We start from the raw sequence: 72,089 nt of genomic DNA on the forward strand, positions 1-72,089 counted from the left end.
TTCATCGCTGAGGGATATTCCATCGTACGTAAGTACCACAATGTTTTGAACCATTTTTATATTTCCTGGGATATTTAAGGTGTACCCAAGTTGAGGTTCTTGTAGTCAGTGCAGCCCTAAATTTGGAGGTGGCTCTTTCTTATTGATTTTCAGTTTTCCCAAGGTATATTCCCTAGACTGGAAGTGGCCTTGGCTCTGTAGCTCTGTTGTTTACTTGTTTTAGGGAACACAATGCACTCCTCCAGTGAGGCAGTTGGCAATTTACATCCCGCCCATCAGCATAACAAGGCTCCCAGTTCTCCAGGGCCTGTCTTGCCTTTCTGGTTTTTACACATTTTGTGGATGTCCCTTTTGACCGGTGGGAAGTGATACTTCTTTGTAGTGCAGATTTGCATTGCCCGCTTGCTTGCTTGGCCAAAAAGGGCGTATGCGTTTTCTCCTGAATATATTCAGGAGAAAACGCATACACCCTTTTTGGCCAAGTGCACCATTGTCCAAGTTGTGCCCCTCTTCCTGTGCTTTACAGGCGATTCCAACGTACCTCTTGAAATCTGTTTCCTGCTATTTTGCCTCACTTTCAAGTCCGCCTCGTTGATTTCCCTCAACAGATTTTTGGACGATAGTTGTCCTTTATCACTCTGCCAGTTTGTGAATTGCTGTGCAACTGAGCTCCATTTCTCAACTCGTTTTTTGTGAGCTGAACGCAAGTCCAAAATTTTGGATCCTGTCCTATACTGGTTCCCGGTGGGTGGCTGAGACTTTGGTTAATTCTTCTTCCTGCCGGGAAATTAGAGTGACATGTGCCCGTCCAAATGCCTAACAGCTACTCTCTCATGGGTTCTCCCTCGTCCCTTCCATCCTCTGCCAAATTGGGAACCTGTGCAAACCAGGAGGTTAAAGGGCCTGTCTCTCTAAGTTGGGAGATTGATAGTAAGTCAGTTGGAAAGTCAAACTGGAGCACCAGGAGAGGGACTATTCGTTGAGTTTTAGAAACCTTTCGTATTCACAGTGTGTCCATTCTCTAGGTTTCCTGTACATGTTATAGCTGTAGTAATATTCCCTTGAACCTGGAGAGTTGGGACCCATGGAATGGGGGCCATGCATTATTGCTTGAAAGGGTCTGCATTTGCTCACCCAATCTCACCAATCCTCTCAGTCCCAAGTGTCCAGCCTTATGCCACATCCAGCTGTCATTGTAGACAGGGTCTTTCCAGGTTTCCTCAGACACCCTGAAGGAATTGTAAAGAATTTCCCTGTTTTTTGGTTTTGCTTTTGAAATTCCTTTTTATAGTGGGTTTGAGCTGATTCTCGCTGCCATGTTTATGCCACTCTAGACACACTTGATTCCCTTATGGAGACATATCAATACATAGGTTTTAAGATCCTTACTAGTCAGATATCTTCCTCTGTGGGAAATATGGGGTTTTGAGTCTCTTTCACTGAGGAAGGTGTCGGTCTTGTCAATTCAAAAGTTGGTTTTTGGAACGGTCCCTGTGCTTATATCAAACTCTGGTTTTATGCATCACCCCACCTCTCCTTCCACTTTATGCAGGCATAAGAGTGTTTTCTAAATGTGAGACTATGTTCTCTTTCCTAACTCAGTTCACGTGTAGCCATGTTTACAGGATCTTCCTAAGTGATATCTTATGATAAGTTTCTTTTTCTGTGTGACTTATTTCACTTAGAATCATCGTACCTGAATCCACTCACTTTGCTGCTACTGGTCTTATGACATTGATTTCATGGCTGAGGGATATTCCATCGTACGTAAGTACCACAATGTTTTGAACCATTTTTATATTTCCTGGGATATTTAAGGTGTACCCAAGTTGAGGTTCTTGTAGTCAGTGCAGCCCTAAATTTGGAGGTGGCTCTTTCTAATTGATTTTCAGTTTTCCCAAGGTATATTCCCTAGACTGGAAGTGGCCTTGGCTCTGTAGCTCTGTTGTTTACTTGTTTTAGGGAACACAATGCACTCCTCCAGTGAGGCAGTTGGCAATTTACATCACGCCCATCAGCATAACAAGGCTCCCAGTTCTCCAGGGCCTGTCTTGCCTTTCTGGTTTTTACACATATTGTGGATGTCCCTTTTGACCGGTGGGAAGTGATACTTCTTTGTAGTGCAGATTTGCATTGCCCGCTTGCTTGCTTGGCCAAAAAGGGCGTATGCGTTTTCTCCTGAATATATTCAGGAGAAAACGCATACGCCCTTTTTGGCCAAGTGCACCATTGTCCAAGTTGTGCCCCTCTTCCTGTACTTTACAGGCGATTCCAACGTACCTCTTGAAATCTGTTTCCTGCTATTTTGCCTCACTTTCAAGTCCGCCTCGTTGACTTCCCTCAACAGATTTTTGGACGATAGTTGTCCTTTATCACTCTGCCAGTTTGTGAATTGCTGTGCCCCTGAGCTCCATTTCTCAACTCGTTTTTTGTGAGCTGAACGCAAGTCCAAAATTTTGGATCATGTCCTATACTGGTTCCCGGTGGGTGGCTGAGACTTTGGTTAATTCTTCTTCCTGCCGGGAAATTAGAGTGACATGTGCCCGTCCAAATGCCTAACAGCTACTCTCTCATGGGTTCTCCCTCGTCCCTTCCATCCTCTGCCAAATTGGGAACCTGTGCAAACCAGGAGGTTAAAGGCCTGTCTCTCCAAGTTGGGAGATTGATAGTAAGGCAGTTGGAAAGTCAAACTGGAGCACCAGGAGAGGGACTATTCGTTGAGTTTTAGAAACCTTTCGTATTCACAGTGTGTCCATTCTCTAGGTTTCCTGTACATGTTATAGCTGTAGTAATATTCCCTTGAACCTGGAGAGTTGGGACCCATGGAATGGGGGCCATGCATTATTGCTTGAAAGGGTCTGCATTTGCTCACCCAATCTCACCAATCCTCTCAGTCCCAAGTGTCCAGCCTTATGCCACATCCAGCTGTCATTTTAGATAGGGTCTTTCCAGGTTTCCTCAGACACCCTGAAGGAATTGTAAAGAATTTCCCTGTTTTTTGGTTTTGCTTTTGAAATTCCTTTTTATAGTGGGTTTGAGCTGATTCTCGCTGCCATGTTTATGCCACTCTAGACACACTTGATTCCCTTATGGAGACATATCAATACATAGGTTTTAAGATTCTTACTAGTCAGATATATTCCTCTGTGGGAAATATGGGGTTTTGAGTCTCTTTCACTGAGGAAGGTGTCGGTCTTGTCAATTCCAAAGTTGGTTTTTGGAAAGGTCCCTGTGCTTATATCAAACTCTGGTTTTATGCAACACCCCACCTCTCCATCCCCTTTATGCAGGCATAAGAGTGTATTCTAAATGTGAGACTCTGTTCTATTTCCTAACTCAGTTCATGTGTAGCCATGATTACAGGATCTTCATAAGTGATAGCTTATGATAAGTTCCTTTTTCTGTGTGACTTATTTCACTTAGAATCATCGTACCTGAATCCACTCACTTTGCTGCTACTGGTTTTATGACATTGATTTCATCGCTGAGGGATATTCCATCGTACGTAAGTACCACAATGTTTTGAACCATTTTTATATTTCCTGGGATATTTAAGGTGTACCCAAGTTTAGGTTCTTGTAGCCAGTGCAGCCCTAAATTTGGAGGTGGCTCTTTCTTATTGATTTTCAGTTTTCCGAAGGTATATTCGCTAGACTGGATGTGGCCTTGGCTCTGTAGCTCTGTTGTTTACTTGTTTTAGGGAACACAATGCACTCCTCCAGTGAGGCAGTTGGCAATTTACATCCCGCCCATCAACATAACAAGGCTCCCATTTCTCCAGGGCCTGTCTTGCCTTTCTGGTTTTTACACATTTTGTGGATGTCCCTTTTGACCGGTGGGAAGTGATACTTCTTTGTAGTGCAGATTTGCAATGCCCGCTTGCTTGCTTGGCCAAAAAGGGCGTATGCGTTTTCTCCTGAATATATTCAGGAGAAAACGCATACGCCCTTTTTGGCCAAGTGCACCATTGTCCAAGTTGTGCCCCTCTTCCTGTGCTTTACAGGCGATTCCAAGGTACCTCTTGAAATCTGTTTCCTGCTTTTTTGCCTCGCTTTCAAGTCCGCCTCGTTGACTTCCCTCAACAGATTTTTGGACGATAGTTGTCCTTTATCACTCTGCCAGTTTGTGAATTGCTGTGCCCCTGAGCTCCATTTCTCAAGTCGTTTTTTGTGAGCTGAACGCAAGTCCAAAATTTTGGATCATGTCCTATACTGGTTCCCGGTGGGTGGCTGAGACTTTGGTTAATTCTTCTTCCTGCCGGGAAATTAGAGTGACATGTGCCCGTCCAAATGCCTAACAGCTACTCTCTCATGGGTTCTCCCTCGTCCCTTCCATCCTCTGCCAAATTGGGAACCTGTGCAAACCAGGAGGTTAAAGGGCCTGTCTCTCCAAGTTGGGAGATTGATAGTAAGGCAGTTGGAAAGTCAAACTGGAGCACCAGGAGAGGGACTATTCGTTGAGTTTTAGAAACCTTTCGTATTCACAGTGTGTCCATTCTCTAGGTTTCCTGTACATGTTATAGCTGTAGTAATATTCCCTTGAACCTGGAGAGTTGGGACCCATGGAATGGGGGCCATGCATTATTGCTTGAAAGGGTCTGCATTTGCTCACCCAATCTCACCAATCCTCTCAGTCCCAAGTGTCCAGCCTTATGCCACATCCAGCTGTCATTGTAGACAGGGTCTTTCCAGGTTTCCTCAGACACCCTGAAGGAATTGTAAAGAATTTCCCTGTTTTTTGGTTTTGCTTTTGAAATTCCTTTTTATAGTGGGTTTGAGCTGATTCTCGCTGCCATGTTTATGCCACTCTAGACACACTTGATTCCCTTATGGAGACATATCAATACATAGGTTTTAAGATTCTTACTAGTCAGATATATTCCTCTGTGGGAAATATGGGGTTTTGAGTCTCTTTCACTGAGGAAGGTGTCGGTCTTGTCAATTCCAAAGTTGGTTTTTGAAACGGTCCCTGTGCTTATATCAAACTCTGGTTTTATGCATCACCCCACCTCTCCTTCCCCTTTATGCAGGTATAAGAGTGTTTTCTAAATGTGAGACTCTGTTCTCTTTCCTAACTCAGTTCACGTGTAGCCATGTTTACAGGATCTTCCTAAGTGATATCTTATGATAAGTTTCTTTTTCTGTGTGACTTATTTCACTTAGAATCATCGTACCTGAATCCACTCACTTTGCTGCTACTGGTCTTATGACATTGATTTCATGGCTGAGGGATATTCCATCGTACGTAAGTACCACAATGTTTTGAACCATTTTTATATTTCCTGGGATATTTAAGGTGTACCCAAGTTGAGGTTCTTGTAGTCAGTGCAGCCCTAAATTTGGAGGTGGCTCTTTCTTATTGATTTTCAGTTTTCCCAAGGTATATTCCCTAGACTGGAAGTGGCCTTGGCTCTGTAGCTCTGTTGTTTACTTGTTTTAGGGAACACAATGCACTCCTCCAGTGAGGCAGTTGGCAATTTACATCCCGCCCATCAGCATAACAAGGCTCCCAGTTCTCCAGGGCCTGTCTTGCCTTTCTGGTTTTTACACATTTTGTGGATGTCCCTTTTGACCGGTGGGAAGTGATACTTCTTTGTAGTGCAGATTTGCATTGCCCGCTTGCTTGCTTGGCCAAAAAGGCCGTATGCGTTTTCTCCTGAATATATTCAGGAGAAAACGCATACGCCCTTTTTAGCCAAGTGCACCATTGTCCAAGTTGTGCCCCTCTTCCTGTGCTTTACAGGCAATTCCAAGGTACCTCTTGAAATGTGTTTCCTGCTATTTTGCCTCACTTTCAAGTCCGCCTCGTTGACTTCCCTCAACAGATTTTTGGACGATAGTTGTCCTTTATCACTCTGCCAGTTTGTGAATTGCTGTGCCCCTGAGCTCCATTTCTCAACTCGTTTTTTGTGAGCTGAACACAAGTCCAAAATTTTGGATCATGTCCTATACTGGTTCCCGGTGGGTGGCTGAGACTTTGGTTAATTCTTCTTCCTGCCGGGAAATTAGAGTGACATGTGCCCGTCCAAATGCCTAACAGCTACTCTCTCATGGGTTCTCCCTCGTCCCTTCCATCCTCTGCCAAATTGGGAACCTGTGCAAACCAGGAGGTTAAAGGGCCTGTCTCTCCAAGTTGGGAGATTGATAGTAAGGCAGTTGGAAAGTCAAACTGGAGCACCAGGAGAGGGACTATTCGTTGAGTTTTAGAAACCTTTCGTATTCACAGTGTGTCCATTCTCTAGGTTTCCTGTACATGTTATAGCTGTAGTAATATTCCCTTGAACCTGGAGAGTTGGGACCCATGGAATGGGGGCCATGCATTATTGCTTGAAAGGGTCTGCATTTGCTCACCCAATCTCACCAATCCTCTCAGTCCCAAGTGTCCAGCCTTATGCCACATCCAGCTGTCATTGTAGATAGGGTCTTTCCAGGTTTCCTCAGACACCCTGAAGGAATTGTAAAGAATTTCCCTCTTTTTTGGTTTTGCTTTTGAAATTCCTTTTTATAGTGGGTTTGAGCTGATTCTCGCTGCCATGTTTATGCCACTCTAGACACACTTGATTCCCTTATGGAGTCATATCAATACATAGGTTTTAAGATTCTTACTAGTCAGATATATTCCTCTGCGGGAAATATGGGGTTTTGAGTCTCTTTCACTGAGGAAGGTGTAGGTCTTGTCTATTCCAAAGTTGGTTTTTGGAACGGTCCCTGTGCTTATATCAAACTCTGGTTTTATGCATCACCCCACCTCTCCATCCCCTTTATGCAGGCATAAGAGTGTTTTCTAAATGTGAGACTCTGTTCTCTTTCCTAACTCAGTTCACGTGTAGCCATGTTTACAGGATCTTCCTAAGTGATATCTTATGATAAGTTTCTTTTTCTGTGTGACTTATTTCACTTAGAATCATCGTACCTGAATCCACTCACTTTGCTGCTACTGGTCTTATGACATTGATTTCATGGCTGAGGGATATTCCATCGTACGTAAGTACCACAATGTTTTGAACCATTTTTATATTTCCTGGGATATTTAAGGTGTACCCAAGTTGAGGTTCTTGTAGTCAGTGCAGCCCTAAATTTAGAGGTGGCTCTTTCTTATTGATTTTCAGTTTTCCCAAGGTATATTCCCTAGACTGGAAGTGGCCTTGGCTCTGTAGCTCTGTTGTTTACTTGTTTTAGGGAACACAATGCACTCCTCCAGTGAGGCAGTTGGCAATTTACATCCCGCCCATCAGCATAACAAGGCTCCCAGTTCTCCAGGGCCTGTCTTGCCTTTCTGGTTTTTACACATTTTGTGGATGTCCCTTTTGACCGGTGGGAAGTGATACTTCTTTGTAGTGCAGATTTGCATTGCCCTCTTGCTTGCTTGGCCAAAAAGGCCGTATGCGTTTTCTCCTGAATATATTCAGGAGAAAACGCATACGCCCTTTTTAGCCAAGTGCACCATTGTCCAAGTTGTGCCCCTCTTCCTGTGCTTTACAGGCGATTCCAAGGTACCTCTTGAAATCTGTTTCCTGCTATTTTGCCTCGCTTTCAAGTCCGCCTCGTTGACTTCCCTCAACAGATTTTTGGACGATAGTTGTCCTTTATCACTCTGCCAGTTTGTGAATTGCTGTGCCCCTGAGCTCCATTTCTCAACTCGTTTTTTGTGAGCTGAACACAAGTCGAAAATTTTGGATCATGTCCTATACTGGTTCCCGGTGGGTGGCTGAGACTTTGGTTAATTCTTCTTCCTGCCGGGAAATTAGAGTGACATGTGCCCGTCCAAATGCCTAACAGCTACTCTCTCATGGGTTCTCCCTCGTCCCTTCCATCCTCTGCCAAATTGGGAACCTGTGCAAACCAGGAGGTTAAAGGGCCTGTCTCTCCAAGTTGGGAGATTGATAGTAAGGCAGTTGGAAAGTCAAACTGGAGCACCAGGAGAGGGACTATTCGTTGAGTTTTAGAAACCTTTCGTATTCACAGTGTGTCCATTCTCTAGGTTTCCTGTACATGTTATAGCTGTAGTAATATTCCCTTGAACCTGGAGAGTTGGGACCCATGGAATGGGGGCCATGCATTATTGCTTGAAAGGGTCTGCATTTGCTCACCCAATCTCACCAATCCTCTCAGTCCCAAGTGTCCAGCCTTATGCCACATCCAGCTGTCATTGTAGATAGGGTCTTTCCAGGTTTCCTCAGACACCCTGAAGGAATTGTAAAGAATTTCCCTGTTTTTTGGTTTTGCTTTTGAAATTCCTTTTTATAGTGGGTTTGAGCTGATTCTCGCTGCCATGTTTATGCCACTCTAGACACACTTGATTCCCTTATGGAGTCATATCAATACATAGGTTTTAAGATTCTTACTAGTCAGATATATTCCTCTGCGGGAAATATGGGGTTTTGAGTCTCTTTCACTGAGGAAGGTGTAGGTCTTGTCTATTCCAAAGTTGGTTTTTGGAACGGTCCCTGTGCTTATATCAAACTCTGGTTTTATGCATCACCCCACCTCTCCATCCCCTTTATGCAGGCATAAGAGTGTTTTCTAAATGTGAGACTCTGTTCTCTTTCCTAACTCAGTTCACGTGTAGCCATGTTTACAGGATCTTCCTAAGTGATATCTTATGATAAGTTTCTTTTTCTGTGTGACTTATTTCACTTAGAATCATCGTACCTGAATCCACTCACTTTGCTGCTACTGGTCTTATGACATTGATTTCATGGCTGAGGGATATTCCATCGTACGTAAGTACCACAATGTTTTGAACCATTTTTATATTTCCTGGGATATTTAAGGTGTACCCAAGTTGAGGTTCTTGTAGTCAGTGCAGCCCTAAATTTGGAGGTGGCTCTTTCTTATTGATTTTCAGTTTTCCCAAGGTATATTCCCTAGACTGGAAGTGGCCTTGGCTCTGTAGCTCTGTTGTTTACTTGTTTTAGGGAACACAATGCACTCCTCCAGTGAGGCAGTTGGCAATTTACATCCCGCCCATCAGCATAACAAGGCTCCCAGTTCTCCAGGGCCTGTCTTGCCTTTCTGGTTTTTACACATTTTGTGGATGTCCCTTTTGACCGGTGGGAAGTGATACTTCTTTGTAGTGCAGATTTGCATTGCCCGCTTGCTTGCTTGGCCAAAAAGGCCGTATGCGTTTTCTCCTGAATATATTCAGGAGAAAACGCATACGCCCTTTTTAGCCAAGTGCACCATTGTCCAAGTTGTGCCCCTCTTCCTGTGCTTTACAGGCGATTCCAAGGTACCTCTTGAAATCTGTTTCCTGCTATTTTGCCTCGCTTTCAAGTCCGCCTCGTTGACTTCCCTCAACAGATTTTTGGACGATAGTTGTCCTTTATCACTCTGCCAGTTTGTGAATTGCTGTGCCCCTGAGCTCCATTTCTCAACTCGTTTTTTGTGAGCTGAACACAAGTCCAAAATTTTGGATCATGTCCTATACTGGTTCCCGGTGGGTGGCTGAGACTTTGGTTAATTCTTCTTCCTGCCGGGAAATTAGAGTGACATGTGCCAGTCCAAATGCCTAACAGCTACTCTCTCATGGGTTCTCCCTCGTCCCTTCCATCCTCTGCCAAATTGGGAACCTGTGCAAACCAGGAGGTTAAAGGGCCTGTCTCTCCAAGTTGGGAGATTGATAGTAAGGCAGTTGGAAAGTCAAACTGGAGCACCAGGAGAGGGACTATTCGTTGAGTTTTAGAAACCTTTCGTATTCACAGTGTGTCCATTCTCTAGGTTTCCTGTACATGTTATAGCTGTAGTAATATTCCATTGAACCTGGAGAGTTGGGACCCATGGAATGGGGGCCATGCATTATTGCTTGAAAGGGTCTGCATTTGCTCACCCAATCTCACCAATCCTCTCAGTCCCAAGTGTCCAGCCTTATGCCACATCCAGCTGTCATTGTAGATAGGGTCTTTCCAGGTTTCCTCAGACACCCTGAAGGAATTGTAAAGAATTTCCCTGTTTTTTGGTTTTGCTTTTGAAATTCCTTTTTATAGTGGGTTTGAGCTGATTCTCGCTGCCATGTTTATGCCACTGTAGACACACTTGATTCGCTTATGGAGTCATATCAATACATAGGTTTTAAGATTCTTACTAGTCAGATATATTCCTCTGCGGGAAATATGGGGTTTTGAGTCTCTTTCACAGAGGAAGGTGTAGGTCTTGTCAATTCCAAAGTTGGTTTTTGAAACGGTCCCTGTGCTTATATCAAACTCTGGTTTTATGCATCACCCCACCTCTCCATCCCCTTTATGCAGGCATAAGAGTTTATTCTAAATGTGAGACTCTGTTCTATTTCCTAACTCAGTTCACGTGTAGCCATGATTACAGGATCTTCATAAGTGATAGCTTATGATAAGTTCCTTTTTCTGTGTGACTTATTTCACTTAGAATCATCGTACCTGAATCCACTCACTTTGCTGCTACTGCTCTTATGACATTGATTTCATCGCTGAGGGATATTCCATCGTACGTAAGTACCACAATGTTTTGAACCATTTTTATATTTCCTGGGATATTTAAGGTGTACCCAAGTTGAGGTTCTTGTAGCCAGTGCAGCCCTAAATTTGGAGGTGGCTCTTTCTTATTGATTTTCAGTTTTCCCAAGGTATATTCCCTAGACTGGATGTGGCCTTGGCTCTGTAGCTCTGTTGTTTACTTGTTTTAGGGAACACAATGCACTCCTCCAGTGAGGCAGTTGGCAATTTACATCCCGCCCATCAGCATAACAAGGCTCCCAGTTCTCCAGGGCCTGTCTTGCCTTTCTGGTTTTTACACATTTTGTGGATGTCCCTTTTGACCGGTGGGAAGTGATACTTCTTTGTAGTGCAGATTTGCATTGCCCGCTTGCTTGCTTGGCCAAAAAGGGCGTATGCGTTTTCTCCTGAATATATTCAGGAGAAAACGCATACGCCCTTTTTGGCCAAGTGCACCATTGTCCAAGTTGTGCCGCTCTTCCTGTGCTTTACAGGAGATTCCAAGGTACCTCTTGAAATCTGTTTCCAGCTATTTTGCCTCACTTTCAAGTCCGCCTCGTTGACTTCCCTCAACAGATTTTTGGACGATAGTTGTCCTTTATCACTCTGCCAGTTTGTGAATTGCTGTGACCCTGAGCTCCATTTCTCAACTCGTTTTTTGTGAGCTGAACGCAAGTCCAAAATTTTGGATCATGTCCTATACTGGTTCCCGGTGGGTGGCTGAGACTTTGGTTAATTCTTCTTCCTGCCGGGAAATTAGAGTGACATGTGCCCTTCCAAATGCCTAACAGCTACTCTCTCATGGGTTCTCCCTCGTCCCTTCCATCCTCTGCCAAATTGGGAACCTGTGCAAACCAGGAGGTTAAAGGGCCTGTCTCTCCAAGTTGGGAGATTGATAGTAAGGCAGTTGGAAAGTCAAACTGGAGCACCAGGAGAGGGACAATTCGTTGAGTTTTAGAAACCTTTCGTATTCACAGTGTGTCCATTCTCTAGGTTTCCTGTACATGTTATAGCTGTAGTAATATTCCCTTGAACCTGGAGAGTTGGGACCCATGGAATGGGGGCCATGCATTATTGCTTGAAAGGGTCTGCATTTGCTCACCCAATCTCACCAATCCTCTCAGTCCCAAGTGTCCAGCCTTATGCCACATCCAGCTGTCATTGTAGATAGGGTCTTTCCAGGTTTCCTCAGACACCCTGAAGGAATTGTAAAGAATTTCCCTGTTTTTTGGTTTTGCTTTTGAAATTCCTTTTTATAGTGGGTTTGAGCTGATTCTCGCTGCCATGTTTATGCCACTCTAGACACACTTGATTCCCTTATGGAGTCATATCAATACATAGGTTTTAAGATTCTTACTAGTCAGATATATTCCTCTGCGGGAAATATGGGGTTTTGAGTCTCTTTCACTGAGGAAGGTGTAGGTCTTGTCAATTCCAAAGTTGGTTTTTGAAACGGTCCCTGTGCTTATATCAAACTCTGGTTTTATGCATCACCCCACCTCTCCATCCCCTTTATGCAGGCATAAGAGTGTATTCTAAATGTGAGACTCTGTTCTATTTCCTAACTCAGTTCACGTGTAGCCATGATTACAGGATCTTCATAAGTGATAGCTTATGATAAGTTCCTTTTTCTGTGTGACTTATTTCACTTAGAATCATCGTACCTGAATCCACTCACTTTGCTGCTACTGGTCTTATGACATTGATTTCATCGCTGAGGGATATTCCATCGTACGTAAGTACCACAATGTTTTGAACCATTTTTATATTTCCTGGGATATTTAAGGTGTACCCAAGTTGAGGTTCTTGTAGCCAGTGCAGCCCTAAATTTGGAGGTGGCTCTTTCTTATTGATTTTCAGTTTTCCCAAGGTATATTCGCTAGACTGGATGTGGTCTTGGCTCTGTAGCTCTGTTGTTTACTTGTGTTAGGGAACACAATGCACTCCTCCAGTGAGGCAGTTGGCAATTTATATCCCGCCCATCAGCATAACAAGGCTCCCAGTTCTCCAGGGCCTGTCTTGCCTTTCTGGTTTTTACACATTTTGTGGATGTCCCTTTTGACCGGTGGGAAGTGATACTTCTTTGTAGTGCAGATTTGCATTGCCCGCTTGCTTGCTTGGCCAAAAAGGGCGTATGCGTTTTCTCCTGAATATATTCAGGAGAAAACGCATACGCCCTTTTTGGCCAAGTGCACCATTGTCCAAGTTGTGCCCCTCTTCCTGTGCTTTACAGGCGATTCCAACATACCTCTTGAAATCTGTTTCCTGCTATTTTGCCTCACTTTCAAGTCCGCCTCGTTGACTTCCCTCAACAGATTTTTGGACGATAGTTGTCCTTTATCACTCTGCCAGTTTGTGAATTGCTGTGACCCTGAGCTCCATTTCTCAACTCGTTTTTTGTGAGCTGAACGCAAGTCCAAAATTTTGGATCATGTCCTATACTGGTTCCCGGTGGGTGGCTGAGACTTTGGTTAATTCTTCTTCCTGCCGGGAAATTAGAGTGACATGTGCCCGTCCAAATGCCTAACAGCTACTCTCTCATGGGTTCTCCCTCGTCCCTTCCATCCTCTGCCAAATTGGGAACCTGTGCAAACCAGGAGGTTAAAGGGCCTGTCTCTCCAAGTTGGGAGATTGATAGTAAGGCAGTTGGAAAGTCAAACTGGAGCACCAGGAGAGGGACTATTCGTTGAGTTTTAGAAACCTTTCGTATTCACAGTGTGTCCATTCTCTAGGTTTCCTGTACATGTTATAGCTGTAGTAATATTCCCTTGAACCTGGAGAGTTGGGACCCATGGAATGGGGGCCATGCATTATTGCTTGAAAGGGTCTGCATTTGCTCACCCAATCTCACCAATTCTCTCAGTCCCAAGTGTCTAGCCTTATGCCACATCCAGCTGTCATTGTAGATAGGGTCTTTCCAGGTTTCCTCAGACACCCTGAAGGAATTGTAAAGAATTTCCCTGTTTTTTGGTTTTGCTTTTGAAATTCCTTTTTATATTGGTTTGAGCTGATTCTCGCTGCCATGTTTATGCCACTCTAGACACACTTGATTCCCTTATGGAGACATATCAATACATAGGTTTTAAGATTCTTACTAGTCAGATATATTCCTCTGTGGGAAATATGGGGTTTTGAGTCTCTTTCACTGAGGAAGGTGTCGGTCTTGTCAATTCCAAAGTTGGTTTTTGAAACGGTCCCTGTGCTTATATCAAACTCTGGTTTTATGCATCACCCCACCTCTCCTTCCCCTTTATGCAGGCATAAGAGTGTTTTCTAAATGTGAGACTCTGTTCTCTTTCCTAACTCAGTTCACGTGTAGCCATGTTTACAGGATCTTCATAAGTGATATCTTATGATAAGTTTCTTTTTCTGTGTGACTTATTTCACGTAGAATCATCGTACCTGAATCCACTCACTTTGCTGCTACTGGTCTTATGACATTGATTTCATGGCTGAGGGATATTCCATCGTACGTAAGTACCACAATGTTTTGAACCATTTTTATATTTCCTGGGATATTTAAGGTGTACCCAAGTTGAGGTTCTTGTAGTCAGTGCAGCCCTAAATTTGGAGGTGGCTCTTTCTTATTGATTTTCAGTTTTCCCAAGGTATATTCCCTAGACTGGAAGTGGCCTTGGCTCTGTAGCTCTGTTGTTTACTTGTTTTAGGGAACACAATGCACTCCTCCAGTGAGGCAGTCGGCAATTTACATCCCGCCCATCAGCATAACAAGGCTCCCAGTTCTCCAGGGCCTGTCTTGCCTTTCTGGTTTTTACACATTTTGTGGATGTCCCTTTTGACCGGTGGGAAGTGATACTTCTTTGTAGTGCAGATTTGCATTGCCCGCTTGCTTGCTTGGCCAAAAAGGGCGTATGCGTTTTCTCCTGAATATATTCAGGAGAAAACGCATACGCCCTTTTTGGCCAAGTGCACCATTGTCCAAGTTGTGCCCCTCTTCCTGTGCTTTACAGGCGATTCCAAGGTACCTCTTGAAATCTGTTTCCTGCTATTTTGCCTCGCTTTCAAGTCCGCCTCGTTGACTTCCCTCAACAGATTTTTGGACGATAGTTGTCCTTTATCACTCTGCCAGTTTGTGAATTGCTGTGACCCTGAGCTCCATTTCTCAACTCGTTTTTTGTGAGCTGAACGCAAGTCCAAAATTTTGGATCATGTCCTATACTGGTTCCCGGTGGGTGGCTGAGACTTTGGTTAATTCTTCTTCCTGCCGGGAAATTAGAGTGACATGTGCCCGTCCAAATGCCTAACAGCTACTCTCTCATGGGTTCTCCCTCGTCCCTTCCATCCTCTGCCAAATTGGGAACCTGTGCAAACCAGGAGGTTAAAGGGCCTGTCTCTCCAAGTTGGGAGATTGATAGTAAGGCAGTTGGAAAGTCAAACTGGAGCACCAGGAGAGGGACTATTCGTTGAGTTTTAGAAACCTTTCGTATTCACAGTGTGTCCATTCTCTAGGTTTCCTGTACATGTTATAGCTGTAGTAATATTCCCTTGAACCTGGAGAGTTGGGACCCATGGAATGGGGGCCATGCATTATTGCTTGAAAGGGTCTGCATTTGCTCACCCAATCTCACCAATCCTCTCAGTCCCAAGTGTCCAGCCTTATGCCACATCCGGCTGTCATTGTAGATAGGGTCTTTCCAGGTTTCCTCAGACACCCTGAAGGAATTGTAAAGAATTTCCCTGTTTTTTGGTTTTGCTTTTGAAATTCCTTTTTATAGTGGGTTTGAGCTGATTCTCGCTGCCATGTTTATGCCACTCTAGACACACTTGATTCCCTTATGGAGACATATCAATACATAGGTTTTAAGATTCTTACTAGTCAGATATATTCCTCTGTGGGAAATATGGGGTTTTGAGTCTCTTTCACTGAGGAAGGTGTCGGTCTTGTCAATTCCAAAGTTGGTTTTTGAAACGGTCCCTGTGCTTATATCAAACTCTGGTTTTATGCATCACCCCACCTCTCCTTCCCCTTTATGCAGGCATAAGAGTGTTTTCTAAATGTGAGACTCTGTTCTCTTTCCTAACTCAGTTCACGTGTAGCCATGTTAACAGGATCTTCCTAAGTGATATCTTATGATAAGTTTCTTTTTCTGTGTGACTTATTTCACTTAGAATCATCGTATCTGAATCCACTCACTTTGCTGCTACTGGTCTTATGACATTGATTTCATGGCTGAGGGATATTCCATCGTACGTAAGTACCACAATGTTTTGAACCATTTTTATATTTCCTGGGATATTTAAGGTGTACCCAAGTTGAGGTTCTTGTAGTCAGTGCAGCCCTAAATTTGGAGGTGGCTCTTTCTTATTGATTTTCAGTTTTCCCAAGGTATATTCCCTAGACTGGAAGTGGCCTTGGCTCTGTAACTCTATTGTTTACTTGTTTTAGGGAACACAATGCACTCCTCCAGTGAGGCAGTTGGCAATTTACATCCCGCCCATCAGCTTGACAATGCTCCTGGTTCTCCAGGGCCTGTCTTGCCTTTCTGGTTTTTACACATTTTGTGGATGTCCCTTTTGACCGGTGGGAAGTGATACTTCTTTGTAGTGCAGATTTGCATTGCCCGCTTGCTTGCTTGGCCAAAAAGGGCGTATGCGTTTTCTCCTGAATATATTCAGGAGAAAACGCATACGCCCTTTTTGGCCAAGTGCACCATTGTCCAAGTTGTGCCCCTCTTCCTGTGCTTTACAGGCGATTCCAAGGTACCTCTTGAAATCTGTTTCCTGCTATTTTGCCTCGCTTTCAAGTCCGCCTCGTTGACTTCCCTCAACAGATTTTTGGACGATAGTTGTCCTTTATCACTCTGCCAGTTTGTGAATTGCTGTGCCCCTGAGCTCCATTTCTCAACTCGTTTTTTGTGAGCTGAACGCAAGTCCAAAATTTTGGATCATGTCCTATACTGGTTCCCGGTGGGTGGCTGAGACTTTGGTTAATTCTTCTTCCTGCCGGGAAATTAGAGTGACATGTGCCCGTCCAAATGCCTAACAGCTACTCTCTCATGGGTTCTCCCTCGTCCCTTCCATCCTCTGCCAAATTGGGAACCTGTGCAAACCAGGAGGTTAAAGGGCCTGTCTCTCCAAGTTGGGAGATTGATAGTAAGGCAGTTGGAAAGTCAAACTGGAGCACCAGGAGAGGGACTATTCGTTGAGTTTTAGAAACCTTTTGTATTCACAGTGTGTCCATTCTCTAGGTTTCCTGTACATGTTATAGCTGTAGTAATATTCCCTTGAACCTGGAGAGTTGGGACCCATGGAATGGGGGCCATGCATTATTGCTTGAAAGGGTCTGCATTTGCTCACCCAATCTCACCAATCCTCTCAGTCCCAAGTGTCCAGCCTTATGCCACATCCGGCTGTCATTGTAGATAGGGTCTTTCCAGGTTTCCTCAGACACCCTGAAGGAATTGTAAAGAATTTCCCTGTTTTTTGGTTTTGCTTTTGAAATTCCTTTTTATAGTGGGTTTGAGCTGATTCTCGCTGCCATGTTTATGCCACTCTAGACACACTTGATTCCCTTATGGAGACATATCAATACATAGGTTTTAAGATTCTTACTAGTCAGATATATTCCTCTGTGGGAAATATGGGGTTTTGAGTCTCTTTCACTGAGGAAGGTGTCGGTCTTGTCAATTCCAAAGTTGGTTTTTGAAACGGTCCCTGTGCTTATATCAAACTCTGGTTTTATGCATCACCCCACCTCTCCTTCCCCTTTATGCAGGCATAAGAGTGTTTTCTAAATGTGAGACTCTGTTCTCTTTCCTAACTCAGTTCACGTGTAGCCATGGTAACAGGTTCTTCCTAAGTGATATCTTATGATAAGTTTCTTTTTCTGTGTGACTTATTTCACTTAGAATCATCGTATCTGAATCCACTCACTTTGCTGCTACTGGTCTTATGACATTGATTTCATGGCTGAGGGATATTCCATCGTACGTAAGTACCACAATGTTTTGAACCATTTTTATATTTCCTGGGATATTTAAGGTGTACCCAAGTTGAGGTTCTTGTAGTCAGTGCAGCCCTAAATTTGGAGGTGGCTCTTTCTTATTGATTTTCAGTTTTCCCAAGGTATATTCCCTAGACTGGAAGTGGCCTTGGCTCTGTAGCTCTATTGTTTACTTGTTTTAGGGAACACAATGCACTCCTCCAGTGAGGCAGTTGGCAATTTACATCCCGCCCATCAGCTTGACAATGCTCCCGGTTCTCCAGGGCCTGTCTTGCCTTTCTGGTTTTTACACATTTTGTGGATGTCCCTTTTGACCGGTGGGAAGTGATACTTCTTTGTAGTGCAGATTTGCATTGCCCGCTTGCTTGCTTGGCCAAAAAGGGCGTATGCGTTTTCTCCTGAATATATTCAGGAGAAAACGCATACGCCCTTTTTGGCCAAGTGCACCATTGTCCAAGTTGTGCCCCTCTTCCTGTGCTTTACAGGCGATTCCAAGGTACCTCTTGAAATCTGTTTCCTGCTATTTTGCCTCGCTTTCAAGTCCGCCTCGTTGACTTCCCTCAACAGATTTTTGGACGATAGTTGTCCTTTATCACTCTGCCAGTTTGTGAATTGCTGTGCCCCTGAGCTCCATTTCTCAACTCGTTTTTTGTGAGCTGAACGCAAGTCCAAAATTTTGGATCATGTCCTATACTGGTTCCCGGTGGGTGGCTGAGACTTTGGTTAATTCTTCTTCCTGCCGGGAAATTAGAGTGACATGTGCCCGTCCAAATGCCTAACAGCTACTCTCTCATGGGTTCTCCCTCGTCCCTTCCATCCTCTGCCAAATTGGGAACCTGTGCAAACCAGGAGGTTAAAGGGCCTGTCTCTCCAAGTTGGGAGATTGATAGTAAGGCAGTTGGAAAGTCAAACTGGAGCACCAGGAGAGGGACTATTCGTTGAGTTTTAGAAACCTTTTGTATTCACAGTGTGTCCATTCTCTAGGTTTCCTGTACATGTTATAGCTGTAGTAATATTCCCTTGAACCTGGAGAGTTGGGACCCATGGAATGGGGGCCATGCATTATTGCTTGAAAGGGTCTGCATTTGCTCACCCAATCTCACCAATCCTCTCAGTCCCAAGTGTCCAGCCTTATGCCACATCCGGCTGTCATTGTAGATAGGGTCTTTCCAGGTTTCCTCAGACACCCTGAAGGAATTGTAAAGAATTTCCCTGTTTTTTGGTTTTGCTTTTGAAATTCCTTTTTATAGTGGGTTTGAGCTGATTCTCGCTGCCATGTTTATGCCACTCTAGACACACTTGATTCCCTTATGGAGACATATCAATACATAGGTTTTAAGATTCTTACTAGTCAGATATATTCCTCTGTGGGAAATATGGGGTTTTGAGTCTCTTTCACTGAGGAAGGTGTCGGTCTTGTCAATTCCAAAGTTGGTTTTTGAAACGGTCCCTGTGCTTATATCAAACTCTGGTTTTATGCATCACCCCACCTCTCCTTCCCCTTTATGCAGGCATAAGAGTGTTTTCTAAATGTGAGACTCTGTTCTCTTTCCTAACTCATTTCACGTGTAACCATGTTTACAGGATCTTCCTAAGTGATATCTTATGATAAGTTTCTTTTTCTGTGTGACTTATTTCACTTAGAATCATCGTACCTGAATCCACTCACTTTGCTGCTACTGGTCTTATGACATTGATTTCATGGCTGAGGGATATTCCATCGTACGTAAGTACCACAATGTTTTGAACCATTTTTATATTTCCTGGGATATTTAAGGTGTACCCAAGTTGAGGTTCTTGTAGTCAGTGCAGCCCTAAATTTGGAGGTGGCTCTTTCTTATTGATTTTCAGTTTTCCCAAGGTATATTCCCTAGACTGGAAGTGGCCTTGGCTCTGTAGCTCTGTTGTTTACTTGTTTTAGGGAACACAATGCACTCCTCCAGTGAGGCAGTTGGCAATTTACATCCCGCCCATCAGCATGACAAGGTTCCCGGTTCTCCAGGGCCTGTCTTGCCTTTCTGGTTTTTACACATTTTGTGGATGTCCCTTTTGACCGGTGGGAAGTGATACTTCTTTGTAGTGCAGATTTGCATTGCCCGCTTGCTTGCTTGGCCAAAAAGGGCGTATGCGTTTTCTCCTGAATATATTCAGGAGAAAACGCATACGCCCTTTTTGGCCAAGTGCACCATTGTCCAAGTTGTGCCCCTCTTCCTGTGCTTTACAGGCTATTCCAACGTACCTCTTGAAATCTGTTTCCTGCTATTTTGCCTCGCTTTCAAGTCCGCCTCGTTGACTTCCCTCAACAGATTTTTGGATGATAGTTGTCCTTTATCACTCTGCCAGTATGTGAATTGCTGTGCCCCTGAGCTCCATTTCTCAACTCGTTTTTTGGGAGCTGAACGCAAGTCCAAAATTTTGGATCATGTCCTATACTGGTTCCCGGTGGGTGGCTGAGACTTTGGTTAATTCTTCTTCCTGCCGGGAAATTAGAGTGACATGTGCCCGTCCAAATGCCTAACAGCTACTCTCTCATGGGTTCTCCCTCGTCCCTTCCATCCTCTGCCAAATTGGGAACCTGTGCAAACCAGGAGGTTAAAGGGCCTGACTCTCCAAGTTGGGAGATTGATAGTAAGGCAGTTGGAAAGTCAAACTGGAGCACCAGGAGAGGGACTATTCGTTGAGTTTTAGAAACCTTTCGTATTCACAGTGTGTCCATTCTCTAGGTTTCCTGTACATGTTATAGCTGTAGTAATATTCCCTTGAACATGGAGAGTTGGGACCCATGGAATGGGGGCCATGCATTATTGCTTGAAAGGGTCTGCATTTGCTCACCCAATCTCACCAATCCTCTCAGTCCCAAGTGTCCAGCCTTATGCCACATCCAGCTGTCATTGTAGATAGGGTCTTTCCAGGTTTCCTCAGACACCCTGAAGGAATTGTAAAGAATTTCCCTGTTTTTTGGTTTTGCTTTTGAAATTCCTTTTTATAGTGGGTTTGAGCTGATTCTCGCTGCCATGTTTATGCCACTCTAGACACACTTGATTCCCTTATGGAGTCATATCAATACATAGGTTTTAAGATTCTTACTAGTCAGATATATTCCTCTGTGGGAAATATGGGGTTTTGAGTCTCTTTCACTGAGGAAGGTGTAGGTCTTGTCTATTCAAAAGTTGGTTTTTGGAACGGTCCCTGTGCTTATATCAAACTCTGGTTTTATGCAACACCCCACCTCTCCATCCCCTTTATGCAGGGATAAGAGTGTATTCTAAATGTGAGACTCTGTTCTATTTCCTAACTCAGTTCACGTGTAGCCATGATTACAGGATCTTCATAAGTGATAGCTTATGATAAGTTCCTTTTTCTGTGTGACTTATTTCACTTAGAATCATCGTACCTGAATCCACTCACTTTGCTGCTACTGGTTTTATGACATTGATTTCATCGCTGAGGGATATTCCATCGTACGTAAGTACCACAATGTTTTGAACCATTTTTATATTTCCTGGGATATTTAAGGTGTACCCAAGTTGAGGTTCTTGTAGCCAGTGCAGCCCTAAATTTGGAGGTGGCTCTTTCTTATTGATTTTCAGTTTTCCCAAGGTATATTCCCTAGACTGGAAGTGGCCTTGGCTCTGTAGCTCTGTTGTTTACTTGTTTTAGGGAACACAATGCACTCCTCCAGTGAGGCAGTTGGCAATTTACATCCCGCCCATCAGCATAACAAGGCTCCCAGTTCTCCAGGGCCTGTCTTGCCTTTCTGGTTTTTACACATTTTGTGGATGTCCCTTTTGACCGGTGGGAAGTGATACTTCTTTGTAGTGCAGATTTGCATTGCCCGCTTGCTTGCTTGGCCAAAAAGGGCGTATGCGTTTTCTCCTGAATATATTCAGGAGAAAACGCATACGCCCTTTTTGGCCAAGTGCACCATTGTCCAAGTTGTGCCCCTCTTCCTGTGCTTTACAGGCGATTCCAAGGTACCTCTTGAAATCTGTTTCCTGCTATTTTGCCTCACTTTCAAGTCCGCCTCGTTGACTTCCCTCAACAGATTTTTGGACGATAGCTGTCCTTTATCACTCTGCCAGTTTGTGAATTGCCGTGCCCCTGAGCTCCATTTCTCAAGTCGTTTTTTGTGAGCTGAACGCAAGTCCAAAATTTTGGATCATGTCTTATACTGGTTCCCGGTGGGTGGCTGAGACTTTGGTTAATTCTTCTTCCTGCCGGGAAATTAGAGTGACATGTGCCCTTCCAAATGCCTAACAGCTACTCTCTCATGGGTTCTCCCTCGTCCCTTCCATCCTCTGCCAAATTGGGAACCTGTGCAAACCAGGAGGTTAAAGGGCCTGTCTCTCCAAGTTGGGAGATTGATAGTAAGGCAGTTGGAAAGTCAAACTGGAGCACCAGGAGAGGGACTATTCGTTGAGTTTTAGAAACCTTTCGTATTCACAGTGTGTCCATTCTCTAGGTTTCCTGTACATGTTATAGCTGTAGTAATATTCCCTTGAACCTGGAGAGTTGGGACCCATGGAATGGGGGCCATGCATTATTGCTTGAAAGGGTCTGCATTTGCTCACCCAATCTCACCAATTCTCTCAGTCCCAAGTGTCTAGCCTTATGCCACATCCAGCTGTCATTGTAGATAGGGTCTTTCCAGGTTTCCTCAGACACCCTGAAGGAATTGTAAAGAATTTCCCTGTTTTTTGGTTTTGCTTTTGAAATTCCTTTTTATATTGGTTTGAGCTGATTCTCGCTGCCATGTTTATGCCACTCTAGACACACTTGATTCCCTTATGGAGACATATCAATACATAGGTTTTAAGATTCTTACTAGTCAGATATATTCCTCTGTGGGAAATATGGGGTTTTGAGTCTCTTTCACTGAGGAAGGTGTCGGTCTTGTCAATTCCAAAGTTGGTTTTTGAAACGGTCCCTGTGCTTATATCAAACTCTGGTTTTATGCATCACCCCACCTCTCCTTCCCCTTTATGCAGGCATAAGAGTGTTTTCTAAATGTGAGACTCTGTTTTCTTTCCTAACTCAGTTCACGTGTAGCCATGTTTACAGGATCTTCCTAAGTGATATCTTATGATAAGTTTCTTTTTCTGTGTGACTTATTTCACTTAGAATCATCGTACCTGAATCCACTCACTTTGCTGCTACTGGTCTTATGACATTGATTTCATGGCTGAGGGATATTCCATCGTACGTAAGTACCACAATGTTTTGAAGCATTTTTATATTTCCTGGGATATTTAAGGTGTACCCAAGTTGAGGTTCTTGTAGTCAGTGCAGCCCTAAATTTGGAGGTGGCTCTTTCTTATTGATTTTCAGTTTTCCCAAGGTATATTCCCTAGACTGGAAGTGGCCTTGGCTCTGTAGCTCTGTTGTTTACTTGTTTTAGGGAACACAATGCACTCCTCCAGTGAGGCAGTTGGCAATTTACATCCCGCCCATCAGCATAACAAGGCTCCCAGTTCTCCAGGGCCTGTCTTGCCTTTCTGGTTTTTACACATTTTGTGGATGTCCCTTTTGACCGGTGGGAAGTGATACTTCTTTGTAGTGCAGATTTGCATTGCCCGCTTGCTTGCTTGGCCAAAAAGGGCGTATGCGTTTTCTCCTGAATATATTCAGGAGAAAACACATACGCCCTTTTTGGCAAAGTGCACCATTGTCCAAGTTGTGCCCCTCTTCCTGTGCTTTACAGGCGATTCCAAGGTACCTCTTGAAATCTGTTTCCTGCTATTTTGCCTCGCTTTCAAGTCCGCCTCGTTGACTTCCCTCAACAGATTTTTGGACGATAGTTGTCCTTTATCACTCTGCCAGTTTGTGAATTGCTGTGCCCCTGAGCTCCATTTCTCAACTCGATTTTTGTGAGCTGAACGCAAGTCCAAAATTTTGGATCATGTCCTATACTGGTTCCCGGTGGGTGGCTGAGACTTTGGTTAATTCTTCTTCCTGCCGGGAAATTAGAGTGACATGTGCCCGTCCAAATGCCTAACAGCTACTCTCTCATGGGTTCTCCCTCGTCCCTTCCATCCTCTGCCAAATTGGGAACCTGTGCAAACCAGGAGGTTAAAGGGCCTGTCTCTCCAAGTTGGGAGATTGATAGTAAGGCAGTTGGAAAGTCAAACTGGAGCACCAGGAGAGGGACTATTCGTTGAGTTTTAGAAACCTTTCGTATTCACAGTGTGTCCATTCTCTAGGTTTCCTGTACATGTTATAGCTGTAGTAATATTCCCTTGAACCTGGAGAGTTGGGACCCATGGAATGGGGGCCATGCATTATTGCTTGAAAGGGTCTGCATTTGCTCACCCAATCTCACCAATCCTCTCAGTCCCAAGTGTCCAGCCTTATGCCACATCCGGCTGTCATTGTAGATAGGGTCTTTCCAGGTTTCCTCAGACACCCTGAAGGAATTGTAAAGAATTTCCCTGTTTTTTGGTTTTGCTTTTGAAATTCCTTTTTATAGTGGGTTTGAGCTGATTCTCGCTGCCATGTTTATGCCACTCTAACACACTTGATTCCCTTATGGAGACATATCAATACATAGGTTTTAAGATTCTTACTAGTCAGATATATTCCTCTGTGGGAAATATGGGGTTTTGAGTCTCTTTCACTGAGGAAGGTGTCGGTCTTGTCAATTCCAAAGTTGGTTTTTGAAACTGTCCCTGTGCTTATATCAAACTCTGGTTTTATGCATCACCCCACCTCTCCTTCCCCTTTATGCAGGCATAAGAGTGTTTTCTAAATGTGAGACTCTGTTCTCTTTCCTAACTCAGTTCACGTGTAGCCATGTTTACAGGATCTTCCTAAGTGATATCTTATGATAAGTTTCTTTTTCTGTGTGACTTATTTCACGTAGAATCATCGTACCTGAATCCACTCACTTTGCTGCTACTGGTCTTATGACATTGATTTCATGGCTGAGGGATATTCCATCGTACGTAAGTACCACAATGTTTTGAACCATTTTTATATTTCCTGGGATATTTAAGGTGTACCCAAGTTGAGGTTCTTGTAGTCAGTGCAGCCCTAAATTTGGAGGTGGCTCTTTCTTATTGATTTTCAGTTTTCCCAAGGTATATTCCCTAGACTGGAAGTGGCCTTGGCTCTGTAGCTCTGTTGTTTACTTGTTTTAGGGAACACAATGCACTCCTCCAGTGAGGCAGTTGGCAATTTACATCCCGCCCATCAGCATAACAAGGCTCCCAGTTCTCCAGGGCCTGTCTTGCCTTTCTGGTTTTTACACATTTTGTGGATGTCCCTTTTGACCGGTGGGAAGTGATACTTCTTTGTAGTGCAGATTTGCATTGCCCGCTTGCTTGCTTGGCCAAAAAGGGCGTATGCGTTTTCTCCTGAATATATTCAGGAGAAAACGCATACGCCCTTTTTGGCCAAGTGCACCATTGTCCAAGTTGTGCCCCTCTTCCTGTGCTTTACAGGCGATTCCAAGGTACCTCTTGAAATCTGTTTCCTGCTATTTTGCCTCGCTTTCAAGTCCGCCTCGTTTACTTCCCTCAAGAGATTTTTGGACGATAGTTGTCCTTTATCACTCTGCCAGTTTGTGAATTGCTGTGCCCCTGAGCTCCATTTCTCAACTCGTTTTTTGTGAGCTGAACGCAAGTCCAAAATTTTGGATCATGTCCTATACTGGTTCCCGGTGGGTGGCTGAGACATTGGTTAATTCTTCTTCCTGCCGGGAAATTAGAGTGACATGTGCCCGTCCAAATGCCTAACAGCTACTCTCTCATGGGTTCTCCCTCGTCCCTTCCATCCTCTGCCAAATTGGGAACCTGTGCAAACCAGGAGGTTAAAGGGCCTGTCTCTCCAAGTTGGGAGATTGATAGTAAGGCAGTTGGAAAGTCAAACTGGAGCACCAGGAGAGGGACTATTCGTTGAGTTTTAGAAACCTTTCGTATTCACAGTGTGTCCATTCTCTAGGGTTCCTGTACATGTTATAGCTGTAGTAATATTCCCTTGAACCTGGAGAGTTGGGACCCATGGAATGGGGGCCATGCATTATTGCTTGAAAGGGTCTGCATTCGCTCACCCAATCTCACCAATCCTCTCAGTCCCAAGTGTCCAGCCTTATGCCACATCCAGCTGTCATTGTAGATAGGGTCTTTCCAGGTTTCCTCAGACACCCTGAAGGAATTGTAAAGAATTTCCCTGTTTTTTGGTTTTGCTTTTGAAATTCCTTTTTATAGTGGGTTTGAGCTGATTCTCGCTGCCATGTTTATGCCACTCTAGACACACTTGATTCCCTTATGGAGACATATCAATACATAGGTTTTAAGATTCTTACTAGTCAGATATATTCCTCTGTGGGAAATATGGGGTTTTGAGTCTCTTTCACTGAGGAAGGTGTCGGTCTTGTCAATTCCAAAGTTGGTTTTTGAAACGGTCCCTGTGCTTATATCAAACTCTGGTTTTATGCATCACCCCACCTCTCCTTCCCCTTTATGCAGGCATAAGAGTGTTTTCTAAATGTGAGACTCTGTTTTCTTTCCTAACTCAGTTCACGTGTAGCCATGTTTACAGGATCTTCCTAAGTGATATCTTATGATAAGTTTCTTTTTCTGTGTGACTTATTTCACTTAGAATCATCGTACCTGAATCCACTCACTTTGCTGCTACTGGTCTTATGACATTGATTTCATGGCTGAGGGATATTCCATCGTACGTAAGTACCACAATGTTTTGAAGCATTTTTATATTTCCTGGGATATTTAAGGTGTACCCAAGTTGAGGTTCTTGTAGTCAGTGCAGCCCTAAATTTGGAGGTGGCTCTTTCTTATTGATTTTCAGTTTTCCCAAGGTATATTCCCTAGACTGGAAGTGGCCTTGGCTCTGTAGCTCTGTTGTTTACTTGTTTTAGGGAACACAATGCACTCCTCCAGTGAGGCAGTTGGCAATTTACATCCCGCCCATCAGCATAACAAGGCTCCCAGTTCTCCAGGGCCTGTCTTGCCTTTCTGGTTTTTACACATTTTGTGGATGTCCCTTTTGACCGGTGGGAAGTGATACTTCTTTGTAGTGCAGATTTGCATTGCCCGCTTGCTTGCTTGGCCAAAAAGGGCGTATGCGTTTTCTCCTGAATATATTCAGGAGAAAACACATACGCCCTTTTTGGCAAAGTGCACCATTGTCCAAGTTGTGCCCCTCTTCCTGTGCTTTACAGGCGATTCCAAGGTACCTCTTGAAATCTGTTTCCTGCTATTTTGCCTCGCTTTCAAGTCCGCCTCGTTGACTTCCCTCAACAGATTTTTGGACGATAGTTGTCCTTTATCACTCTGCCAGTTTGTGAATTGCTGTGCCCCTGAGCTCCATTTCTCAACTCGTTTTTTGTGAGCTGAACGCAAGTCCAAAATTTTGGATCATGTCCTATACTGGTTCCCGGTGGGTGGCTGAGACTTTGGTTAATTCTTCTTCCTGCCGGGAAATTAGAGTGACATGTGCCCGTCCAAATGCCTAACAGCTACTCTCTCATGGGTTCTCCCTCGTCCCTTCCATCCTCTGCCAAATTGGGAACCTGTGCAAACCAGGAGGTTAAAGGGCCTGTCTCTCCAAGTTGGGAGATTGATAGTAAGGCAGTTGGAAAGTCAAACTGGAGCACCAGGAGAGGGACTATTCGTTGAGTTTTAGAAACCTTTCGTATTCACAGTGTGTCCATTCTCTAGGTTTCCTGTACATGTTATAGCTGTAGTAATATTCCCTTGAACCTGGAGAGTTGGGACCCATGGAATGGGGGCCATGCATTATTGCTTGAAAGGGTCTGCATTTGCTCACCCAATCTCACCAATCCTCTCAGTCCCAAGTGTCCAGCCTTATGCCACATCCGGCTGTCATTGTAGATAGGGTCTTTCCAGGTTTCCTCAGACACCCTGAAGGAATTGTAAAGAATTTCCCTGTTTTTTGGTTTTGCTTTTGAAATTCCTTTTTATAGTGGGTTTGAGCTGATTCTCGCTGCCATGTTTATGCCACTCTAGACACACTTGATTCCCTTATGGAGACATATCAATACATAGGTTTTAAGATTCTTACTAGTCAGATATATTCCTCTGTGGGAAATATGGGGTTTTGAGTCTCTTTCACTGAGGAAGGTGTCGGTCTTGTCAATTCCAAAGTTGGTTTTTGAAACTGTCCCTGTGCTTATATCAAACTCTGGTTTTATGCATCACCCCACCTCTCCTTCCCCTTTATGCAGGCATAAGAGTGTTTTCTAAATGTGAGACTCTGTTCTCTGTCCTAACTCAGTTCACGTGTAGCCATGTTTACAGGATCTTCCTAAGTGATATCTTATGATAAGTTTCCTTTTCTGTGTGACTTATTTCACGTAGAATCATCGTACCTGAATCCACTCACTTTGCTGCTACTGGTCTTATGACATTGATTTCATGGCTGAGGGATATTCCATCGTACGTAAGTACCACAATGTTTTGAACCATTTTTATATTTCCTGGGATATTTAAGGTGTACCCAAGTTGAGGTTCTTGTAGTCAGTGCAGCCCTAAATTTGGAGGTGGCTCTTTCTTATTGATTTTCAGTTTTCCCAAGGTATATTCCCTAGACTGGAAGTGGCCTTGGCTCTGTAGCTCTGTTGTTTACTTGTTTTAGGGAACACAATGCACTCCTCCAGTGAGGCAGTTGGCAATTTACATCCCGCCCATCAGCATAACAAGGCTCCCAGTTCTCCAGGGCCTGTCTTGCCTTTCTGGTTTTTACACATTTTGTGGATGTCCCTTTTGACCGGTGGGAAGTGATACTTCTTTGTAGTGCAGATTTGCATTGCCCGCTTGCTTGCTTGGCCAAAAAGGGCGTATGCGTTTTCTCCTGAATATATTCAGGAGAAAACGCATACGCCCTTTTTGGCCAAGTGCACCATTGTCCAAGTTGTGCCCCTCTTCCTGTGCTTTACAGGCGATTCCAAGGTACCTCTTGAAATCTGTTTCCTGCTATTTTGCCTCGCTTTCAAGTCCGCCTCGTTGACTTCCCTCAAGAGATTTTTGGACGATAGTTGTCCTTTATCACTCTGCCAGTTTGTGAATTGCTGTGCCCCTGAGCTCCATTTCTCAACTCGTTTTTTGTGAGCTGAACGCAAGTCCAAAATTTTGGATCATGTCCTATACTGGTTCCCGGTGGGTGGCTGAGACTTTGGTTAATTCTTCTTCCTGCCGGGAAATTAGAGTGACATGTGCCCGTCCAAATGCCTAACAGCTACTCTCTCATGGGTTCTCCCTCGTCCCTTCCATCCTCTGCCAAATTGGGAACCTGTGCAAACCAGGAGGTTAAAGGGCCTGTCTCTCCAAGTTGGGAGATTGATAGTAAGGCAGTTGGAAAGTCAAACTGGAGCACCAGGAGAGGGACTATTCGTTGAGTTTTAGAAACCTTTTGTATTCACAGTGTGTCCATTCTCTAGGTTTCCTGTACATGTTATAGCTGTAGTAATATTCCCTTGAACCTGGAGAGTTGGGACCCATGGAATGGGGGCCATGCATTATTGCTTGAAAGGGTCTGCATTTGCTCACCCAATCTCACCAATCCTCTCAGTCCCAAGTGTCCAGCCTTATGCCACATCCGGCTGTCATTGTAGATAGGGTCTTTCCAGGTTTCCTCAGACACCCTGAAGGAATTGTAAAGAATTTCCCTGTTTTTTGGTTTTGCTTTTGAAATTCCTTTTTATAGTGGGTTTGAGCTGATTCTCGCTGCCATGTTTATGCCACTCTAGACACACTTGATTCCCTTATGGAGACATATCAATACATAGGTTTTAAGATTCTTACTAGTCAGATATATTCCTCTGTGGGAAATATGGGGTTTTGAGTCTCTTTCACTGAGGAAGGTGTCGGTCTTGTCAATTCCAAAGTTGGTTTTTGAAACGGTCCCTGTGCTTATATCAAACTCTGGTTTTATGCATCACCCCACCTCTCCTTCCCCTTTATGCAGGCATAAGAGTGTTTTCTAAATGTGAGACTCTGTTCTCTTTCCTAACTCATTTCACGTGTAACCATGTTTACAGGATCTTCCTAAGTGATATCTTATGATAAGTTTCTTTTTCTGTGTGACTTATTTCACTTAGAATCATCGTACCTGAATCCACTCACTTTGCTGCTACTGGTCTTATGACATTGATTTCATGGCTGAGGGATATTCCATCGTACGTAAGTACCACAATGTTTTGAACCATTTTTATATTTCCTGGGATATTTAAGGTGTACCCAAGTTGAGGTTCTTGTAGTCAGTGCAGCCCTAAATTTGGAGGTGGCTCTTTCTTATTGATTTTCAGTTTTCCCAAGGTATATTCCCTAGACTGGAAGTGGCCTTGGCTCTGTAGCTCTGTTGTTTACTTGTTTTAGGGAACACAATGCACTCCTCCAGTGTGGCAGTTGGCAATTTACATCCCGCCCATCAGCATGACAAGGCTCCCGGTTCTCCAGGGCCTGTCTTGCCTTTCTGGTTTTTACACATTTTGTGGATGTCCCTTTTGACCGGTGGGAAGTGATACTTCTTTGTAGTGCAGATTTGCATTGCCCGCTTGCTTGCTTGGCCAAAAAGGGCGTATGCGTTTTCTCCTGAATATATTCAGGAGAAAACGCATACGCCCTTTTTGGCCAAGTGCACCATTGTCCAAGTTGTGCCCCTCTTCCTGTGCTTTACAGGCTATTCCAACGTACCTCTTGAAATCTGTTTCCTGCTATTTTGCCTCGCTTTCAAGTCCGCCTCGTTGACTTCCCTCAACAGATTTTTGGACGATAGTTGTCCTTTATAACTCTGCCAGTATGTGAATTGCTGTGCCCCTGAGCTCCATTTCTCAACTCGTTTTTTGTGAGCTGAATGCAAGTCCAAAATTTTGGATCATGTCCTATACTGGTTCCCGGTGGGTGGCTGAGACTTTGGTTAATTCTTCTTCCTGCCGGGAAATTAGAGTGACATGTGCCCGTCCAAATGCCTAACAGCTACTCTCTCATGGGTTCTCCCTCGTCCCTTCCATCCTCTGCCAAATTGGGAACCTGTGCAAACCAGGAGGTTAAAGGGCCTGACTCTCCAAGTTGGGAGATTGATAGTAAGGCAGTTGGAAAGTCAAACTGGAGCACCAGGAGAGGGACTATTCGTTGAGTTTTAGAAACCTTTCGTATTCACAATGTGTCCATTCTCTAGGTTTCCTGTACATGTTATAGCTGTAGTAATATTCCCTTGAACATGGAGAGTTGGGACCCATGGAATGGGGGCCATGCATTATTGCTTGAAAGGGTCTGCATTTGCTCACCCAATCTCACCAATCCTCTCAGTCCCAAGTGTCCAGCCTTATGCCACATCCAGCTGTCATTGTAGATAGGGTCTTTCCAGGTTTCCTCAGACACCCTGAAGGAATTGTAAAGAATTTCCCTGTTTTTTGCTTTTGCTTTTGAAATTCCTTTTTATAGTGGGTTTGAGCTGATTCTCGCTGCCATGTTTATGCCACTCTAGACACACTTGATTCCCTTATGGAGTCATATCAATACATAGGTTTTAAGATTCTTACTAGTCAGATATATTCCTCTGCTGGAAATATGGGGTTTTGAGTCTCTTTCACTGAGGAAGGTGTAGGTCTTGTCTATTCCAAAGTTGGTTTTTGGAACGGTCCCTGTGCTTATATCAAACTCTGGTTTTATGCAACACCCCACCTCTCCATCCCCTTTATGCAGGCATAAGAGTGTATTCTAAATGTGAGACTCTGTTCTATTTCCTAACTCAGTTCACGTGTAGCCATGATTACAGGATCTTCATAAGTGATAGCTTATGATAAGTTCCTTTTTCTGTGTGACTTATTTCACTTAGAATCATCGTACCTGAATCCACTCACTTTGCTGCTACTGGTTTTATGACATTGATTTCATCGCTGAGGGATATTCCATCGTACGTAAGTACCACAATGTTTTGAACCATTTTTATATTTCCTGGGATATTTAAGGTGTACCCAAGTTGAGGTTCTTGTAGCCAGTGCAGCCCTAAATTTGGAGGTGGCTCTTTCTTATTGATTTTCAGTTTTCCCAAGGTATATTCGCTAGACTGGATGTGGCCTTGGCTCTGTAGCTCTGTTGTTTACTTGTTTTAGGGAACACAATGCACTCCTCCAGTGAGGCAGTTGGCAATTTACATCCCGCCCATCAGCATAACAAGGCTCCCAGTTCTCCAGGGCCTGTCTTGCCTTTCTGGTTTTTACACATTTTGTGGATGTCCCTTTTGACCGGTGGGAAGTGATACTTCTTTGTAGTGCAGATTTGCATTGCCCGCTTGCTTGCTTGGCCAAAAAGGGCGTATGCGTTTTCTCCTGAATATATTCAGGAGAAAACGCATACGCCCTTTTTGGCCAAGTGCACCATTGTCCAAGTTGTGCCCCTCTTCCTGTGCTTTACAGGCGATTCCAAGGTACCTCTTGAAATCTGTTTCCTGCTATTTTGCCTCACTTTCAAGTCCGCCTCGTTGACTTCCCTCAACAGATTTTTGGACGATAGTTGTCCTTTATCACTCTGCCAGTTTGTGAATTGCTGTGCCCCTGAGCTCCATTTCTCAACTCGTTTTTTGTGAGCTGAACGCAAGTCCAAAATTTTGGATCATGTCCTATACTGGTTCCCGGTGGGTGGCTGAGACTTTGGTTAATTCTTCTTCCTGCCGGGAAATTAGAGTGACATGTGCCCGTCCAAATGCCTAACAGCTACTCTCTCATGGGTTCTCCCTCGTCCCTTCCATCCTCTGCCAAATTGGGAACCTGTGCAAACCAGGAGGTTAAAGGGCCTGTCTGTCCAAGTTGGGAGATTGATAGTAAGGCAGTTGGAAAGTCAAACTGGAGCACCAGGAGAGGGACTATTCGTTGAGTTTTAGAAACCTTTCGTATTCACAGTGTGTCCATTCTCTAGGTTTCCTGTACATGTTATAGCTGTAGTAATATTCCCTGGAACCTGGAGAGTTGGGACCCATGGAATGGGGGCCATGCATTATTGCTTGAAAGGGTCTGCATTTGCTCACCCAATCTCACCAATCCTCTCAGTCCCAAGTGTCCAGCCTTATGCCACATCCAGCTGTCATTGTAGACAGGGTCTTTCCAGGTTTCCTCAGACACCCTGAAGGAATTGTAAAGAATTTCCCTGTTTTTTGGTTTTGCTTTTGAAATTCCTTTTTATAGTGGGTTTGAGCTGATTCTCGCTGCCATGTTTATGCCACTCTAGACACACTTGATTCCCTTATGGAGACATATCAATACATAGGTTTTAAGATTCTTACTAGTCAGATATATTCCTCTGTGGGAAATATGGGGTTTTGAGTCTCTTTCACTGAGGAAGGTGTCGGTCTTGTCAATTCCAAAGTTGGTTTTTGAAACGGTCCCTGTGCTTATATCAAACTCTGGTTTTATGCATCACCCCACCTCTCCTTCCCCTTTATGCAGGCATAAGAGTGTTTTCTAAATGTGAGACTCTGTTCTCTTTCCTAACTCATTTCACGTGTAACCATGTTTACAGGATCTTCCTAAGTGATATCTTATGATAAGTTTCTTTTTCTGTGTGACTTATTTCACTTAGAATCATCGTACCTGAATCCACTCGCTTTGCTGCTACTGGTCTTATGACATTGATTTCATGGCTGAGGGATATTCCATCGTACGTAAGTACCACAATGTTTTGAACCATTTTTATATTTCCTGGGATATTTAAGGTGTACCCAAGTTGAGGTTCTTGTAGTCAGTGCAGCCCTAAATTTGGAGGTGGCTCTTTCTTATTGATTTTCAGTTTTCCCAAGGTATATTCCCTAGACTGGAAGTGGCCTTGGCTCTGTAGCTCTGTTGTTTACTTGTTTTAGGGAACACAATGCACTCCTCCAGTGTGGCAGTTGGCAATTTACATCCCGCCCATCAGCATGACAAGGCTCCCGGTTCTCCAGGGCCTGTCTTGCCTTTCTGGTTTTTACACATTTTGTGGATGTCCCTTTTGACCGGTGGGAAGTGATACTTCTTTGTAGTGCAGATTTGCATTGCCCGCTTGCTTGCTTGGCCAAAAAGGGCGTATGCGTTTTCTCCTGAATATATTCAGGAGAAAACGCATACGCCCTTTTTGGCCAAGTGCACCATTGTCCAAGTTGTGCCCCTCTTCCTGTGCTTTACAGGCTATTCCAACGTACCTCTTGAAATCTGTTTCCTGCTATTTTGCCTCGCTTTCAAGTCCGCCTCGTTGACTTCCCTCAACAGATTTTTGGACGATAGTTGTCCTTTATAACTCTGCCAGTATGTGAATTGCTGTGCCCCTGAGCTCCATTTCTCAACTCGTTTTTTGTGAGCTGAATGCAAGTCCAAAATTTTGGATCATGTCCTATACTGGTTCCCGGTGGGTGGCTGAGACTTTGGTTAATTCTTCTTCCTGCCGGGAAATTAGAGTGACATGTGCCCGTCCAAATGCCTAACAGCTACTCTCTCATGGGTTCTCCCTCGTCCCTTCCATCCTCTGCCAAATTGGGAACCTGTGCAAACCAGGAGGTTAAAGGGCCTGACTCTCCAAGTTGGGAGATTGATAGTAAGGCAGTTGGAAAGTCAAACTGGAGCACCAGGAGAGGGACTATTCGTTGAGTTTTAGAAACCTTTCGTATTCACAATGTGTCCATTCTCTAGGTTTCCTGTACATGTTATAGCTGTAGTAATATTCCCTTGAACATGGAGAGTTGGGACCCATGGAATGGGGGCCATGCATTATTGCTTGAAAGGGTCTGCATTTGCTCACCCAATCTCACCAATCCTCTCAGTCCCAAGTGTCCAGCCTTATGCCACATCCAGCTGTCATTGTAGATAGGGTCTTTCCAGGTTTCCTCAGACACCCTGAAGGAATTGTAAAGAATTTCCCTGTTTTTTGCTTTTGCTTTTGAAATTCCTTTTTATAGTGGGTTTGAGCTGATTCTCGCTGCCATGTTTATGCCACTCTAGACACACTTGATTCCCTTATGGAGTCATATCAATACATAGGTTTTAAGATTCTTACTAGTCAGATATATTCCTCTGCTGGAAATATGGGGTTTTGAGTCTCTTTCACTGAGGAAGGTGTAGGTCTTGTCTATTCCAAAGTTGGTTTTTGGAACGGTCCCTGTGCTTATATCAAACTCTGGTTTTATGCAACACCCCACCTCTCCATCCCCTTTATGCAGGCATAAGAGTGTATTCTAAATGTGAGACTCTGTTCTATTTCCTAACTCAGTTCACGTGTAGCCATGATTACAGGATCTTCATAAGTGATAGCTTATGATAAGTTCCTTTTTCTGTGTGACTTATTTCACTTAGAATCATCGTACCTGAATCCACTCACTTTGCTGCTACTGGTTTTATGACATTGATTTCATCGCTGAGGGATATTCCATCGTACGTAAGTACCACAATGTTTTGAACCATTTTTATATTTCCTGGGATATTTAAGGTGTACCCAAGTTGAGGTTCTTGTAGCCAGTGCAGCCCTAAATTTGGAGGTGGCTCTTTCTTATTGATTTTCAGTTTTCCCAAGGTATATTCGCTAGACTGGATGTGGCCTTGGCTCTGTAGCTCTGTTGTTTACTTGTTTTAGGGAACACAATGCACTCCTCCAGTGAGGCAGTTGGCAATTTACATCCCGCCCATCAGCATAACAAGGCTCCCAGTTCTCCAGGGCCTGTCTTGCCTTTCTGGTTTTTACACATTTTGTGGATGTCCCTTTTGACCGGTGGGAAGTGATACTTCTTTGTAGTGCAGATTTGCATTGCCCGCTTGCTTGCTTGGCCAAAAAGGGCGTATGCGTTTTCTCCTGAATATATTCAGGAGAAAACGCATACGCCCTTTTTGGCCAAGTGCACCATTGTCCAAGTTGTGCCCCTCTTCCTGTGCTTTACAGGCGATTCCAAGGTACCTCTTGAAATCTGTTTCCTGCTATTTTGCCTCACTTTCAAGTCCGCCTCGTTGACTTCCCTCAACAGATTTTTGGACGATAGTTGTCCTTTATCACTCTGCCAGTTTGTGAATTGCTGTGCCCCTGAGCTCCATTTCTCAACTCGTTTTTTGTGAGCTGAACGCAAGTCCAAAATTTTGGATCATGTCCTATACTGGTTCCCGGTGGGTGGCTGAGACTTTGGTTAATTCTTCTTCCTGCCGGGAAATTAGAGTGACATGTGCCCGTCCAAATGCCTAACAGCTACTCTCTCATGGGTTCTCCCTCGTCCCTTCCATCCTCTGCCAAATTGGGAACCTGTGCAAACCAGGAGGTTAAAGGGCCTGTCTGTCCAAGTTGGGAGATTGATAGTAAGGCAGTTGGAAAGTCAAACTGGAGCACCAGGAGAGGGACTATTCGTTGAGTTTTAGAAACCTTTCGTATTCACAGTGTGTCCATTCTCTAGGTTTCCTGTACATGTTATAGCTGTAGTAATATTCCCTGGAACCTGGAGAGTTGGGACCCATGGAATGGGGGCCATGCATTATTGCTTGAAAGGGTCTGCATTTGCTCACCCAATCTCACCAATCCTCTCAGTCCCAAGTGTCCAGCCTTATGCCACATCCAGCTGTCATTGTAGACAGGGTCTTTCCAGGTTTCCTCAGACACCCTGAAGGAATTGTAAAGAATTTCCCTGTTTTTTGGTTTTGCTTTTGAAATTCCTTTTTATAGTGGGTTTGAGCTGATTCTCGCTGCCATGTTTATGCCACTCTAGACACACTTGATTCCCTTATGGAGACATATCAATACATAGGTTTTAAGATTCTTACTAGTCAGATATATTCCTCTGTGGGAAATATGGGGTTTTGAGTCTCTTTCACTGAGGAAGGTGTCGGTCTTGTCAATTCCAAAGTTGGTTTTTGAAACGGTCCCTGTGCTTATATCAAACTCTGGTTTTATGCATCACCCCACCTCTCCTTCCCCTTTATGCAGGTATAAGAGTGTTTTCTAAATGTGAGACTCTGTTCTCTTTCCTAACTCAGTTCACGTGTAGCCATGTTTACAGGATCTTCCTAAGTGATATCTTATGATAAGTTTCTTTTTCTGTGTGACTTATTTCACTTAGAATCATCGTACCTGAATCCACTCACTTTGCTGCTACTGGTCTTATGACATTGATTTCATGGCTGAGGGATATTCCATCGTACGTAAGAACCACAATGTTTTGAACCATTTTTATATTTCCTGGGATATTTAAGGTGTACCCAAGTTGAGGTTCTTGTAGTCAGTGCAGCCCTAAATTTGGAGGTGGCTCTTTCTTATTGATTTTCAGTTTTCCCAAGGTATATTCCCTAGACTGGAAGTGGCCTTGGCTCTGTAGCTCTGTTGTTTACTTGTTTTAGGGAACACAATGCACTCCTCCAGTGAGGCAGTTGGCAATTTACATCCCGCCCATCAGCATAACAAGGCTCCCAGTTCTCCAGGGCCTGTCTTGCCTTTCTGGTTTTTACACATTTTGTGGATGTCCCTTTTGACTGGTGGGAAGTGATACTTCTTTGTAGTGCAGATTTGCATTGCCCGCTTGCTTGCTTGGCCAAAAAGGGCGTATGCGTTTTCTCCTGAATATATTCAGGAGAAAACGCATACGCCCTTTTTAGCCAAGTGCACCATTGTCCAAGTTGTGCCCCTCTTCCTGTGCTTTACAGGCGATTCCAAGGTACCTCTTGAAATCTGTTTCCTGCTATTTTGCCTCGCTTTCAAGTCCGCCTCGTTGACTTCCCTCAACAGATTTTTGGACGATAGTTGTCCTTTATCACTCTGCCAGTTTGTGAATTGCTGTGCCCCTGAGCTCCATTTCTCAACTCGTTTTTTGTGAGCTAAACAGAAGTCCAAAATTTTGGATCATGTCCTATACTGGTTCCCGGTGGGTGGCTGAGACTTTGGTTAATTCTTCTTCCTGCCGGGAAATTAGAGTGACATGTGCCCGTCCAAATGCCTAACAGCTACTCTCTCATGGGTTCTCCCTCGTCCCTTCCATCCTCTGCCAAATTGGGAACCTGTGCAAACCAGGAGGTTAAAGGGCCTGTCTCTCCAAGTTGGGAGATTGATAGTAAGGCAGTTGGAAAGTCAAACTGGAGCACCAGGAGAGGGACTATTCGTTGAGTTTTAGAAACCTTTCGTATTCACAGTGTGTCCATTCTCTAGGTTTCCTGTACATGTTATAGCTGTAGTAATATTCCCTTGAACCTGGAGAGTTGGGACCCATGGAATGGGGGCCATGCATTATTGCTTGAAAGGGTCTGCATTTGCTCACCCAATCTCACCAATCCTCTCAGTCCCAAGTGTCCAGCCTTATGCCACATCCAGCTGTCATTGTAGATAGGGTCTTTCCAGGTTTCCTCAGACACCCTGAAGGAATTGTAAAGAATTTCCCTGTTTTTTGGTTTTGCTTTTGAAATTCCTTTTTATAGTGGGTTTGAGCTGATTCTCGCTGCCATGTTTATGCCACTCTAGACACACTTGATTCCCTTATGGAGTCATATCAATACATAGGTTTTAAGATTCTTACTAGTCATATATATTCCTCTGCGGGAAATATGGGGTTTTGAGTCTCTTTCACTGAGGAAGGTGTAGGTCTTGTCTATTCCAAAGTTGGTTTTTGGAACGGTCCCTGTGCTTATATCAAACTCTGGTTTTATGCAACACCCCACCTCTCCATCCCCTTTATGCAGGCATAAGAGTGTATTCTAAATGTGAGACTCTGTTCTCTTTCCTAACTCAGTTCACGTGTAGCCATGTTTACAGGATCTTCCTAAGTGATATCTTATGATAAGTTTCTTTTTCTGTGTGACTTATTTCACTTAGAATCATCGTACCTGAATCCACTCACTTTGCTGCTACTGGTCTTATGACATTGATTTCATGGCTGAGGGATATTCCATCGTACGTAAGTACCACAATGTTTTGAACCATTTTTATATTTCCTGGGATATTTAAGGTGTACCCAAGTTGAGGTTCTTGTAGTCAGTGCAGCCCTAAATTTGGAGGTGGCTCTTTCTTATTGATTTTCAGTTTTCCCAAGGTATATTCCCTAGACTGGAAGTGGCCTTGGCTCTGTAGCTCTGTTGTTTACTTGTTTTAGGGAACACAATGCACTCCTCCAGTGAGGCAGTTGGCAATTTACATCCCGCCCATCAGCATAACAAGGCTCCCAGTTCTCCAGGGCCTGTCTTGCCTTTCTGGTTTTTACACATTTTGTGGATGTCCCTTTTGACCGGTGGGAAGTGATACTTCTTTGTAGTGCAGATTTGCATTGCCCGCTTGCTTGCTTGGCCAAAAAGGGCGTATGCGTTTTCTCCTGAATATATTCAGGAGAAAACGCATACGCCCTTTTTAGCCAAGTGCACCATTGTCCAAGTTGTGCCCCTCTTCCTGTGCTTTACAGGCGATTCCAAGGTACCTCTTGAAATCTGTTTCCTGCTATTTTGCCTCGCTTTCAAGTCCGCCTCGTTGACTTCCCTCAACAGATTTTTGGACGATAGTTGTCCTTTATCACTCTGCCAGTTTGTGAATTGCTGTGCCCCTGAGCTCCATTTCTCAACTCGTTTTTTGTGAGCTGAACACAAGTCCAAAATTTTGGATCATGTCTTATACTGGTTCCCGGTGGGTGGCTGAGACTTTGGTTAATTCTTCTTCCTGCCGGGAAATTAGAGTGACATGTGCCCGTCCAAATGCCTAACAGCTACTCTCTCATGGGTTCTCCCTCGTCCCTTCCATCCTCTGCCAAATTGGGAACCTGTGCAAACCAGGAGGTTAAAGGGCCTGTCTCTCCAAGTTGGGAGATTGATAGTAAGGCAGTTGGAAAGTCAAACTGGAGCACCAGGAGAGGGACTATTCGTTGAGTTTTAGAAACCTTTCGTATTCACAGTGTGTCCATTCTCTAGGTTTCCTGTACATGTTATAGCTGTAGTAATATTCCCTTGAACCTGGAGAGTTGGGACCCATGGAATGGGGGCCATGCATTATTGCTTGAAAGGGTCTGCATTTGCTCACCCAATCTCACCAATCCTCTCAGTCCCAAGTGTCCAGCCTTATGCCACATCCAGCTGTCATTGTAGATAGGGTCTTTCCAGGTTTCCTCAGACACCCTGAAGGAATTGTAAAGAATTTCCCTGTTTTTTGGTTTTGCTTTTGAAATTCCTTTTTATAGTGGGTTTGAGCTGATTCTCGCTGCCATGTTTATGCCACTCTAGACACACTTGATTCCCTTATGGAGTCATATCAATACATATGTTTTAAGATTCTTACTAGTCAGATATATTCCTCTGCGGGAAATATGGGGTTTTGAGTCTCTTTCACTGAGGAAGGTGTAGGTCTTGTCTATTCCAAAGTGGGTTTTTGGAACGGTCCCTGTGCTTATATCAAACTCTGGTTTTATGCAACACCCCACCTCTCCATCCCCTTTATGCAGGCATAAGAGTGTATTCTAAATGTGAGACTCTGTTCTATTTCCTAACTCAGTTCATGTGTAGGCATGATTACAGGATCTTCATAAGTGATAGCTTATGATAAGTTCCTTTTTCTGTGTGACTTATTTCACTTAGAATCATCGTACCTGAATCCACTCACTTTGCTGCTACTGGTCTTATGACATTGATTTCATGGCTGAGGGATATTCCATCGTACGTAAGTACCACAATGTTTTGAACCATTTTTATATTTCCTGGGATATTTAAGGTGTACCCAAGTTGAGGTTCTTGTAGTCAGTGCAGCCCTAAATTTGGAGGTGGCTCTTTCTTATTGATTTTCAGTTTTCCCAAGGTATATTCCCTAGACTGGAAGTGGCCTTGGCTCTGTAGCTCTGTTGTTTACTTGTTTTAGGGAACACAATGCACTCCTCCAGTGAGGCAGTTGGCAATTTACATCCCGCCCATCAGCATAACAAGGCTCCCAGTTCTCCAGGGCCTGTCTTGCCTTTCTGGTTTTTACACATTTTGTGGATGTCCCTTTTGACCGGTGGGAAGTGATACTTCTTTGTAGTGCAGATTTGCATTGCCCGCTTGCTTGCTTGGCCAAAAAGGGCGTATGCGTTTTCTCCTGAATATATTCAGGAGAAAACACATACGCCCTTTTTGGCCAAGTGCACCATTGTCCAAGTTGTGCCCCTCTTCCTGTGCTTTACAGGCGATTCCAAGGTACATCTTGAAATCTGTTTCCTGCTATTTTGCCTCGCTTTCAAGTCCGCCTCGTTGACTTCCCTCAACAGATTTTTGGACGATAGTTGTCCTTTATCACTCTGCCAGTTTGTGAATTGCTGTGCCCCTGAGCTCCATTTCTCAACTCGTTTTTTGTGAGCTGAACGCAGGTCCAAAATTTTGGATCATGTCCTATACTGGTTCCCGGTGGGTGGCTGAGACATTGGTTAATTCTTCTTCCTGCCGGGAAATTCGAGTGACATGTGCCCGTCCAAATGCCTAACAGCTACTCTCTCATGGGTTCTCCCTCGTCCCTTCCATCCTCTGCCAAATTGGGCACCTGTGCAAACCAGGAGGTTAAAGGGCCTGTCTCTCCAAGTTGGGAGATTGATAGTAAGGCAGTGGGAAAGTCAAACTGGAGCAAGAGGAGAGGGACTATTCGTTGAGTTTTAGAAACCTTTCGTATTCACAGTGTGTCCATTCTCTAGGTTTCCTGTACATGTTATAGCTGTAGTAATATTCCCTTGAACCTGGAGAGTTGGGACCCATGGAATGGGGGCCATGCATTATTGCTTGAAAGGGTCTGCATTTGCTCACCCAATCTCACCAATCCTCTCAGTCCCAAGTGTCCAGCCTTATGCCACATCCGGCTGTCATTGTAGATAGGGTCTTTCCAGGTTTCCTCAGACACCCTGAAGGAATTGTAAAGAATTTCCCTGTTTTTTGGTTTTGCTTTTGAAATTCCTTTTTATAGTGGGTTTGAGCTGATTCTCGCTGCCATGTTTATGCCACTCTAGACACACTTGATTCCCTTATGGAGTCATATCAATACATAGGTTTTAAGATTCTTACTAGTCAGATATATTCCTCTGCGGGAAATATGGGGTTTTGAGTCTCTTTCACTGAGGAAGGTGTAGGTCTTGTCTATTCCAAAGTGGGTTTTTGGAACGGTCCCTGTGCTTATATCAAACTCTGGTTTTATGCAACACCCCACCTCTCCATCCCCTTTATGCAGGCATAAGAGTGTATTCTAAATGTGAGACTCTGTTCTATTTCCTAACTCAGTTCATGTGTAGGCATGATTACAGGATCTTCATAAGTGATAGCTTATGATAAGTTCCTTTTTCTGTGTGACTTATTTCACTTAGAATCATCGTACCTGAATCCACTCACTTTGCTGCTACTGGTCTTATGACATTGATTTCATGGCTGAGGGATATTCCATCGTACGTAAGTACCACAATGTTTTGAACCATTTTTATATTTCCTGGGATATTTAAGGTGTACCCAAGTTGAGGTTCTTGTAGTCAGTGCAGCCCTAAATTTGGAGGTGGCTCTTTCTTATTGATTTTCAGTTTTCCCAAGGTATATTCCCTAGACTGGAAGTGGCCTTGGCTCTGTAGCTCTGTTGTTTACTTGTTTTAGGGAACACAATGCACTCCTCCAGTGAGGCAGTTGGCAATTTACATCCCGCCCATCAGCATAACAAGGCTCCCAGTTCTCCAGGGCCTGTCTTGCCTTTCTGGTTTTTACACATTTTGTGGATGTCCCTTTTGACCGGTGGGAAGTGATACTTCTTTGTAGTGCAGATTTGCATTGCCCGCTTGCTTGCTTGGCCAAAAAGGGCGTATGCGTTTTCTCCTGAATATATTCAGGAGAAAACACATACGCCCTTTTTGGCCAAGTGCACCATTGTCCAAGTTGTGCCCCTCTTCCTGTGCTTTACAGGCGATTCCAAGGTACATCTTGAAATCTGTTTCCTGCTATTTTGCCTCGCTTTCAAGTCCGCCTCGTTGACTTCCCTCAACAGATTTTTGGACGATAGTTGTCCTTTATCACTCTGCCAGTTTGTGAATTGCTGTGCCCCTGAGCTCCATTTCTCAACTCGTTTTTTGTGAGCTGAACGCAAGTCCAAAATTTTGGATCATGTCCTATACTGGTTCCCGGTGGGTGGCTGAGACATTGGTTAATTCTTCTTCCTGCCGGGAAATTCGAGTGACATGTGCCCGTCCAAATGCCTAACAGCTACTCTCTCATGGGTTCTCCCTCGTCCCTTCCATCCTCTGCCAAATTGGGCACCTGTGCAAACCAGGAGGTTAAAGGGCCTGTCTCTCCAAGTTGGGAGATTGATAGTAAGGCAGTGGGAAAGTCAAACTGGAGCAAGAGGAGAGGGACTATTCGTTGAGTTTTAGAAACCTTTCTTATTCACAGTGTGTCCATTCTCTAGGTTTCCTGTACATGTTATAGCTGTAGTAATATTCCCTTGAACCTGGAGAGTTGGGACCCATGGAATGGGGGCCATGCATTATTGCTTGAAAGGGTCTGCATTTGCTCACCCAATCTCACCAATCCTCTCAGTCCCAAGTGTCCAGCCTTATGCCACATCCGGCTGTCATTGTAGATAGGGTCTTTCCAGGTTTCCTCAGACACCCTGAAGGAATTGTAAAGAATTTCCCTGTTTTTTGGTTTTGCTTTTGAAATTCCTTTTTATAGTGGGTTTGAGCTGATTCTCGCTGCCATGTTTATGCCACTCTAGACACACTTGATTCCCTTATGGAGACATATCAATACATAGGTTTTAAGATTCTTACTAGTCAGATATATTCCTCTGTGGGAAATATGGGGTTTTGAGTCTCTTTCACTGAGGAAGGTGTCGGTCTTGTCAATTCCAAACTTGGTTTTTGAAACGGTCCCTGGGCTTATATCAAACTCTGGTTTTATGCATCACCCCACCTCTCCTTCCCCTTTTGGCAGGCATAAGAGTGTTTTCTAAATGTGAGACTCTGTTCTCTTTCCTAACTCAGTTCACGTGTAGCCATGTTTACAGGACCTTCCTAAATGATATCTTATGATAAGTTTCTTTTTCTGTGTGACTTATTTCACTTAGAATCATCGTACCTGAATCCACTCACTTTGCTGCTACTGGTCTTAAGACATTGATTTCATGGCTGAGGGATATTCCATCGTACGTAAGTACCACAATGTTTTGAACCATTTTTATATTTCCTGGGATATTTAAGGTGTACCCAAGTTGAGGTTCTTGTAGTCAGTGCATCCCTAAATTTGGAGGTGGCTCTTTCTTATTGATTTTCAGTTTTCCAAATGTATATTCCCTAGACTGGAAGTGGCCTTGGCTCTGTAGCTCTGTTGTTTACTTGTTTTAGGGAACACAATGCACTCCTCCAGTGAGGGAGTTGGCAATTTACATCCCGCCCATCAGCATAACAAGGCTCCCAGTTCTCCAGGGCCTGTCTTGCCTTTCTGGTTTTTACACATTTTGTGGATGTCCCTTTTGACCGGTGGGAAGTGATACTTCTTTGTAGTGCAGATTTGCATTGCCCGCTTGCTTGCTTGGCCAAAAAGGGCGTATGCGTTTTCTCCTGAATATATTCAGGAGAAAACGCATACGCCCTTTTTGGCCAAGTGCACCATTGTCCAAGTTGTGCCCCTCTTCCTGTGCTTTACAGGCGATTCCAAGGTACCTTTTGAAATCTGTTTCCTGCTATTTTGCCTCGCTTTCAAGTCCGCCTCGTTGACTTCCCTCAACAGATTTTTGGACGATAGTTGTCCTTTATCACTCTGACAGTTTGTGAATTGCTGTGCCCCTGAGCTCCATTTCTCAACTCGTTTTTTGTGAGCTGAACGCAAGTCCAAAATTTTGGATCATGTCCTATACTTGTTCCCGGTGGGTGGCTGAGACTTTGGTTAATTCTTCTTCCTGCCGGGAAATTAGAGTGACTTGTGCTCGTCCAAATGCCTAACAGCTACTCTCTCATGGGTTCTCCCTCGTCCCTTCCATCCTCTGCCAAATTGGGAACCTGTGCAAACCAGGAGGTTAAAGGGCCTGTCTCTCCAAGTTGGGAGATTGATAGTAAGGCAGTTGGAAAGTCAAACTGGAGCACCAGGAGAGGGACTATTCGTTGAGTTTTAGAAACCTTTCGTATTCACAGTGTGTCCATTCTCTAGGTTTCCTGTACATGTTATAGCTGTAGTAATATTCCCTTGAACCTGGAGAGTTGGGACCCATGGAATGGGGGCCATGCATTATTGCTTGAAAGGGTCTGCCTTTGCTCACCCAATCTCACCAATCCTCTCAGTCCCAAGTGTCCAGCCTTATGCCACATCCGGCTGTCTTTGTAGATAGGGTCTTTCCAGGTTTCCTCAGACACCCTGAAGGAATTGTAAAGAATTTCCCTGTTTTTTGGTTTTGCTTTTGAAATTCCTTTTTATAGTGGGTTTGAGCTGATTCTCGCTGCCATGTTTATGCCACTCTAGACACACTTGATTCCCTTATGGAGACATATCAATACATAGGTTTTAAGATTCTTACTAGTCAGATATATTCCTCTGTGGGAAATATGGGGTTTTGAGTCTCTTTCACTGAGGAAGGTGTCGGTCTTGTCAATTCCAAAGTTGGTTTTTGAAACGGTCCCTGTGCTTATATCAAACTCTGGTTTTATGCATCACCCCACCTCTCCTTCCCCTTTATGCAGGTATAAGAGTGTTTTCTAAATGTGAGACTCTGTTCTCTTTCCTAACTCAGTTCACGTGTAGCCATGTTTACAGGATCTTCCTAAGTGATATCTTATGATAAGTTTCTTTTTCTGTGTGACTTATTTCACTTAGAATCATCGTACCTGAATCCACTCACTTTGCTGCTACTGGTCTTATGACATTGATTTCATGGCTGAGGGATATTCCATCGTACGTAAGTACCACAATGTTTTGAACCATTTTTATATTTCCTGGGATATTTAAGGTGTACCCAAGTTGAGGTTCTTGTAGTCAGTGCAGCCCTAAATTTGGAGGTGGCTCTTTCTTATTGATTTTCAGTTTTCCCAAGGTATATTCCCTAGACTGGTAGTGGCCTTGGCTCTGTAGCTCTGTTGTTTACTTGTTTTAGGGAACACAATGCACTCCTCCAGTGAGGCAGTTGGCAATTTACATCCCGCCCATCAGCATAACAAGGCTCCCAGTTCTCCAGGGCCTGTCTTGCCTTTCTGGTTTTTACACATTTTGTGGATGTCCCTTTTGACCGGTGGGAAGTGATACTTCTTTGTAGTGCAGATTTGCATTGCCCGCTTGCTTGCTTGGCCAAAAAGGGCGTATGCGTTTTCTCCTGAATATATTCAGGAGAAAACACATAAGCCCTTTTTGGCCAAGTGCACCATTGTCCAAGTTGTGCCCCTCTTCCTGTGCTTTACAGGCGATTCCAAGGTACCTCTTGAAATCTGTTTCCTGCTATTTTGCCTCGCTTTCAAGTCCGCCTCGTTGACTTCCCTCAACAGATTTTTGGACGATAGTTGTCCTTTATCACTCTGCCAGTTTGTGAATTGCTGTGCCCCTGAGCTCCATTTCTCAACTCGTTTTTTGTGAGCTGAACGCAAGTCCAAAATTTTGGATCATGTCCTATACTGGTTCCCGGTGGGTGGCTGAGACATTGGTTAATTCTTCTTCCTGCCGGGAAATTCGAGTGACATGTGCCCGTCCAAATGCCTAACAGCTACTCTCTCATGGGTTCTCCCTCGTCCCTTCCATCCTCTGCCAAATTGGGCACCTGTGCAAACCAGGAGGTTAAAGGGCCTGTCTCTCCAAGTTGGGAGATTGATAGTAAGGCAGTGGGAAAGTCAAACTGGAGCAAGAGGAGAGGGACTATTCGTTGAGTTTTAGAAACCTTTCGTATTCACAGTGTGTCCATTCTCTAGGTTTCCTGTACATGTTATAGCTGTAGTAATATTCCCTTGAACCTGGAGAGTTGGGACCCATGGAATGGGGGCCATGCATTATTGCTTGAAAGGGTCTGCCTTTGCTCACCCAATCTCACCAATCCTCTCAGTCCCAAGTGTCCAGCCTTATGCCACATCCGGCTGTCTTTGTAGATAGGGTCTTTCCAGGTTTCCTCAGACACCCTGAAGGAATTGTAAACAATTTCCCTGTTTTTTGGTTTTGCTTTTGAAATTCCTTTTTATAGTGGGTTTGAGCTGATTCTCGCTGCCATGTTTATGCCACTCTAGACACACTTGATTCCCTTATGGAGACATATCAATACATAGGTTTTAAGATTCTTACTAGTCAGATATATTCCTCTGTGGGAAATATGGGGTTTTGAGTCTCTTTCACTGAGGAAGGTGTCGGTCTTGTCAATTCCAAAGTTGGTTTTTGAAACGGTCCCTGTGCTTATATCAAACTCTGGTTTTATGCATCACCCCACCTCTCCATCCCCTTTATGCAGGCATAAGAGTGTTTTCTAAATGTGAGACTCTGTTCTCTTTCCTAACTCAGTTCACGTGTAGCCATGTTTACAGGATCTTCCTAAGTGATATCTTATGATAAGTTTCTTTTTCTGTGTGACTTATTTCACTTAGAATCATCGTACCTGAATCCACTCACTTTGCTGCTACTGGTCTTATGACATTGATTTCATGGCTGAGGGATATTCCATCGTACGTAAGTACCACAATGTTTTGAACCATTTTTATATTTCCTGGGATATTTAAGGTGTACCCAAGTTGAGGTTCTTGTAGTCAGTGCAGCCCTAAATTTGGAGGTGGCTCTTTCTTATTGATTTTCAGTTTTCCCAAGGTATATTCCCTAGACTGGAAGTGGCCTTGGCTCTGTAGCTCTGTTGTTTACTTGTTTTAGGGAACACAATGCACTCCTCCAGTGAGGCAGTTGGCAATTTACATCCCGCCCATCAGCATAACAAGGCTCCCAGTTCTCCAGGGCCTGTCTTGCCTTTCTGGTTTTTACACATTTTGTGGATGTCCCTTTTGACCGGTGGGAAGTGATACTTCTTTGTAGTGCAGATTTGCATTGCCCGCTTGCTTGCTTGGCCAAAAAGGGCGTATGCGTTTTCTCCTGAATATATTCAGGAGAAAACACATAAGCCCTTTTTGGCCAAGTGCACCATTGTCCAAGTTGTGCCCCTCTTCCTGTGCTTTACAGGCGATTCCAAGGTACCTCTTGAAATCTGTTTCCTGCTATTTTGCCTCGCTTTCAAGTCCGCCTCGTTGACTTCCCTCAACAGATTTTTGGACGATAGTTGTCCTTTATCACTCTGCCAGTTTGTGAATTGCTGTGCCCCTGAGCTCCATTTCTCAACTCGTTTTTTGTGAGCTGAACGCAAGTCCAAAATTTTGGATCATGTCCTATACTGGTTCCCGGTGGGTGGCTGAGACATTGGTTAATTCTTCTTCCTGCCGGGAAATTCGAGTGACATGTGCCCGTCCAAATGCCTAACAGCTACTCTCTCATGGGTTCTCCCTCGTCCCTTCCATCCTCTGCCAAATTGGGCACCTGTGCAAACCAGGAGGTTAAAGGGCCTGTCTCTCCAAGTTGGGAGATTGATAGTAAGGCAGTGGAAAAGTCAAACTGGAGCAAGAGGAGAGGGACTATTCGTTGAGTTTTAGAAACCTTTCGTATTCACAGTGTGTCCATTCTCTAGGTTTCCTGTACATGTTATAGCTGTAGTAATATTCCCTTGAACCTGGAGAGTTGGGACCCATGGAATGGGGGCCATGCATTATTGCTTGAAAGGGTCTGCATTTGCTCACCCAATCTCACCAATCCTCTCAGTCCCAAGTGTCCAGCCTTATGCCACATCCGGCTGTCATTGTAGATAGGGTCTTTCCAGGTTTCCTCAGACACCCTGAAGGAATTGTAAAGAATTTCCCTGTTTTTTGGTTTTGCTTTTGAAATTCCTTTTTATAGTGGGTTTGAGCTGATTCTCGCTGCCATGTTTATGCCACTCTAGACACACTTGATTCCCTTATGGAGACATATCAATACATAGGTTTTAAGATTCTTACTAGTCAGATATATTCCTCTGTGGGAAATATGGGGTTTTGAGTCTCTTTCACTGAGGACGGTGTCGGTCTTGTCAATTCCAAAGTTGGTTTTTGAAACGGTCCCTGGGCTTATATCAAACTCTGGTTTTATGCATCACCCCACCTCTCCTTCCCCTTTTTGCAGGCATAAGAGTGTTTTCTAAATGTGAGACTCTGTTCTCTTTCCTAACTCAGTTCACGTGTAGCCATGTTTACAGGATCTTCCTAAGTGATATCTTATGATAAGTTTCTTTTTCTGTGTGACTTATTTCACTTAGAATCATCGTACCTGAATCCACTCACTTTGCTGCTACTGGTCTTATGACATTGATTTCATGGCTGAGGGATATTCCATCGTACGTAAGTACCACAATGTTTTGAACCATTTTTATATTTCCTGGGATATTTAAGGTGTACCCAAGTTGAGGTTCTTGTAGTCAGTGCATCCCTAAATTTGGAGTTGGCTCTTTCTTATTGATTTTCAGTTTTCCAAATGTATATTCCCTAGACTGGAAGTGGCCTTGGCTCTGTAGCTCTGTTGTTTACTTGTTTTAGGGAACACAATGCACTCCTCCAGTGAGGCAGTTGGCAATTTACATCCCGCCCATCAGCATAACAAGGCTCCCAGTTCTCCAGGGCCTGTCTTGCCTTTCTGGTTTTTACACATTTTGTGGATGTCCCTTTTGACCGGTGGGAAGTGATACTTCTTTGTAGTGCAGATTTGCATTGACCGCTTGCTTGCTTGGCCAAAAAGGGCGTATGCGTTTTCTCCTGAATATATTCAGGAGAAAACGCATACGCCCTTTTTGGCCAAGTGCACCATTGTCCAAGTTGTGCCCCTCTTCCTGTGCTTTACAGGCGATTCCAAGGTACCTTTTGAAATCTGTTTCCTGCTATTTTGCCTCGCTTTCAAGTCCGCCTCGTTGACTTCCCTCAACAGATTTTTGGACGATAGTTGTCCTTTATCACTCTGACAGTTTGTGAATTGCTGTGCCCCTGAGCTCCATTTCTCAACTCGTTTTTTGTGAGCTGAACGCAAGTCCAAAATTTTGGATCATGTCCTATACTGGTTCCCGGTGGGTGGCTGAGACTTTGGTTAATTCTTCTTCCTGCCGGGAAATTAGAGTGACTTGTGCTCGTCCAAATGCCTAACAGCTACTCTCTCATGGGTTCTCCCTCGTCCCTTCCATCCTCTGCCAAATTGGGAACCTGTGCAAACCAGGAGGTTAAAGGGCCTGTCTCTCCAAGTTGGGAGATTGATAGTAAGGCAGTTGGAAAGTCAAACTGGAGCACCAGGAGAGGGACTATTCGTTGAGTTTTAGAAACCTTTCGTATTCACAGTGTGTCCATTCTCTAGGTTTCCTGTACATGTTATAGCTGTAGTAATATTCCCTTGAACCTGGAGAGTTGGGACCCATGGAATGGGGGCCATGCATTATTGCTTGAAAGGGTCTGCCTTTGCTCACCCAATCTCACCAATCCTCTCAGTCCCAAGTGTCCAGCCTTATGCCACATCCGGCTGTCTTTGTAGATAGGGTCTTTCCAGGTTTCCTCAGACACCCTGAAGGAATTGTAAACAATTTCCCTGTTTATTGGTTTTGCTTTTGAAATTCCTTTTTATAGTGGGTTTGAGCTGATTCTCGCTGCCATGTTTATGCCACTCTAGACACACTTGATTCCCTTATGGAGACATATCAATACATAGGTTTTAAGATTCTTACTAGTCAGATATATTCCTCTGTGGGAAATATGGGGTTTTGAGTCTCTTTCACTGAGGAAGGTGTCGGTCTTGTCAATTCCAAAGTTGGTTTTTGAAACGGTCCCTGTGCTTATATCAAACTCTGGTTTTATGCATCACCCCACCTCTCCTTCCCCTTTATGCAGGCATAAGAGTGTTTTCTAAATGTGAGACTCTGTTCTCTTTCCTAACTCAGTTCACGTGTAGCCATGTTTACAGGATCTTCCTAAGTGATATCTTATGAAAAGTTTCTTTTTCTGTGTGACTTATTTCACTTAGAATCATCGTACCTGAATCCACTCACTTTGCTGCTACTGGTCTTATGACATTGATTTCATGGCTGAGGGATATTCCATCGTACGTAAGTACCACAATGTTTTGAACCATTTTTATATTTCCTGGGATATTTAAGGTGTACCCAAGTTGAGGTTCTTGTAGTCAGTGCAGCCCTAAATTTGGAGGTGGCTCTTTCTTATTGATTTTCAGTTTTCCCAAGGTATATTCCCTAGACTGGAAGTGGCCTTGGCTCTGTAGCTCTGTTGTTTACTTGTTTTAGGGAACACAATGCACTCCTCCAGTGAGGCAGTTGGCAATTTACATCCCGCCCATCAGCATAACAAGGCTCCCAGTTCTCCAGGGCCTGTCTTGCCTTTCTGGTTTTTACACATTTTGTGGATGTCCCTTTTGACCGGTGGGAAGTGATACTTCTTTGTAGTGCAGATTTGCATTGACCGCTTGCTTGCTTGGCCAAAAAGGGCGTATGCGTTTTCTCCTGAATATATTCAGGAGAAAACGCATACGCCCTTTTTGGCCAAGTGCACCATTGTCCAAGTTGTGCCCCTCTTCCTGTGCTTTACAGGCGATTCCAAGGTACCTTTTGAAATCTGTTTCCTGCTATTTTGCCTCGCTTTCAAGTCCGCCTCGTTGACTTCCCTCAACAGATTTTTGGACGTTAGTTGTCCTTTATCACTCTGACAGTTTGTGAATTGCTGTGCCCCTGAGCTCCATTTCTCAACTCGTTTTTTGTGAGCTGAACGCAAGTCCAAAATTTTGGATCATGTCCTATACTGGTTCCCGGTGGGTGGCTGAGACTTTGGTTAATTCTTCTTCCTGCCGGGAAATTAGAGTGACTTGTGCTCGTCCAAATGCCTAACAGCTACTCTCTCATGGGTTCTCCCTCGTCCCTTCCATCCTCTGCCAAATTGGGAACCTGTGCAAACCAGGAGGTTAAAGGGCCTGTCTCTCCAAGTTGGGAGATTGATAGTAAGGCAGTTGGAAAGTCAAACTGGAGCACCAGGAGAGGGACTATTCGTTGAGTTTTAGAAACCTTTCGTATTCACAGTGTGTCCATTCTCTAGGTTTCCTGTACATGTTATAGCTGTAGTAATATTCCCTTGAACCTGGAGAGTTGGGACCCATGGAATGGGGGCCATGCATTATTGCTTGAAAGGGTCTGCCTTTGCTCACCCAATCTCACCAATCCTCTCAGTCCCAAGTGTCCAGCCTTATGCCACATCCGGCTGTCTTTGTAGATAGGGTCTTTCCAGGTTTCCTCAGACACCCTGAAGGAATTGTAAACAATTTCCCTGTTTATTGGTTTTGCTTTTGAAATTCCTTTTTATAGTGGGTTTGAGCTGATTCTCGCTGCCATGTTTATGCCACTCTAGACACACTTGATTCCCTTATGGAGACATATCAATACATAGGTTTTAAGATTCTTACTAGTCAGATATATTCCTCTGTGGGAAATATGGGGTTTTGAGTCTCTTTCACTGAGGAAGGTGTCGGTCTTGTCAATTCCAAAGTTGGTTTTTGAAACGGTCCCTGTGCTTATATCAAACTCTGGTTTTATGCATCACCCCACCTCTCCTTCCCCTTTATGCAGGCATAAGAGTGTTTTCTAAATGTGAGACTCTGTTCTCTTTCCTAACTCAGTTCACGTGTAGCCATGTTTACAGGATCTTCCTAAGTGATATCTTATGAAAAGTTTCTTTTTCTGTGTGACTTATTTCACTTAGAATCATCGTACCTGAATCCACTCACTTTGCTGCTACTGGTCTTATGACATTGATTTCATGGCTGAGGGATATTCCATCGTACGTAAGTACCACAATGTTTTGAACCATTTTTATATTTCCTGGGATATTTAAGGTGTACCCAAGTTGAGGTTCTTGTAGTCAGTGCAGCCCTAAATTTGGAGGTGGCTCTTTCTTATTGATTTTCAGTTTTCCCAAGGTATATTCCCTAGACTGGAAGTGGCCTTGGCTCTGTAGCTCTGTTGTTTACTTGTTTTAGGGAACACAATGCACTCCTCCAGTGAGGCAGTTGGCAATTTACATCCCGCCCATCAGCATAACAAGGCTCCCAGTTCTCCAGGGCCTGTCTTGCCTTTCTGGTTTTTACACATTTTGTGGATGTCCCTTTTGACCGGTGGGAAGTGATACTTCTTTGTAGTGCAGATTTGCATTGACCGCTTGCTTGCTTGGCCAAAAAGGGCGTATGCGTTTTCTCCTGAATATATTCAGGAGAAAACGCATACGCCCTTTTTGGCCAAGTGCACCATTGTCCAAGTTGTGCCCCTCTTCCTGTGCTTTACAGGCGATTCCAAGGTACCTTTTGAAATCTGTTTCCTGCTATTTTGCCTCGCTTTCAAGTCCGCCTCGTTGACTTCCCTCAACAGATTTTTGGACGTTAGTTGTCCTTTATCACTCTGACAGTTTGTGAATTGCTGTGCCCCTGAGCTCCATTTCTCAACTCGTTTTTTGTGAGCTGAACGCAAGTCCAAAATTTTGGATCATGTCCTATACTGGTTCCCGGTGGGTGGCTGAGACTTTGGTTAATTCTTCTTCCTGCCGGGAAATTAGAGTGACTTGTGCTCGTCCAAATGCCTAACAGCTACTCTCTCATGGGTTCTCCCTCGTCCCTTCCATCCTCTGCCAAATTGGGAACCTGTGCAAACCAGGAGGTTAAAGGGCCTGTCTCTCCAAGTTGGGAGATTGATAGTAAGGCAGTTGGAAAGTCAAACTGGAGCACCAGGAGAGGGACTATTCGTTGAGTTTTAGAAACCTTTCGTATTCACAGTGTGTCCATTCTCTAGGTTTCCTGTACATGTTATAGCTGTAGTAATATTCCCTTGAACCTGGAGAGTTGGGACCCATGGAATGGGGGCCATGCATTATTGCTTGAAAGGGTCTGCCTTTGCTCACCCAATCTCACCAATCCTCTCAGTCCCAAGTGTCCAGCCTTATGCCACATCCGGCTGTCTTTGTAGATAGGGTCTTTCCAGGTTTCCTCAGACACCCTGAAGGAATTGTAAACAATTTCCCTGTTTATTGGTTTTGCTTTTGAAATTCCTTTTTATAGTGGGTTTGAGCTGATTCTCGCTGCCATGTTTATGCCACTCTAGACACACTTGATTCCCTTATGGAGACATATCAATACATAGGTTTTAAGATTCTTACTAGTCAGATATATTCCTCTGTGGGAAATATGGGGTTTTGAGTCTCTTTCACTGAGGAAGGTGTCGGTCTTGTCAATTCCAAAGTTGGTTTTTGAAACGGTCCCTGTGCTTATATCAAACTCTGGTTTTATGCATCACCCCACCTCTCCTTCCCCTTTATGCAGGCATAAGAGTGTTTTCTAAATGTGAGACTCTGTTCTCTTTCCTAACTCAGTTCACGTGTAGCCATGTTTACAGGATCTTCCTAAGTGATATCTTATGAAAAGTTTCTTTTTCTGTGTGACTTATTTCACTTAGAATCATCGTACCTGAATCCACTCACTTTGCTGCTACTGGTCTTATGACATTGATTTCATGGCTGAGGGATATTCCATCGTACGTAAGTACCACAATGTTTTGAACCATTTTTATATTTCCTGGGATATTTAAGGTGTACCCAAGTTGAGGTTCTTGTAGTCAGTGCAGCCCTAAATTTGGAGGTGGCTCTTTCTTATTGATTTTCAGTTTTCCCAAGGTATATTCCCTAGACTGGAAGTGGCCTTGGCTCTGTAGCTCTGTTGTTTACTTGTTTTAGGGAACACAATGCACTCCTCCAGTGAGGCAGTTGGCAATTTACATCCCGCCCATCAGCATAACAAGGCTCCCAGTTCTCCAGGGCCTGTCTTGCCTTTCTGGTTTTTACACATTTTGTGGATGTCCCTTTTGACCGGTGGGAAGTGATACTTCTTTGTAGTGCAGATTTGCATTGACCGCTTGCTTGCTTGGCCAAAAAGGGCGTATGTGTTTTCTCCTGAATATATTCAGGAGAAAACGCATACGCCCTTTTTGGCCAAGTGCACCATTGTCCAAGTTGTGCCCCTCTTCCTGTGCTTTACAGGCGATTCCAAGGTACCTTTTGAAATCTGTTTCCTGCTATTTTGCCTCGCTTTCAAGTCCGCCTCGTTGACTTCCCTCAACAGATTTTTGGACGATAGTTGTCCTTTATCACTCTGACAGTTTGTGAATTGCTGTGCCCCTGAGCTCCATTTCTCAACTCGTTTTTTGTGAGCTGAACGCAAGTCCAAAATTTTGGATCATGTCCTATACTGGTTCCCGGTGGGTGGCTGAGACTTTGGTTAATTCTTCTTCCTGCCGGGAAATTAGAGTGACTTGTGCTCGTCCAAATGCCTAACAGCTACTCTCTCATGGGTTCTCCCTCGTCCCTTCCATCCTCTGCCAAATTGGGAACCTGTGCAAACCAGGAGGTTAAAGGGCCTGTCTCTCCAAGTTGGGAGATTGATAGTAAGGCAGTTGGAAAGTCAAACTGGAGCACCAGGAGAGGGACTATTCGTTGAGTTTTAGAAACCTTTCGTATTCACAGTGTGTCCATTCTCTAGGTTTCCTGTACATGTTATAGCTGTAGTAATATTCCCTTGAACCTGGAGAGTTGGGACCCATGGAATGGGGGCCATGCATTATTGCTTGAAAGAGTCTGCCTTTGCTCACCCAATCTCAACAATCCTCTCAGTCCCAAGTGTCCAGCCTTATGCCACATCCGGCTGTCTTTGTAGATAGGGTCTTTCCAGGTTTCCTCAGACACCCTGAAGGAATTGTAAACAATTTCCCTGTTTATTGGTTTTGCTTTTGAAATTCCTTTTTATAGTGGGTTTGAGCTGATTCTCGCTGCCATGTTTATGCCACTCTAGACACACTTGATTCCCTTATGGAGACATATCAATACATAGGTTTTAAGATTCTTACTAGTCAGATATATTCCTCTGTGGGAAATATGGGGTTTTGAGTCTCTTTCACTGAGGAAGGTGTCGGTCTTGTCAATTCCAAAGTTGGTTTTTGAAACGGTCCCTGTGCTTATATCAAACTCTGGTTTTATGCATCACCCCACCTCTCCATCCCCTTTATGCAGGCATAAGTGTGTTTTCTAAATGTGAGACTCTGTTCTCTTTCCTAACTCAGTTCACGTGTAGCCATGTTTACAGGATCTTCCTAAGTGATATCTTATGATAAGTTTCTTTTTCTGTGTGACTTATTTCACTTAGAATCATCGTACCTGAATCCACTCACTTTGCTGCTACTGGTCTTATGACATTGATTTCATGGCTGAGGGATATTCCATCGTACGTAAGTACCACAATGTTTTGAACCATTTTTATATTTCCTGGGATATTTAAGGTGTACCCAAGTTGAGGTTCTTGTAGTCAGTGCAGCCCTAAATTTGGAGGTGGCTCTTTCTTATTGATTTTCAGTTTTCCCAAGGTATATTCCCTAGACTGGAAGTGGCCTTGGCTCTGTAGCTCTGTTGTTTACTTGTTTTAGGGAACACAATGCACTCCTCCAGTGAGGCAGTTGGCAATTTACATCCCGCCCATCAGCATAACAAGGCTCCCAGTTCTCCAGGGCCTGTCTTGCCTTTCTGGTTTTTACACATTTTGTGGATGTCCCTTTTGACCGGTGGGAAGTGATACTTCTTTGTAGTGCAGATTTGCATTGCCCGCTTGCTTGCTTGGCCAAAAAGGGCGTATGCGTTTTCTCCTGAATATATTCAGGAGAAAACACATACGCCCTTTTTGGCCAAGTGCACCATTGTCCAAGTTGTGCCCCTCTTCCTGTGCTTTACAGGCGATTCCAAGGTACCTCTTGAAATCTGTTTCCTGCTATTTTGCCTCGCTTTCAAGTCCGCCTCGTTGACTTCCCTCAACAGATTTTTGGACGATAGTTGTCCTTTATCACTCTGCCAGTTTGTGAATTGCTGTGCCCCTGAGCTCCATTTCTCAACTCGTTTTTTGTGAGCTGAACGCAAGTCCAAAATTTTGGATCATGTCCTATACTGGTTCCCGGTGGGTGGCTGAGACATTGGTTAATTCTTCTTCCTGCCGGGAAATTCGAGTGACATGTGCCCGTCCAAATGCCTAACAGCTACTCTCTCATGGGTTCTCCCTCGTCCCTTCCATCCTCTGCCAAATTGGGCACCTGTGCAAACCAGGAGGTTAAAGGGCCTGTCTCTCCAAGTTGGGAGATTGATAGTAAGGCAGTGGGAAAGTCAAACTGGAGCAAGAGGAGAGGGACTATTCGTTGAGTTTTAGAAACCTTTCGTATTCACAGTGTGTCCATTCTCTAGGTTTCCTGTACATGTTATAGCTGTAGTAATATTCCCTTGAACCTGGAGAGTTGGGACCCATGGAATGGGGGCCATGCATTATTGCTTGAAAGGGTCTGCATTTGCTCACCCAATCTCACCAATCCTCTCAGTCCCAAGTGTCCAGCCTTATGCCACATCCGGCTGTCATTGTAGATAGGGTCTTTCCAGGTTTCCTCAGACACCCTGAAGGAATTGTAAAGAATTTCCCTGTTTTTTGGTTTTGCTTTTGAAATTCCTTTTTATAGTGGGTTTGAGCTGATTCTCGCTGCCATGTTTATGCCACTCTAGACACACTTGATTCCCTTATGGAGACATATCAATACATAGGTTTTAAGATTCTTACTAGTCAGATATATTCCTCTGTGGGAAATATGGGGTTTTGAGTCTCTTTCACTGAGGAAGGTGTCGGTCTTGTCAATTCCAAAGTTGGTTTTTGAAACGGTCCCTGGGCTTATATCAAACTCTGGTTTTATGCATCACCCCACCTCTCCTTCCCCTTTTTGCAGGCATAAGAGTGTTTTCTAAATGTGAGACTCTGTTCTCTTTCCTAACTCAGTTCACGTGTAGCCATGTTTACAGGATCTTCCTAAGTGATATCTTATGATAAGTTTCTTTTTCTGTGTGACTTATTTCACTTAGAATCATCGTACCTGAATCCACTCACTTTGCTGCTACTGGTCTTATGACATTGATTTCATGGCTGAGGGATATTCCATCGTACGTAAGTACCACAATGTTTTGAACCATTTTTATATTTCCTGGGATATTTAAGGTGTACCCAAGTTGAGGTTCTTGTAGTCAGTGCATCCCTAAATTTGGAGTTGGCTCTTTCTTATTGATTTTCAGTTTTCCAAATGTATATTCCCTAGACTGGAAGTGGCCTTGGCTCTGTAGCTCTGTTGTTTACTTGTTTTAGGGAACACAATGCACTCCTCCAGTGAGGCAGTTGGCAATTTACATCCCGCCCATCAGCATAACAAGGCTCCCAGTTCTCCAGGGCCTGTCTTGCCTTTCTGGTTTTTACACATTTTGTGGATGTCCCTTTTGACCGGTGGGAAGTGATACTTCTTTGTAGTGCAGATTTGCATTGACCGCTTGCTTGCTTGGCCAAAAAGGGCGTATGCGTTTTCTCCTGAATATATTCAGGAGAAAAGGCATACGCCCTTTTTGGCCAAGTGCACCATTGTCCAAGTTGTGCCCCTCTTCCTGTGCTTTACAGGCGATTCCAAGGTACCTTTTGAAATCTGTTTCCTGCTATTTTGCCTCGCTTTCAAGTCCGCCTCGTTGACTTCCCTCAACAGATTTTTGGACGATAGTTGTCCTTTATCACTCTGACAGTTTGTGAATTGCTGTGCCCCTGAGCTCCATTTCTCAACTCGTTTTTTGTGAGCTGAACGCAAGTCCAAAATTTTGGATCATGTCCTATACTGGTTCCCGGTGGGTGGCTGAGACTTTGGTTAATTCTTCTTCCTGCCGGGAAATTAGAGTGACTTGTGCTCGTCCAAATGCCTAACAGCTACTCTCTCATGGGTTCTCCCTCGTCCCTTCCATCCTCTGCCAAATTGGGAACCTGTGCAAACCAGGAGGTTAAAGGGCCTGTCTCTCCAAGTTGGGAGATTGATAGTAAGGCAGTTGGAAAGTCAAACTGGAGCACCAGGAGAGGGACTATTCGTTGAGTTTTAGAAACCTTTCGTATTCACAGTGTGTCCATTCTCTAGGTTTCCTGTACATGTTATAGCTGTAGTAATATTCCCTTGAACCTGGAGAGTTGGGACCCATGGAATGGGGGCCATGCATTATTGCTTGAAAGGGTCTGCCTTTGCTCACCCAATCTCACCAATCCTCTCAGTCCCAAGTGTCCAGCCTTATGCCACATCCGGCTGTCTTTGTAGATAGGGTCTTTCCAGGTTTCCTCAGACACCCTGAAGGAATTGTAAAGAATTTCCCTGTTTTTTGGTTTTGCTTTTGAAATTCCTTTTTATAGTGGGTTTGAGCTGATTCTCGCTGCCATGTTTATGCCACTCTAGACACACTTGATTCCCTTATAGAGACATATCAATACATAGGTTTTAAGATTCTTACTAGTCAGATATATTCCTCTGTGGGAAATATGGGGTTTTGAGTCTCTTTCACTGAGGAAGGTGTCGGTCTTGTCAATTCCAAAGTTGGTTTTTGAAACGGTCCCTGTGCTTATATCAAACTCTGGTTTTATGCATCACCCCACCTCTCCTTCCCCTTTATGCAGGCATAAGAGTGTTTTCTAAATGTGAGACTCTGTTCTCTTTCCTAACTCAGTTCACGTGTAGCCATGTTTACAGGATCTTCCTAAGTGATATCTTATGATAAGTTTCTTTTTCTGTGTGACTTATTTCACTTAGAATCATCGTACCTGAATCCACTCACTTTGCTGCTACTGGTCTTATGACATTGATTTCATGGCTGAGGGATATTCCATCGTACGTAAGTACCACAATGTTTTGAACCATTTTTATATTTCCTGGGATATTTAAGGTGTACCCAAGTTGAGGTTCTTGTAGTCAGTGCAGCCCTAAATTTGGAGGTGGCTCTTTCTTATTGATTTTCAGTTTTCCCAAGGTATATTCCCTAGACTGGAAGTGGCCTTGGCTCTGTAGCTCTGTTGTTTACTTGTTTTAGGGAACACAATGCACTCCTCCAGTGAGGCAGTTGGCAATTTACATCCCGCCCATCAGCATAACAAGGCTCCCAGTTCTCCAGGGCCTGTCTTGCCTTTCTGGTTTTTACACATTTTGTGGATGTCCCTTTTGACCGGTGGGAAGTGATACTTCTTTGTAGTGCAGATTTGCATTGCCCGCTTGCTTGCTTGGCCAAAAAGGGCGTATGCGTTTTCTCCTGAATATATTCAGGAGAAAACACATACGCCCTTTTTGGCCAAGTGCACCATTGTCCAAGTTGTGCCCCTCTTCCTGTGCTTTACAGGCGATTCCAAGGTACCTCTTGAAATCTGTTTCCTGCTATTTTGCCTCGCTTTCAAGTCCGCCTCGTTGACTTCCCTCAACAGATTTTTGGACGATAGTTGTCCTTTATCACTCTGCCAGTTTGTGAATTGCTGTGCCCCTGAGCTCCATTTCTCAACTCGTTTTTTGTGAGCTGAACGCAAGTCCAAAATTTTGGATCATGTCCTATACTGGTTCCCGGTGGGTGGCTGAGACATTGGTTAATTCTTCTTCCTGCCGGGAAATTCGAGTGACATGTGCCCGTCCAAATGCCTAACAGCTACTCTCTCATGGGTTCTCCCTCGTCCCTTCCATCCTCTGCCAAATTGGGCACCTGTGCAAACCAGGAGGTTAAAGGGCCTGTCTCTCCAAGTTGGGAGATTGATAGTAAGGCAGTGGGAAAGTCAAACTGGAGCAAGAGGAGAGGGACTATTCGTTGAGTTTTAGAAACCTTTCGTATTCACAGTGTGTCCATTCTCTAGGTTTCCTGTACATGTTATAGCTGTAGTAATATTCCCTTGAACCTGGAGAGTTGGGACCCATGGAATGGGGGCCATGCATTATTGCTTGAAAGGGTCTGCATTTGCTCACCCAATCTCACCAATCCTCTCAGTCCCAAGTGTCCAGCCTTATGCCACATCCGGCTGTCATTGTAGATAGGGTCTTTCCAGGTTTCCTCAGACACCCTGAAGGAATTGTAAAGAATTTCCCTGTTTTTTGGTTTTGCTTTTGAAATTCCTTTTTATAGTGGGTTTGAGCTGATTCTCGCTGCCATGTTTATGCCACTCTAGACACACTTGATTCCCTTATGGAGACATATCAATACATAGGTTTTAAGATTCTTACTAGTCAGATATATTCCTCTGTGGGAAATATGGGGTTTTGAGTCTCTTTCACTGAGGAAGGTGTCGGTCTTGTCAATTCCAAAGTTGGTTTTTGAAACGGTCCCTGGGCTTATATCAAACTCTGGTTTTATGCATCACCCCACCTCTCCTTCCCCTTTTTGCAGGCATAAGAGTGTTTTCTAAATGTGAGACTCTGTTCTCTTTCCTAACTCAGTTCACGTGTAGCCATGTTTACAGGATCTTCCTAAGTGATATCTTATGATAAGTTTCTTTTTCTGTGTGACTTATTTCACTTAGAATCATCGTACCTGAATCCACTCACTTTGCTGCTACTGGTCTTATGACATTGATTTCATGGCTGAGGGATATTCCATCGTACGTAAGTACCACAATGTTTTGAACCATTTTTATATTTCCTGGGATATTTAAGGTGTACCCAAGTTGAGGTTCTTGTAGTCAGTGCATCCCTAAATTTGGAGTTGGCTCTTTCTTATTGATTTTCAGTTTTCCAAATGTATATTCCCTAGACTGGAAGTGGCCTTGGCTCTGTAGCTCTGTTGTTTACTTGTTTTAGGGAACACAATGCACTCCTCCAGTGAGGCAGTTGGCAATTTACATCCCGCCCATCAGCATAACAAGGCTCCCAGTTCTCCAGGGCCTGTCTTGCCTTTCTGGTTTTTACACATTTTGTGGATGTCCCTTTTGACCGGTGGGAAGTGATACTTCTTTGTAGTGCAGATTTGCATTGACCGCTTGCTTGCTTGGCCAAAAAGGGCGTATGCGTTTTCTCCTGAATATATTCAGGAGAAAAGGCATACGCCCTTTTTGGCCAAGTGCACCATTGTCCAAGTTGTGCCCCTCTTCCTGTGCTTTACAGGCGATTCCAAGGTACCTTTTGAAATCTGTTTCCTGCTATTTTGCCTCGCTTTCAAGTCCGCCTCGTTGACTTCCCTCAACAGATTTTTGGACGATAGTTGTCCTTTATCACTCTGACAGTTTGTGAATTGCTGTGCCCCTGAGCTCCATTTCTCAACTCGTTTTTTGTGAGCTGAACGCAAGTCCAAAATTTTGGATCATGTCCTATACTGGTTCCCGGTGGGTGGCTGAGACTTTGGTTAATTCTTCTTCCTGCCGGGAAATTAGAGTGACTTGTGCTCGTCCAAATGCCTAACAGCTACTCTCTCATGGGTTCTCCCTCGTCCCTTCCATCCTCTGCCAAATTGGGAACCTGTGCAAACCAGGAGGTTAAAGGGCCTGTCTCTCCAAGTTGGGAGATTGATAGTAAGGCAGTTGGAAAGTCAAACTGGAGCACCAGGAGAGGGACTATTCGTTGAGTTTTAGAAACCTTTCGTATTCACAGTGTGTCCATTCTCTAGGTTTCCTGTACATGTTATAGCTGTAGTAATATTCCCTTGAACCTGGAGAGTTGGGACCCATGGAATGGGGGCCATGCATTATTGCTTGAAAGGGTCTGCCTTTGCTCACCCAATCTCACCAATCCTCTCAGTCCCAAGTGTCCAGCCTTATGCCACATCCGGCTGTCTTTGTAGATAGGGTCTTTCCAGGTTTCCTCAGACACCCTGAAGGAATTGTAAAGAATTTCCCTGTTTTTTGGTTTTGCTTTTGAAATTCCTTTTTATAGTGGGTTTGAGCTGATTCTCGCTGCCATGTTTATGCCACTCTAGACACACTTGATTCCCTTATGGAGACATATCAATACATAGGTTTTAAGATTCTTACTAGTCAGATATATTCCTCTGTGGGAAATATGGGGTTTTGAGTCTCTTTCACTGAGGAAGGTGTCGGTCTTGTCAATTCCAAAGTTGGTTTTTGAAACGGTCCCTGTGCTTATATCAAACTCTGGTTTTATGCATCACCCCACCTCTCCTTCCCCTTTATGCAGGCATAAGAGTGTTTTCTAAATGTGAGACTCTGTTCTCTTTCCTAACTCAGTTCACGTGTAGCCATGTTTACAGGATCTTCCTAAGTGATATCTTATGATAAGTTTCTTTTTCTGTGTGACTTATTTCACTTAGAATCATCGTACCTGAATCCACTCACTTTGCTGCTACTGGTCTTATGACATTGATTTCATGGCTGAGGGATATTCCATCGTACGTAAGTACCACAATGTTTTGAACCATTTTTATATTTCCTGGGATATTTAAGGTGTACCCAAGTTGAGGTTCTTGTAGTCAGTGCAGCCCTAAATTTGGAGGTGGCTCTTTCTTATTGATTTTCAGTTTTCCCAAGGTATATTCCCTAGACTGGAAGTGGCCTTGGCTCTGTAGCTCTGTTGTTTACTTGTTTTAGGGAACACAATGCACTCCTCCAGTGAGGCAGTTGGCAATTTACATCCCGCCCATCAGCATAACAAGGCTCCCAGTTCTCCAGGGCCTGTCTTGCCTTTCTGGTTTTTACACATTTTGTGGATGTCCCTTTTGACCGGTGGGAAGTGATACTTCTTTGTAGTGCAGATTTGCATTGCCCGCTTGCTTGCTTGGCCAAAAAGGGCGTATGCGTTTTCTCCTGAATATATTCAGGAGAAAACACATACGCCCTTTTTGGCCAAGTGCACCATTGTCCAAGTTGTGCCCCTCTTCCTGTGCTTTACAGGCGATTCCAAGGTACCTCTTGAAATCTGTTTCCTGCTATTTTGCCTCGCTTTCAAGTCCGCCTCGTTGACTTCCCTCAACAGATTTTTGGACGATAGTTGTCCTTTATCACTCTGCCAGTTTGTGAATTGCTGTGCCCCTGAGCTCCATTTCTCAACTCGTTTTTTGTGAGCTGAACGCAAGTCCAAAATTTTGGATCCTGTCCTATACTGGTTCCCGGTGGGTGGCTGAGACATTGGTTAATTCTTCTTCCTGCTGGGAAATTCGAGTGACATGTGCCCGTCCAAATGCCTAACAGCTACTCTCTCATGGGTTCTCCCTCGTCCCTTCCATCCTCTGCCAAATTGGGCACCTGTGCAAACCAGGAGGTTAAAGGGCCTGTCTCTCCAAGTTGGGAGATTGATAGTAAGGCAGTGGGAAAGTCAAACTGGAGCAAGAGGAGAGGGACTATTCGTTGAGTTTTAGAAACCTTTCGTATTCACAGTGTGTCCATTCTCTAGGTTTCCTGTACATGTTATAGCTGTAGTAATATTCCCTTGAACCTGGAGAGTTGGGACCCCTGGAATGGGGGCCATGCATTATTGCTTGAAAGGGTCTGCATTTGCTCACCCAATCTCACCAATCTTCTCAGTCCCAAGTGTCCAGCCTTATGCCACATCCGGGTGTCATTGTAGATAGGGTCTTTCCAGGTTTCCTCAGACACCCTGAAGGAATTGTAACGAATTTCCCTGTTTTTTGGTTTTGCTTTTGAAATTCCTTTTTATAGTGGGTTTGAGCTGATTCTCGCTGCCATGTTTATGCCACTCTAGACACACTTGATTCCCTTATGGAGACATATCAATACATAGGTTTTAAGATTCTTACTAGTCAGATATATTCCTCTGTGGGAAATATGGGGTTTTGAGTCTCTTTCACTGAGGAAGGTGTCGGTCTTGTCAATTCCAAAGTTGGTTTTTGAAACGGTCCCTGGGCTTATATCAAACTCTGGTTTTATGCATCACCCCACCTCTCCTTCCCCTTTTTGCAGGCATAAGAGTGTTTTCTAAATGTGAGACTCTGTTCTCTTTCCTAACTCAGTTCACGTGTAGCCATGTTTACAGGATCTTCCTAAATGATATCTTATGATAAGTTTCTTTTTCTGTGTGACTTATTTCACTTAGAATCATCGTACCTGAATCCACTCACTTTGCTGCTACTGGTCTTAAGACATTGATTTCATGGCTGAGGGATATTCCATCGTACGTAAGTACCACAATGTTTTGAACCATTTTTATATTTCCTGGGATATTTAAGGTGTACCCAAGTTGAGGTTCTTGTAGTCAGTGCAGCCCTAAATTTGGAGGTGGCTCTTTCTTATTGATTTTCAGTTTTCCAAATGTATATTCCCTAGACTGGAAGTGGCCTTGGCTCTGTAGCTCTGTTGTTTACTTGTTTTAGGGAACACAATGCACTCCTCCAGTGAGGCAGTTGGCAATTTACATCCCGCCCATCAGCATAACAAGGCTCCCAGTTCTCCAGGGCCTGTCTTGCCTTTCTGGTTTTTACACATTTTGTGGATGTCCCTTTTGACCGGTGGGAAGTGATACTTCTTTGTAGTGCAGATTTGCATTGCCCGCTTGCTTGCTTGGCCAAAAAGGGCGTATGCGTTTTCTCCTGAATATATTCAGGAGAAAACGCATACGCCCTTTTTGGCCAAGTGCACCATTGTCCAAGTTGTGCCCCTCTTCCTGTGCTTTACAGGCGATTCCAAGGTACCTTTTGAAATCTGTTTCCTGCTATTTTGCCTCGCTTTCAAGTCCGCCTCGTTGACTTCCCTCAACAGATTTTTGGACGATAGTTGTCCTTTATCACTCTGACAGTTTGTGAATTGCTGTGCCCCTGAGCTCCATTTCTCAACTCGTTTTTTGTGAGCTGAACGCAAGTCCAAAATTTTGGATCATGTCCTATACTGGTTCCCGGTGGGTGGCTGAGACTTTGGTTAATTCTTCTTCCTGCCGGGAAATTAGAGTGACTTGTGCTCGTCCAAATGCCTAACAGCTACTCTCTCATGGGTTCTCCCTCGTCCCTTCCATCCTCTGCCAAATTGGGAACCTGTGCAAACCAAGAGGTTAAAGGGCCTGTCTCTCCAAGTTGGGAGATTGATAGTAAGGCAGTTGGAAAGTCAAACTGGAGCACCAGGAGAGGGACTATTCGTTGAGTTTTAGAAACCTTTCGTATTCACAGTGTGTCCATTCTCTAGGTTTCCTGTACATGTTATAGCTGTAGTAATATTCCCTTGAACCTGGAGAGTTGGGACCCATGGAATGGGGGCCATGCATTATTGCTTGAAAGGGTCTGCCTTTGCTCACCCAATCTCACCAATCCTCTCAGTCCCAAGTGTCCAGCCTTATGCCACATCCGGCTGTCTTTGTAGATAGGGTCTTTCCAGGTTTCCTCAGACACCCTGAAGGAATTGTAAACAATTTCCCTGTTTTTTGGTTTTGCTTTTGAAATTCCTTTTTATAGTGGGTTTGAGCTGATTCTCGCTGCCATGTTTATGCCACTCTAGACACACTTGATTCCCTTATGGAGACATATCAATACATAGGTTTTAAGATTCTTACTAGTCAGATATATTCCTCTGTGGGAAATATGGGGTTTTGAGTCTCTTTCACTGAGGAAGGTGTCGGTCTTGTCAATTCCAAAGTTGGTTTTTGAAACGGTCCCTGTGCTTATATCAAACTCTGGTTTTATGCATCACCCCACCTCTCCTTCCCCTTTATGCAGGCATAAGAGTGTTTTCTAAATGTGAGACTCTGTTCTCTTTCCTAACTCAGTTCACGTGTAGCCATGTTTACAGGATCTTCCTAAGTGATATCTTATGATAAGTTTCTTTTTCTGTGTGACTTATTTCACTTAGAATCATCGTACCTGAATCCACTCACTTTGCTGCTACTGGTCTTATGACATTGATTTCATGGCTGAGGGATATTCCATCGTACGTAAGTACCACAATGTTTTGAACCAGTTTTATATTTCCTGGGATATTTAAGGTGTACCCAAGTTGAGGTTCTTGTAGTCAGTGCAGCCCTAAATTTGGAGGTGGCTCTTTCTTATTGATTTTCAGTTTTCCCAAGGTATATTCCCTAGACTGGAAGTGGCCTTGGCTCTGTAGCTCTGTTGTTTACTTGTTTTAGGGAACACAATGCACTCCTCCAGTGAGGCAGTTGGCAATTTACATCCCGCCCATCAGCATAACAAGGCTCCCAGTTCTCCAGGGCCTGTCTTGCCTTTCTGGTTTTTACACATTTTGTGGATGTCCCTTTTGACCGGTGGGAAGTGATACTTCTTTGTAGTGCAGATTTGCATTGCCCGCTTGCTTGCTTGGCCAAAAAGGGCGTATGCGTTTTCTCCTGAATATATTCAGGAGAAAACACATACGCCCTTTTTGGCCAAGTGCACCATTGTCCAAGTTGTGCCTCTCTTCCTGTGCTTTACAGGCGATTCCAAGGTACCTCTTGAAATCTGTTTCCTGCTATTTTGCCTCGCTTTCAAGTCCGCCTCGTTGACTTCCCTCAACAGATTTTTGGACGATAGTTGTCCTTTATCACTCTGCCAGTTTGTGAATTGCTGTGCCCCTGAGCTCCATTTCTCAACTCGTTTTTTGTGAGCTGAACGCAAGTCCAAAATTTTGGATCATGTCCTATACTGGTTCCCGGTGGGTGGCTGAGACTTTGGTTAATTCTTCTTCCTGCCGGGAAATTAGAGTGACTTGTGCCCGTCCAAATGCCTAACAGCTACTCTCTCATGGGTTCTCCCTCGTCCCTTCCATCCTCTGCCAAATTGGGAACCTGTGCAAACCAGGAGGTTAAAGGGCCTGTCTCTCCAAGTTGGGAGATTGATAGTAAGGCAGTTGGAAAGTCAAACTGGAGCACCAGGAGAGGGACTATTCGTTGAGTTTTAGAAACCTTTCGTATTCACAGTGTGTCCATTCTCTAGGTTTCCTGTACATGTTATAGCTGTAGTAATATTCCCTTGAACCTGGAGAGTTGGGACCCATGGAATGGGGGCCATGCATTATTGCTTGAAAGGGTCTGCCTTTGCTCACCCAATCTCACCAATCCTCTCAGTCCCAAGTGTCCAGCATTATGCCACATCCGGCTGTCTTTGTAGATAGGGTCTTTCCAGGTTTCCTCAGACACCCTGAAGGAATTGTAAAGAATTTCCCTGTTTTTTGGTTTTGCTTTTGAAATTCCTTTTTATAGTGGGTTTGAGCTGATTCTCGCTGCCATGTTTATGCCACTCTAGACACACTTGATTCCCTTATGGAGACATATCAATACATAGGTTTTAAGATTCTTACTAGTCAGATATATTCCTCTGTGGGAAATATGGGGTTTTGAGTCTCTTTCACTGAGGAAGGTGTCGGTCTTGTCAATTCCAAAGTTGGTTTTTGAAACGGTCCCTGTGCTTATATCAAACTCTGGTTTTATGCATCACCCCACCTCTCCTTCCCCTTTATGCAGGCATAAGAGTGTTTTCTAAATGTGAGACTCTGTTCTCTTTCCTAACTCAGTTCACGTGTAGCCATGTTTACAGGATCTTCCTAAGTGATATCTTATGATAAGTTTCTTTTTCTGTGTGACTTATTTCACTTAGAATCATCGTACCTGAATCCACTCACTTTGCTGCTACTGGTCTTATGACATTGATTTCATGGCTGAGGGATATTCCATCGTACGTAAGTACCACAATGTTTTGAACCATTTTTATATTTCCTGGGATATTTAAGGTGTACCCAAGTTGAGGTTCTTGTAGTCAGTGCAGCCCTAAATTTGGAGGTGGCTCTTTCTTATTGATTTTCAGTTTTCCCAAGGTATATTCCCTAGACTGGAAGTGGCCTTGGCTCTGCAGCTCTGTTGTTTACTTGTTTTAGGGAACACAATGCACTCCTCCAGTGAGGCAGTTGGCAATTTACATCCCGCCCATCAGCATAACAAGGCTCCCAGTTCTCCAGGGCCTGTCTTGCCTTTCTGGTTTTTACACATTTTGTGGATGTCCCTTTTGACCGGTGGGAAGTGATACTTCTTTGTAGTGCAGATTTGCATTGCCCGCTTGCTTGCTTGGCCAAAAAGGGCGTATGCGTTTTCTCCTGAATATATTCAGGAGAAAACGCATACGCCCTTTTTGGCCAAGTGCACCATTTTCCAAGTTGTGCCCCTCTTCCTGTGCTTTACAGGCGATTCCAAGGTACCTCTTGAAATCTGTTTCCTGCTATTTTGCCTCACTTTCAAGTCCGCCTCGTTGATTTCCCTCAACAGATTTTTGGACGATAGTTGTCCTTTATCACTCTGCCAGTTTGTGAATTGCTGTGCCCCTGAGCTCCATTTCTCAACTCGTTTTTTGTGAGCTGAACGCAAGTCCAAAATTTTGGATCATGTCCTATACTGGTTCCCGGTGGGTGGCTGAGACTTTGGTTAATTCTTCTTCCTGCCGGGAAATTAGAGTGACATGTGCCCGTCCAAATGCCTAACAGCTACTCTCTCATGGGTTCTCCCTCGTCCCTTCCATCCTCTGCCAAATTGGGAACCTGTGCAAACCAGGAGGTTAAAGGGCCTGTCTCTCCAAGTTGGGAGATTGATAGTAAGGCAGTTGGAAAGTCAAACTGGAGCACCAGGAGAGGGACTATTCGTTGAGTTTTAGAAACCTTTCGTATTCACAGTGTGTCCATTCTCTAGGTTTCCTGTACATGTTATAGCTGTAGTAATATTCCCTTGAACCTGGAGAGTTGGGACCCATGGAATGGGGGCCATGCATTATTGCTTGAAAGGGTCTGCATTTGCTCACCCAATCTCACCAATCCTCTCAGTCCCAAGTGTCCAGCCTTATGCCACATCCAGCTGTCATTGTAGATAGGGTCTTTCGAGGTTTCCTCAGACACCCTGAAGGAATAGTAAAGAATTTCCCTGTTTTTTGGTTTTGCTTTTGAAATTCCTTTTTATAGTGGGTTTGAGCTGATTCTCGCTGCCATGTTTATGCCACTCTAGACACACTTGATTCCCTTATGGAGACATATCAATACATAGGTTTTAAGATTCTTACTAGTCAGATATATTCCTCTGTGGGAAATATGGGGTTTTGAGTCTCTTTCACTGAGGAAGGTGTCGTTCTTGTCAATTCCAAAGTTGGTTTTTGAAACGGTCCCTGTGCTTATATCAAACTCTGGTTTTATGCATCACCCCACCTCTCCTTCCCCTTTATGCAGTAATAAGAGTGTTTTCTAAATGTGAGACTCTGTTTTCTTTCCTAACTCAGTTCACGTGTAGCCATGTTTACAGGATCTTCCTAAGTGATATCTTATGATAAGTTTCTTTTTCTGTGTGACTTATTTCACTTAGAATCATCGTACCTGAATCCACTCACTTTGCTGCTACTGGTCTTATGAAATTGATTTCATGGCTGAGGGATATTCCATCGTACGTAAGTACCACAATGTTTTGAACCATTTTTATATTTCCTGGGATATTTAAGGTGTACCCAATTTGAGGTTCTTGTAGTCAGTGCAGCCCTAAATTTGGAGGTGGCTCTTTCTTATTGATTTTCAGTTTTCCCAAGGTATATTCCCTAGACTGGAAGTGGCCTTGGCTCTGTAGCTCTGTTGTTTACTTGTTTTAGGGAACACAATGCACTCCTCCAGTGAGGCAGTTGGCAATTTACATCCCGCCCATCAGCATAACAAGGCTCCCAGTTCTCCAGGGCCTGTCTTGCCTTTCTGGGTTTTACACATTTTGTGGATGTCCCTTTTGACCGGTGGGAAGTGATACTTCTTTGTAGTGCAGATTTGCATTGCCCGCTTGCTTGCTTGGCCAAAAAGGGCGTATGCGTTTTCTCCTGAATATATTCAGGAGAAAACGCATACGCCCTTTTTGGCCAAGTGCACCATTGTCCAAGTTGTGCCCCTCTTCCTGTGCTTTACAGGCGATTCCAACGTACCTCTTGAAATCTGTTTCCTGCTATTTTGCCTCACTTTCAAGTCCGCCTCGTTGACTTCCCTCAACAGACTTTTGGACGATAGTTGTCCTTTATCACTCTGCCAGTTTGTGAATTGCTGTGCCCCTGAGCTCCATTTCTCAACTCGTTTTTTGTGGGCTGAACGCAAGTCCAAAATTTTGGATCATGTCCTATACTGGTTCCCGGTGGGTGGCTGAGACTTTGGTTAATTCTTCTTCCTGCCGGGAAATTAGAGTGACATGTGCCCGTCCAAATGCCTAACAGCTACTCTCTCATGGGTTCTCCCTCGTCCCTTCCATCCTCTGCCAAATTGGGAACCTGTGCAAACCAGGAGGTTAAAGGGCCTGTCTCTCCAAGTTGGGAGATTGATAGTAAGGCAGTTGGAAAGTCAAACTGGAGCACCAGGAGAGGGACTATTCGTTGAGTTTTAGAAACCTTTCGTATTCACAGTGTGTCCATTCTCTAGGTTTCCTGTACATGTTATAGCTGTAGTAATATTCCCTTGAACCTGGAGAGTTGGGACCCATGGAATGGGGGCCATGCATTATTGCTTGAAAGGGTCTGCATTTGCTCACCCAATCTCACCAATCCTCTCAGTCCCAAGTGTCCAGCCTTATGCCACATCCAGCTGTCATTGTAGATAGGGTCTTTCCAGGTTTCCTCAGACACCCTGAAGGAATTGTAAAGAATTTCCCTGTTTTTTGGTTTTGCTTTTGAAATTCCTTTTTATAGTGGGTTTGAGCTGATTCTCGCTGCCATGTTTATGCCACTCTAGACACACTTGATTCCCTTATGGAGTCATATCAATACATAGGTTTTAAGATTCTTACTAGTCAGATATATTCCTCTGCGGGAAATATGGGGTTTTGAGTCTCTTTCACTGAGGAAGGTGTAGGTCTTGTCTATTCCAAAGTTGGTTTTTGGAACGGTCCCTGTGCTTATATCAAACTCTGGTTTTATGCATCACCCCACCTCTCCATCCCCTTTATGCAGGCATAAGAGTGTTTTCTAAATGTGAGACTCTGTTCTCTTTCCTAACTCAGTTCACGTGTAGCCATGTTTACAGGATCTTCCTAAGTGATATATTATGATATGTTTCTTTTTCTGTGTGACTTATTTCACTTAGAATCATCGTACCTGAATCCACTCACTTTGCTGCTACTGGTCTTATGACATTGATTTCATGGCTGAGGGATATTCCATCGTACGTAAGTACCACAATGTTTTGAACCATTTTTATATTTCCTGGGATATTTAAGGTGTACCCAAGTTGAGGTTCTTGTAGTCAGTGCAGCCCTAAATTTGGAGGTGGCTCTTTCTTATTGATTTTCAGTTTTCCCAAGGTATATTCCCTAGACTGGAAGTGGCCTTGGCTCTGTAGCTCTGTTGTTTACTTGTTTTAGGGAACACAATGCACTCCTCCAGTGAGGCAGTTGGCAATTTACATCCCGCCCATCAGCATAACAAGGCTCCCAGTTTTCCAGGGCCTGTCTTGCCTTTCTGGTTTTTACACATTTTGTGGATGTCCCTTTTGACCGGTGGGAAGTGATACTTCTTTGTAGTGCAGATTTGCATTGCCCGCTTGCTTGCTTGGCCAAAAAGGGCGTATGCGTTTTCTCCTGAATATATTCAGGAGAAAACGCATACGCCGTTTTTGGCCAAGTGCACCATTGTCCAAGTTGTGCCCCTCTTCCTGTACTTTACAGGCGATTCCAACGTACCTCTTGAAATCTGTTTCCTGCTATTTTGCCTCACTTTCAAGTCCGCCTCGTTGACTTCCCTCAACAGATTTTTGGACGATAGTTGTCCTTTATCACTCTGCCAGTTTGTGAATTGCTGTGCCCCTGAGCTCCATTTCTCAACTCGTATTTTGTGAGCTGAACGCAAGTCCAAAATTTTGGATCATGTCCTATACTTGTTCCCGGTGGGTGGCTGAGACTTTGGTTAATTCTTCTTCCTGCCGGGAAATTAGAG

The sequence above is a fragment of the Mesoplodon densirostris genome, unplaced genomic scaffold (genome assembly GCF_025265405.1).
Source record: "Mesoplodon densirostris isolate mMesDen1 unplaced genomic scaffold, mMesDen1 primary haplotype scaffold_46, whole genome shotgun sequence".
NCBI lineage: Eukaryota > Metazoa > Chordata > Mammalia > Artiodactyla > Ziphiidae > Mesoplodon > Mesoplodon densirostris.